Raw genomic sequence first — 67,716 nt, forward strand, 5'->3', positions numbered from 1 at the left:
GAGGCTGTGTGGGGCCCTCTTGCTAATGCATCAGCATACACTGGGGTACACCCCACAGTGTGTCCACCACCTGTGTAGGCAGTGGGCAAAGTAAAGTTGTTGAAATAGGAAGTCACAAAAAGAGCAGAGGTGAGACCGCAAGATCATGAGGGCTCACATTTGCTGGCCTGGGCTAAGGGCCAAGACTGCCACAGTCCAACTTAGACTTCCATTTGATGAACTCTAGCACCCCAAGTTAGGGTCACACTGGTGGGCTCTTCCTACCAAATACTCAGGTCCAGGACTTTTCTTTGGACTACATCTTTTACCCTTGGTGTCATTGACTTCAAGAGACCTAGAGAATCAAAACTCAGATTAGGGCCAGGTGTGGTGGCTCATGCCTATAATCCCAGCATTTTGGGAGGCCGAGGCGGGCAGATCACTTGAGGCCAGGAGTTCGAGACCAGCTTGGCCAACATGGCGAAACCCCATCTCTACTAAAAATACAAAAAACTAGCCGGCCGTGGTGGTGAGCACCTGTCGTCCCAGATACTTGGGAGGCTGAGAACGAGAATCGCTTGAACCCAGGAGGCGGAGGTTGCAGTGAGCTGAGATGGCGCCACTGCACTCCAGCCTGGGTGACAGAGCGTCTCAAAAACAAAAAACAAACAAACAAAAAATACCTGAAAACTCAGGTTAGGCCTACTCTGCTTTTGAAGGTTTTTCCTGCCCTGGGGCCTGAAAAGCACCTGTGGGGTTTAGGTCTTAATTTGGCAAGGTTGAAAGAATCTCCAAGCACTCACAGCTGGATGAAACATCACTGTACCTCCTCAGGCACCCATACTGCCAGCCCTGATCCAGAGGGAGAGAGAACACCTCTACGTGGAAGAACCACGGCGGCCTGCTCCCACCAGAAGTCTGAATTGGTTTCCAGAGGACCCAGCGGACCTCCTGTTACAGAGATGCTGTAGTCCTGGAAGAACGTCTCCCTGCATGAGTCCTTAGGGACGGAGCTGGGGAGCCTCCATTTCCCACATAAGCCCTTCTCGATTATGCTTTCCATATCATCCCTTGTTTGTTTGTTTGTCTGTTTTGAGACAGGGTCTCTGTCGCCCAGGCTAGAGTGCAGTGGCGCGATCATAGCCCACTGCAGCTGCGACCTCCCAGGCTCAAGAGAGCCTCCCACCTCAGCCTCCTGAGTAGCTGGGACTACAGGCGTGCGCCACCATGCTCGGCTCATTTTTTTGTATTTTTTTTTTTTTGTAGAGATGGGGTCTTGCCATGTTGGCCAGGCTGGTCTTGAACTCCTGGCCTCAAGTGATCCGCTATCTTCTGCCTCCCAAAGTGCTGGGATAACAGGTGTGAGCCACCACACCCGGCCCTGTTTTATCACTTTCATCACTCAATTCCCTGAGAATTATGACACCTAAACCAGGAAGCACCTCTGCACCTTATCTCGGACCCAGGATTCTAGGCTTCAGGGTCTCTCGTTCTGTTAAGAAAACAAAATAAGGACTGGTGCTGGGTGCTCACGCCTGTAATCCCAGCACTTTGGGACGCTGAGGCGGGAGGACTACTTGAGCCCAGGTGTTCAAGATCAGCCTGGGCAACATAGCGAGATCCTGCCTCAAATTAAAAAAAAAAAAATTAAAAAAGAAAAGAAGGACTGGTTTGGACCAGGGAATCTGGGGAAGGAGAACTAGTGCAGACATGGGCTTTGGTTAAGCGGTCAGGGCACCTTCATAGCGCTGCAAGAAGCCACTACATGCCCACTTCCTCCCCACCAACAGCCCAGCTCCCGGTAAAGGGTCCATGACGCAGCTCCTCCAAGCAGCAGCGTCCCACCCTGATCCCTTACTCCTCAGGACTATTTACACCTCCCCCATCCTGCGGGCCCCACTTGAGACAGTGGTTCCTGAGAGCCGGGCCCCACTAGCAAGCCAAGGTATATTCTTGGCCTCCTGCAAAGATGCCCCTGTCCTATAGACCTCTGCGCGGACCGTGGGCACCCCCACTTCTCCAGGAATAAGTAGGTAGGCAACACTCAGGGGAAGTCAAGCTTAGCGCCCCCAGTCTCCTCCCCACTTCGGCTCGGTCCCATCTCTCCAGGACAAGGCGCCAGCAACGGAGCCACAGGCCGCACCAGCCCGTCTTTGATCCCGGGTGTTCGGACTCAGGGCCTCCACCACCCCCTCCTAAACTCGGACCCTGGGCCGTGGGAACCCAGTTTAGGAACCCAGGAAGATGCCGGAACCGTCCTCAAACGAGGCCACTCTAGGAAATTGGGAATTTCACATATCGTTAGCACTCAGTCGACGTTTATTGGCTTAAGAACGAAAGAACCGGAAGATGCCCTTAAAAAGCGTGGCGGCACTCTAGCTTCAATCGGTTGCCTCAACATATCAAGAAACCTGGCATTGTATATGGCCCTCAAAAGATGACGCCACCCGGTCCACCACGGTTCAACGAGGACTAAGACATCTGCCCTCAACCATCATGGCGGCGCCACTCAGTTTGGCTTCCTGCCCCTAGGGATGATGGCCGCCAGGTGGCTTCACTTAGTTTCTCACCACCCCGGAAGACGGGGACCGGCGATTGGGCGGTGTCCAGAGGCTCCGAGAAGAAGGCCATCGGCGGTTGGGCAGCGTTGGGTAAGCTTGGTTTTAAAGGAGCCGGAGGTGGGAGCTGCGGAAGACCCGGGATCCACGGGAGGCGGCGGTGAGCAGCGCTTGGGGGAGGGCAAGGAGTGGCTGGAGAGAGGGCGGGAGTGGGGGCGGGGAAGGAAACTTCTGAACCATCTGGTCCCGGGCCGGGGGAGACCGCTGGGCGGGGACGCGAGGAGGGAAGGGGCGTCTGTGGGCGGGACCTCCCGGGATTGGAGTGAAGGGGGTATCTGCTTGACAGTGGATCCCTGGGGATCTACGCTGAGTTCGGAGATGCTCCAGCTCGGGCCGCCCCTGTCTGAGCGGAGCTTTGCGGCGCTGAAGCTTACAGGGGAAGGAAAAGCCTCGCCCGGCGTCTGATTGGCGGAACCGCGCTGTAGGATTCTTTCCTCAGGGATCCAGTCTAGGGGATCTGGTGGGATGGAGGGTCGTCGATGTATGGAGTATTGCTTTGGAGTCCTCGGCCACTCGCTGGGAGAGGAGGAGGATCGCAGAGGGATCCAGCGGAAATAGCCTCCCAGGACCGGGATCCCCGTGGATCCCGGGGGATCTCGGGGCATAATCTGCAGGGACAAAGGCCTCGGGAGGCTCGGGCCGCGGGAGAACTGGGGCCGCTGCATTCTGGGTTCTGGCGGCAGGTGCCAGGCAGGGCGCGAGTGATCCGCTGATCGAGGCGGTGGCAGCGGGAGGACACCCGCTCCGGGCGACCGGCCGGGGGCGCCCTTTCGCGCCCCAGGGCTGCGGCCGCTGGGCTACGGGGAGCCGCGGGCGGACCATGAAGGGCGGAGCCCCAGGGAAGGGGCCGGCCCTCACCCCCCGCTCCCCCGCTCCCCCCTTACCCCAGGCCGCAGCCTGGGATTCCCCAGGGACCCCCCGGAGCCGCCGCGTCTCCCATGGACTTGCCCGGGGACTCCAGGTGAGAGCGTACCCGGCCCGCCTGTCTTGACCCCGGGAGATGGGGATCCTGGCGACCGTGCCGGGAAACTACAGAGCCAGCGACAGGTTCGGGCGACCGTCCTCTGCTTCTTTCACCCTCCAGCCCGCCTGGCCAGCCGCGTCTGTGCCGCCAGCCTCTGACTCGAGCATTATGGGGAGCCAGGAGCCCGAAACGGCCGAGGCTGCAGCTCCCGGGGGCCCCTTCTCCCCTGGAAAAGGCCTCTCGGCGGGTCCTGGCCGTGGTGCTAGAAGATGTCATGGCTGTTCACAGGGTGAGCCCTCTGAACCAAGAGACTCTCTATTCCCCCATGACTTTCCTCACTACCAAACTCGGGCCAGATCCCTACTGAGGATAACTGAAGTCCAAATCCATCATTGTTGTACTCAGCCCTCAGGCAGCCTCCCTCATGGTAGAGTCCTGCTTGGCTCCCACTTACTCCAACCTAGAATTGGGCAGTGCCCATTCCACCCACCAACGATTTTGGGCTGGAACCACATCCCTGTAACTCTGAGAAACTCTTCTGCTTTTTTTTTTTCTATCTTTTTTTTTTTTTTTTTTTTTTTAGAGACAGGGTCTTGCTATGTTGCACAAGCTGGTCTCAAACTGGCATCAAGTGATCTTCCCATCTCTGCCTCCCAAAGTATTGGGATTACAGGCGTGAGCCACGGCGCCGGGCCGAAACTCTTCTGCTTTCTTCCCAGCCCAGCCTCCTTAGGAAGCAGGCTGAGGTCTTTGACTCCACTGCACAGATAAGAAAAACTGGCCCAAAAAAGGCAGTGACCCACCCTAGCTCACCCTGCCTTTTTCATTTCTCTAAACAGCGTGGATGAGATTACCCAGGTCCTACACCTGCAGTTTAGGACTCTTAATATCTGGCCCCTAATTCAGTCCAATTCATCTCTTCTCTTGGGATCCGAGTGAATTCTAGCCCCAATCTCTGTTATGTTTGTGGCTCAGGGCACTGTTAGGCACAGGGAAACCTTGTCCCATCCAGCCTCATTCTATCACCTTGCTCTTGACGCCTCTTTCTCTTCCAGGTCCCCGTGGTGCCCTCAAAGGAGACCTCCATACCACAGCACCACAGCTACCGTCAGGATCCTGTCCACAGGCAGCCGCCTGCCTCGCCACCCCGGCAGGCCGGGTGGTCCTCGCAGGCCAGGTGAGCATGGCAGGATGGGGGTAAGCCGAGGGCCCAGCTGAGCCATTTTAATCTTCCTGTTCCCTCGCTAGGCCTCCCGACCCTCTGTGTTTGTGTCGCGAGCCCTTGAGCCGCATCCACCGGACCTCTTCCACCCTGAGGCGGCGATCAAGGACAACCCCTGGCCCAGAGGAGGGCCCTTCACAAAAGGTGGACCGGGCCCCCCAGCCCACCCTGGTGGTGATGCTGGAAGACATCGCCAGTCCTAGACCCCCCGCTGAGGTATGGGAACTGAGGGTACGGATGTCAAGGGTTCTGCTGGGTTCCAGCAGGGATAGAAGGGTAGGAGGCCTGAGTCTTAGGTGGGTTTTTCTTGGGGTGAGGAGGATGGCATTTTAGGTGGCAGACACTGCCTGAGCAAAGACTATATAAAAACGTCTTTGGCGTGAACCCAAGCAGCTATCCGGGAACTGAAAGAGTCAGGATGTGGGGCACTAAGGAGGCTTCCCTGCCTCCCCACAAACATCCCCTATTTTTATCCAGGGCTTCATTGATGAGACCCCCAACTTCATCATCCCAGCACAAAGGTGAGAGGGCTGGAGTAGGGATTATCAAAGGATCCAGGCAACAGCCATCATCCAGGTAGCCAGAGCTAGGGGCATCGGGACTGATTGATCCAATCCTTCCTCGTGGCATCTTAAAAAGCCTTAAGGGGCCGGGCACGCTCATGCCTAATGCCAGCACTTTAGGAGGCCAAGGCAGGAGAATCGCTTGAGCCCAGGAGTTTGAGGCCAGCCTGGGCAACCACATCACTGTGACCATATCTCTACAAAACGTTTTGTTTATTTATTTGTTTGTTTTTGAGACGGAGTTTTTGCTCTGTTGCCCAGGCTGGAGTGCAATGGTGCGATCTCGGCTCACTGCAACCTCTGCCTCCTGGGTTCAAGTGATTCTCCTGCCTCAGCCTCCCGAGTAGCTGGGATTACAGGCATCCGCCACCGTGCCCGGCTAGTTTTTGTATGTTTAGTAGAGACGAGGTTTCACCACGTTGGCCAGGCTCTTGAACTCCTGACCTCAGGTGATCCACCCGCCTCGGCCTCCCAAAGTGCTGGGATTACAGGCGAGAGCCACCATGCTCAGACAAGATATTGTTTTAAATTAGTTGGATGTGGTGGTCCATGCATGTAGTTCTAGCCACTTGGGAGGCTGAGGTGGGAGGACTGCCTGAGCCTGGGAGTTCAAGGCTGCAGTGAGCGAGATTGTGCCCCTGCACTCCAGCCTGGGCCACAGAGCAAGGCTCTGTCTCAAAAAAAAAAAAAAAGAAGAAGCCTTAAGGGATAGGGGAGTTGCTGGCTCAGGTGGGATACCTGGAAGTTCCCCTAGCCTTTACCTTGCCCTTCACCCCAGAGCTGAGCCCATGAGGATAGTTCGCCAGCCAACGCCTCCACCTGGGGACCTAGAACCCCCATTCCAGCCATCTGCTCTGCCTGCAGACCCTCTGGAGAGCCCACCAACAGGTAAGGACTTGGGTAGAGATCGGATGAGACTTGGGTGTCTGGGACATCCTAGTTGAGCTTGGAAGTGTCAGGTACAGAGGTGGGGATAGGGCTTAAGCCACCTCCCAGGGCAGGGCTTGGTATATAAAGACGGGATGTTGATGTCAGAGGCTTGAAGTTCAATTCTTAAATGCAGAACTTAGTGTTTTAAGGGTGGGCTAATTCCCCTGTGCACAAAGTTGAGCATGTGGGGAGGGGCTGAGACACTGCAGCCAAGGAATATCCACCTGTGACCCTCTCCTTTCCTCAGCCCCAGATCCTGCTCTGGAGCTCCCATCCACCCCACCACCGTCCAGCCTTTTACGCCCCCGCCTCAGTCCCTGGGGCTTGGCCCCGCTCTTCCGTTCCGTCCGCTCCAAGCTGGAGAGCTTTGCTGACATCTTCCTCACGCCCAACAAAACCCCACAGCCCCCACCCCCGTCCCCCCCAATGAAGCTGGAGTTGAAGATCGCCATCTCAGAGGCCGAGCAGTCTGGGGCTGCTGAGGGCACTGCGTCTGTCAGCCCCCGGCCCCCAATCCGCCAGTGGCGAACTCAGGACCACAATACCCCAGCACCTCTCCCTAAGCCCTCTCTGGGCCGAAGCTACTCCTGCCCTGATCTGGGGCCCCCTGGCCCAGGTACCTGCACCTGGCCACCTGCTCCACCCCAACCAAGCCGACCACGGCCGCGGCGGCACACTGTGGGTGGTGGGGAAATGGCCCGAGCCCCGCCACCCCCTCGGCCCTGTCTCCGGAAAGAGGTCTTCCCTCTCGGAGGAGTGGGAGCCTCCCCTTCTCTCGCCACATCTTGCTCGTCCACGGCATCCACTTCCTCCTTCTCCGAACCAGCAGAACCCAGGTAGTGCTCTCAAAAAACCCCCTTGAAGCCTGGCTGCAGCCTGGTCCCAGCCTCCTTCCCTGAGTATCCAGTGGGCAGGAGACGGGGGATAATGCAGTGAATCCTGTTTGTCCCTGAGCCTTGACCTTCTTGGCAGGTTGGGTTCAACCAAAGGGAAGGAGCCAAGAGCCTCAAAGGACCAGGTGCTTTCAGACCCTGAGACCAAGGTAGGCATTCAGATCGGGTAGAAGAGACTAGTGGGGGCCTGAGCCCATGTCACTCTTTCACCCTCTGCCCCATTTTTGCAGACCACGGGAAAGGTTTCTCGATTCAGAATACGCAGAACACCAGCCCGTCCTCAGCTAAACCTTACACCAATGGGACTGCCTCGACCAATCAGGTGAGGGGCTCACTGGGCATTGAGCCGTCTTGGCCAAACAGATGCAGGCTTATGTCCCCTGAAGTATAGCTTTGTCTCCCCTCAGGGAGCACAGTCCAGCCTGAAAGATTCAATTCGGTGTGGGGATGGTTTGTGCTCAAAATTGCCTGTCTGCCTTATGTAGCACTCCTGGCCCTGACATGTCCCAGAAACTGAAATACAGACCAGGCCTTACCTGTCCCTTCAGGCCCCACTGGCCCAAGGTTTCTCAGTGGCCTCTGCTCTTTGCTCACAGGTTGAACAAGAAAGAGTTCAGCTTGGAAGAAATTTACACCAACAAGAATTACCAATCACCCACAACCAGGAGGTGAGACACTTGGAAGGCTAGAGGGTGGCAGAGGGAAATCTGGAGTTGTGGAGCACCCTGATAAAACCAGCTCCTCTCCCTGCCTTGTTCAGGACCTTCGAGACCATCTTTGAGGAACCCCGGGAGCGCAATGGGACTCTGATTTTCACCAGCTCAAGGAAGCTCCGGCGGGCTGTGGAATTTCGGGACAGCAGCCTTCCTCGATCACGGAGGCCGTCCCGTGGGGTCCGGGCTGCAGGGGGCAGGACTGTTCCTCCCAATGTGGCCCCCAGCCCTGATGTGGGCCCCCTGCTCCAGCAGCGGCTGGAGGAGCTAGATGCCTTGCTCCTGGAGGAAGAAACAGTAGATCGGGAGCAGCCCCACTGGACCTAGGTGCCCCATCTGTTGGTCATCCATCCTGAAGGGACAGGAAACCTCCCAAGCAGTTATTTTTTTTCTCTATATTTCTAGTAAAGTTTTCGATATGTTTCTGATTCTTTTGTATCTCTAGCTGAGTTTAAGATTGATTTGGCTGATGTTTCTACGTTGACCCCCAAAGGTCTGGGAACTGGGGCTGGTGCTAGAGATGGTGACAGGGGTTGGGTACAGAGTACAGGGACGGGGTGAAGTGGTCACTTGAGATAGATAGATAGATAGATAGATAGATAGATAGATAGATAGATATAGATGGAGTTCCGCTCATGTCACTCAGGCTGGAGTACAATGGCACGATCTTGGCTCACTGCAACCTCTGTCTCCCGCATTCAAGCGATTCTCCTGCCTCAGCCTCCCAAGTATCTGGGATTACAGGCGTGCGCTACCACACCCGCTAATTTTTGTATTTTTAGTAGAAACTGGGCTTCACCATGTTGGCCAGGATGGTCTTGAACATCTGACCTCAGGAAATCCACCTGCTTTGGCCTCCCTAAGTGCTGGGATTGCAGGCATGAGCCACCATGCCCGGCCTAGAGATACTCTCTTGCTTAGAGGATTCTCCTGTGTGGAGGGACACTTCTGAATCAGTGCCAGATGATACTGTGACCCTAGACCGTGGTCTGGGTTCTCCCAGTTCATTTATATCAAGGAGACTGAAAGGCCTATAGTGGGTCAAGGCCTTGAAGATCAAGATGGCCCTGAATTCCTGCTAACATGCAGGCCAGGACCTGCTGCTGGATTCAAGAGCTACGGCTAGGCCAGGTGCGGTGGCTTACACCTGTAATCCCAGCACTTTGGGAGGCCGAGGCAGGTGGATCACAGGAGCCTAGGAGTTCGAGACCAGCTTGGCCAACATGGTGAAACCCCGTCTCCACTAAAAATACAAATATTAGCTGGGTGTCTTGGTGTGTACCTGTAATCCCAGCTACTCAGGAGGCTGAGCCAGGAGAATTCACTTGAACCCGAGAGGCAGAGGTTGTAATGAGCTGAGATCGCACCACTGCACTCCAGCTTAGGGAACACAGCCAGACTCTGTCCCCCCCCCCAAAAAAAAAAAAAACAAAACAAAGAGCTAAGAGTAATGGGCCATAATGAAGCACTCACGACGACTGTCATAGGTGCTTGACCTGCACATGTCCCTGCGACAGGGAATTAGTCATTTTATGGACGAGAAAGCAAGGCAGGCATGTCAGCGCGCTGTCCACTTTTAAAACGGTAACCCGGGCAACCGAAGGCCAGAAATGGCTTTCTCTTTTTTTTTAAGCCAGTCACATTGAGCAGTGGGGTGCATCTTTCATAACCGAGAGGCATCACAGGGCAGTGGCTGACATAGACGTGGCTAGGAGACTACCAGCCCGTCTGTGCGCGCATTCCTTTCCGTCCCAGTAAAATGGGGCTGACAGCATCTCCCTCGTGGAATTACTACCAAACGCAGTCACAAACGCGGAGAAGCGCTCATGCAGGTGCAAGGCGTTTTCGAATTGCTAGCACTCGGGACCGCTGCCAGCAGCCGCGCCTGGAAGGGACGCGGCTGCCTGTTAGTGCGGCCGGCGCAGGCACAGCACGCGGCCGCTCGGGCCACCCCGGGCCGCGGAACGACTCGCAAGCAGCCAGCCTGACGGCGCCGCCGCCACGCGCGTGCGCGAGACGCCAGGCTGTCTGTGGGCCGCGCCGAGCGGCGGAAAGGCGGCGATGACTTAACTGGCTGCGGAACGGAACCTCTTGCAGCCGCGCGCCCCCCGGCGGCCAACCGCCCCCAGCGCCTCAGGCCCCGCGTCTCCGCCCCTCGCCTCGACGCCGTCAGGAGACCGGCCAATAAACAAACAGCAGGAAGAGGCGGGGCCCTGTGGTAACCGCCCCAAACACCTACTTCTAACCAGTCGAGTCACAAGACTGGGGGGAAGGGCGGAGCCAATCTGACGTAACCCAATCCAAGATTTGAGGGTGGTTACATGCACCCACTCCCTCGGGTTTGGCTCCGCCCCTCACCTTGACGTAGCCCTCCCAGCCTATCAACGACTGCGCCCGTTGGGGGTGAGGGGAAGGGGGCGGAGCGTGGGAGGAGGCCGAGAGAGGAAGGAGGCGTAGGCTGAGGAGGAAGAGGGAGGAGGGGTAGGGAAGTCCTGGCGGAGAAGCGCCCTAAGACTCCAAAGGAGACAACAGGAGTTTGTGCTGGAGCTCCCCCGCTGCCCATCGGCCGTTCCGGATCCCCTAAGGCCCAAGTCGGACAGAGACGGAGGAAAGGAGGAAGAGACTTTTATGTCGGCGGACAGAGGAGCTGTACCCGTCACCGTTGCCTCACATCCGGGGCTTTGGAGGGCTGGCCTCGCTGCCCCGCCCCGCCTCGCGCCTTTCATGGCGACCGGAGGCGGAGGCTGGAGGAGCTGGGCCCGGAGGAGGCCCCTTTAAATCTCCTTAAAGGGGTGGCCACTGAACTCGGCGGAGTCCAACGCCAGCCTTAAAGGGGAAGCCGCCGAACAGACGCTGACAAATTGAGAACTGTGCCGTTGGGAGAACTGGGGCGAGTGGGGTTTTTCTTTACGTCCTCCTCCCCCACACACAAGAAGTCTTTTAAATTCAACTTAAAGGGGAAGTGGCCGCTTGTGGAGGACTAGAAACTAACTCCGAGCCCTTAAAGGGACGGCCTGCTGTTAGAAGGACCCTGGACTCCTTAAAGGGGTGGCCTCTTTGAGCCGGAGGACTTGAGACACTTTTAAAGGGGAGGTCTGCGTTTCGGGGCGAGCTTTCGGCCCCTTTTAAAGGGGTGGCCCTTCCTCTTCCTCGGGGAGACTTGCCTCGACCCCTGGCAGGGGGTGGCCACCGCACTAGGCCGCCGGACATTGTCGGGTCGTCTTAAAGGGGCCGGGAGCTGGACAACTTGGGGCCTCGCCTTAAAGGGACGGCCGCCCCGTTTTCGCCGTCGCGGCCTCGCCGAGCCCGCAGGGGGGGCCCTCGGGCTTGTCGCCCCGGGGGCGGCGCCGGCTCCCCGGGCCGTGGCCTTGGGGCAAGCTCGGGGCCAGCAGATCCGGCTTTAAAGGGGAAGCCGTGGCCCTCTCGTCACTGTGCAGCCGCCAGCGCCGCGCCTGCGACCCCGGGCCTGCGGACAGGCCGCTTCGGGCCCCGCCGCCTCCGGATGCGGCGCTGAGGGCGGTCGCCATGGAGACGGCAGCGGCCGCGGCCCCGGGTCCGGGCTGGGCAGCAGAGGGGGAGCGCCGACGGCGGCGCTGCTCGCGCCGAGACCGAGACCGGGAGCAGCGGCGCCGCCGAGGTCCAGGCGGCGACGCGCCCCGGGCCCTGTTGGCCGCCCCGCGCGGCTCCTCGTCCTCGTCGTCGCCGCCGCCGCCCGCCAGGCCTTGGTCGTCAGCTTCGTCTGGAGAGCGGCCTGGGGGCCCGAGACGCCGGCGGCCCCGTCCGAGACCTCGACCCCCGCGACCCCGAGCTCGGAAGCGGCCTGCCGGCTCGGGCAGCCGCGGGGAGGAGGAGGAGGAGGAGGAGGAGGGGGGCGCAGACGACGGCGAAGCCGAGGAGGAGCCTGAGGAGGAGGAAGAGGAGGAGGAGGACTTGATCGATGGCTTCGCCATCGCCAGCTTCGCCACCCTCGAGGCCTTGCAGGTGGGGCCTAATGGGGCTAGGAGGCTTTGGGGGTTTCCGAGGGGCAGCAAGGAGGGTGCAGTGCCCCTAGTGGGTGGAGTTGAGGGGGGAATGCTGGCACCCCAAACCAGAGCAACCGGCTCCTCTGGCCAGGCCTCTGCCCCGCCCTGGGGTGGGAGGAGGTAGAGCTCGTCTCTGGGGACCCGGTTTCCCAGCCCGAGGGGTACTTCGGCAACCTGGTCACCCCTAGAGGAGTTGGGAGCTTGCCCTTTTCCATCCATCTCAGCCCCACCTCATCCTCCACAGAAGGATGCATCTCTTCAGCCCCCAGAGCGACTGGAACATCGGCTGAAGCATTCTGGGAAGCGGAAGAGGGGGGGCTCCAGTGGGGCCACCGGGGAGCCAGGGGACAGCTCTGATCGAGAGCCTGGCCGGCCCCCTGGGGATCGGGCCCGAAAATGGCCCAATAAGCGGAGAAGAAAAGAGGTGAGCTTGTCCCTTAAAACTCTTTAGGCAGAATGTATTTCCCACAGCCCCGTTTTTCATCAGCAACGCCACTGCCCCTTGTAAACAGAGACCCCAGTTTCTAAGGGCAAAGAGGCAAGCAGGGCAAATTTGAGCCCTTACTCATCTGGGTCTGACGAAGGCCTGTCTACAGTCAGGTGCACCTACTTTTGCCTGGTTCTGTGTCTACTTCAAACGTTTTGATAATTCAGAAAGGCGTCAAAGGAACATAGTTGGGTCGTAAATTAATTGTGGTTCCTGCCCTTCCTCGAGGTGGTGGCAGTCCAGCAGAAAAGAAATAGCCAGCAAGCAAACACCTAGACCTTAATTTGAGAAGCTACAGAAGACAAAGATGGGGAGAGATGCTACAGAAACCCACATGAGGAAGCCGCTTGTGCTGCCTGGGGGATGGGAGGAGAGTTGTGGTTGGGGAAAGCCCCCTAGGATGTCTTAGTCAGGTCCTGAAGTATAGTCAGAAGTTTGCTAAGAAAAGACACGGGGAAAAGTTGTTTTGGGCAAGAGCATGAAGACGTGAGGACCCGGCGTATTTAGAGAATGGAGAGAGCACTGGGACCCGGGTGGGCAGTGGCGGGAGAAGCAGCTGGAAGGAGAGGCTGAGAGTAGATCCTGGAGGCCCGTGAGTGCCCTGCTGGGAGCTGCGACTTTCCCAGCCGCCTCAGCAGCCGCCTCCCTCACCTCTGGACTCTGGTCTTCCTCAGGCGTCCTCCCGTCACTCTCTGGAAGCTGGATACATAGTAAGTGCTATCCACCTGTCCTGGCCCCTCCCTGCTCCACCCTGGGCCTCTTCCCTCTCGTGACACCTCTGTCTTTCCTTCTCCCCAGTGTGACGCGGAAAGTGATCTGGACGAGAGGGTGAGTGGGGCTAGAGCTTGGGTGGGCAGTGTCACTGCTTGTAAAAGGGACTGCAGCATAAAGGCCTTCTACGTGCAGCAGACAGCCTTCCCTTGAGTGAGAAACATGGCTTAGGTTGAGTCAGGATTAGGTTTTTGGGAGGAACGGGGGTGGATTGGGAGGGTAAATGGCGTCATTTTTTCTTTTGGTGACTAGGGGTTAGCTGACCAAGGAATGGAGGGTCCATGCTTTGGCATACTATCCTTTCCAAAGCCCTTGAGCTACTTCTGGTTCTCCACGGAAACCCAGAGTGGCTGTGGCACTGAGATGGGCCTTCTGCCCATCTTAGAATGAAGATCTAGATTCAAGTCTGAGCAGAGACCGCAGATAGAGTAGTGAGGACACTAAATCATTGTAGTCAGTGTAGGGACTCAGCCCATAAAGGTATATTTGAGTTTATCCTTAGGGGCGATTTGCTTGTTGTGAGATAGTATGTCCTAGAAGTTAATGCTCTACCCATTGGGCCCATGTAAGTAACTCAATTTGCACTCCCTGATGTGTGTCTTGTTTTTGTTTCAAAAGTTGGCTGGATAGGACTGTGGTGAACCAGAGGGTTCTTGTCAATTTCCGTCATCCATCTCTATCTGTCTAGGCTGATTGTTGCTACGAGAACAGGGGGCCCATTCTTGAGGCAATCTGCAAGCCTGAGTTTTAATGAGGAATCTCCGGATTCTTAAATATCTGCAGTTGGTTTAAAACTTTTACCAACGCTGGTGGACCAAATAAATCTGTAAGCGAGGGAGGCCTGTGGGCCAGCAGCTAGTGACCTCTGACGTTTTGGTTTGGTTTGCCTGCTTCTCTACTGCTTCAACGCTGCCTCCATTTAGTCCTCTTGGCCTTTCGGATTCTTGGGGTCAGCTGCTCCACTCTGCTTTTTCTCCAAGCTCAGCCCCCTAGAGCCCAGTCTTTGATGGATCTCAGCTAAACTGAAGGAACAGACTTGCCACTACCACCAGTTCCTAGCAGCCTCCAGAGGCTATTTGGCCTTCCTGGGTGGAGGCCTGGCCCACCCACAACCTAACTCTATCCCTTGCCCTTCTTCCCCAGGTCTCCGATGATGACCTCGACCCATCCTTTACTGTCTCAACCAGCAAAGGTTGGTCCCAAGGTCTGGGGCTGGAGGCACGGGAGGGCAGTGGGGTGAGCATGAGCCTCAACTGAGCATGTCTGCCATCCTGCCCCACAGCCTCGGGCCCCCACGGCGCCTTCAATGGGAACTGTGAAGCAAAACTCTCCGTGGTCCCTAAAGTGTCGGGCCTGGAGCGGAGCCAAGAACAGCCCCCGGGGCCCGACCCGCTGCTAGTGCCTTTCCCCCCAAAGGAACCACCGCCTCCACCGGTCCCTCGGCCTCCTGTCTCACCCCCTGCACCCCTGCCGGCCACTCCCAGTCTGCCACCCCCACCCCAGCCCCAGCTGCAGCTTCGGGTCTCACCCTTCGGCCTGCGCACTTCTCCATATGGCAGCAGCCTGGACCTCAGCACTGGCAGGTGAGTGGTCTTGGGGGGTTGATGCGGTCCGGAAGGGCCTGGTCAATTTGGTGGCGGGGACACAGGATGGTACCTGTGGGGTATGACTTGAAAAAGGATTCTGAGACTGAAGAGTTTGAGAAAAACAAATGGAAAGAGATGACTGCAGGACTTATTTGAGTCCGTTACACATTCCCATGCAGGGGAATCCAGGCTGTGCTGTTTCCCAGTTGTGTTTGCTGGTGAGAACATTTTTTCAGGCAGGCAAGTCTGCTCGGAATAGTGTTCTTTGGAACATACTTTGGGAAATGCTGACATGATGGTTAAGAGCGCTGGCTTTGGTGTCAGACCCAGATTCAAATTCTTGCTCTGACGCTTCCTGGCTGTGTGATTTTTGACAAGTCACTTAACCCCTCTGAGCCTCGATTTCCTCTTTCTGTCAAATGGAATAATCATAGTACTTTCATCTTAACGCTGTTGTGAGGATTAACTACGAGTGAATGCAGTGTTTCCCAAAGTGTGTACATTCAGCATCAGTGATATATGGGATGATTTCAGGTCTTACGTGAGTAAACTTTAAAAAATAGTCCTGAGTTAGCTTTTGTGAACTTTAGAAAGCTGAGTGTCATGCCTCAGCCCCTTGATTTCACACGCGATTGCTTAGGGGGAGGCTAAGTTAAAAAAAAAAAAAAAAGGGAAATTGAGTTCTTAAAAGAAGCCATTGATGCAGTTCAGATGGTTACTTTGCTGGGCAGCAGTGGGGAAGGTGGCGTGGAATGTTGGAGACTTGGATTAGCTTTTAAAGCAGGTGCCAGCACTTGGCCTACAGCAGGTGCTTGCCACAGGGTAAGAACTATTGACACTTACTATTGATGTTCTATTTTGTCACCGTCATTGTCATTGTTATTATTGAGAAAACTAAGGCTCAGAGAGGGGCAGTGACTTGCTCAAGGTCACCCCGGGCATTCATGGCAAGATGGGCCTAGAATTCAGGTCTCCTGACTCCCAGGCCAGGCCAGTGTGGTGCTGCTTCCACTGTTGTAGGGTGGGACCCCAGGTGGCTTGTTCTAATTAAGCGTCAACATGAATGATCTGTTCTGTGCTGTGGTTGAGTCAGAAAGGGAAAGTCATCTGGCCAGAGATGGCAGAGGCAGCTGTGTGGATGCAGAGACCTAGACAGGGAGAAATAGGGGTTGCTGGGTGTGGGAGGCACCTCAGTCTGAGAACGGATTCCCTCGGTGGGGGGCGGTCCTGGGGCCGGGTTCTGCCACCTCCCGTGTTGGAGAACCAGGGTCACGGTATCACCCAGGCTTCTGACCCCCTCCCGTCAGAGCTGGCACCTCCCAACCCCTCACTCATCTCCCCACTTCTCTCCCCAGCTCTTCACGGCCGCCCCCCAAGGCCCCGGCCCCTCCCGTGGCTCAGCCTCCCCCCTCATCATCCTCTTCGTCCTCCTCCTCCTCATCTGCCTCCTCCTCGTCCGCGCAGCTCACCCACCGGCCCCCGACGCCCTCACTGCCCCTGCCTTTGTCCACCCACAGCTTTCCCCCTCCCGGGCTGCGGCCCCCCCCACCACCCCACCACCCCTCCTTGTTCTCCCCTGGCCCCACCCTGCCCCCACCCCCACCCCTGCTGCAGGTGCCAGGGCACCCTGGGGCCTCAGCCGCTAACGCCCTTTCTGGTGAGTTTGGGGTCCTGGCCGGGGGGTGGGGGGCCATCACCCCGGGCTCGGGCCCAGTTGGCTTTGGGGCACCTGAGCCTCAGCAGACAGCAGGGCTTGAGGGAGTGGCTCGAGGCCAGAGGGAAGGCAGTCACCTGGGCCCAAGGAGGCTGATGTGGCGACAGCATTAAAGCCTTCTCCCGTCCCCTCCCACAGAGCAGGACCTGATCGGCCAGGACCTGAACTCTCGCTACCTGAATGCCCAGGGTGGCCCTGAGGTGGTGGGGGCAGGGGGCTCGGCCCGGCCCCTGGCCTTCCAGTTCCACCAGCACAACCACCAGCACCAGCACACCCACCAGCACACCCACCAGCACTTCACCCCTTATCCCCCGGGCCTGCTGCCACCCCACGGCCCCCACATGGTGAGCTCCTCATTGGGCTGGCGATGAGGCTCGGAGGCCTCTGGGGAGGGCATGGCTTCTGGGGGAAGGCCCGGGTCCCTGGCTGGCAGCTTACTCTTCCCTTCTCTTCCCTAGTTTGAGAAATATCCAGGAAAGATGGAAGGCCTTTTCCGACATAATGTGAGTGTGTGTGTGCGTGTGCGTATGGGGTGTGTGGTGTGGGCGTGGATGCATCCATGCTTGTGACCCTGACTGCTGGGGTCCAGTCTTCAGCACAAAAGCAAGAGCCTTGAGCCTGGGACAGCTCCCTGGGGGGCTTTAGGGTGGAGGCCCGTGGACTGACGGGCAGGCTGGACTTGGGCTGCGCCTCCACCCCCACCTGGACTAGTCCCCCTTCTCTCCACAGCCGTACACGGCCTTCCCTCCCGCAGTGCCCGGGCTGCCTCCGGGCCTCCCGCCGGCCGTCTCCTTTGGCTCCCTGCAGGGGGCCTTCCAGCCCAAGGTGAGCTCCCAATCCAGACACTACCACCGCCTACCATCTTGACAAACCCAGACACGCCGGGTCCGAGCACCCTCCTCCCATTCCCCAAAGTCGTGCCCATCCTCCTGCCCTGCCCTGCTGCTCCCAGTTTTCTCCAAAGCCATGATCCCTCCCTGCCCAGTGTCCCAGCTTGGTTCTGGATCCCTTTGTGCTTGGTGCCAGCTCTCCTGTCTGATCCCTCCACTCCCCTTTCCCAGAGCACGAACCCTGAGCTGCCACCACGACTGGGGCCGGTGCCGAGCGGGCTCTCCCAGAAGGGGACACAGGTGAGGGGGCCAGGGCAGGTCCTGGGGGAGCTGGAACGTATGTTGCGGGGAGAACAGAACTGACTTGAGGAGAGTGAACTGCTGATTCCTCCCTTGAATTCACAATCGGGTGTTCCTGGGTGTCTAATAGAGGGAATTTCTGTAAATAGCTGGCTTTCCCAGGAATGAGGAATGAGAGTTTCATGAGCTTGTCCCAGGAATAAGATGATTAGGACAGTGGTTTTTGTAGTGGTTTTCAAACTTTTTAATAAAGTTACAAAACACTTTTTTTCCAAATGACATCATACCAGGAAGCCCTGTTCGGAAAACAAAAGATAAGCTGCCCCTTGGTGAAGTGAGGAGAGCCAGAGCCTCCCTCCCCTTAGCACTTGCAGCAGTGTAGACCCCAGGGCTGCGGGAACGTTGTGAAACGCACAGGACCAGTTTCCTACAGGGAAGACTAGGCCAGAGGTTTTCCAACTTCCTTCAAAGGCATTTTTCCTAAATAAATCTTAAACAGACCGCTATACTCTAAAGTTGGTAATAGGAGAGCTTCTCTGAGAAACCTGTCCTGCCTGCCCCCTCACCACCCGCAGCCTTCCAGCAGGGCAGCTCCCTGGGGCTTGGTTCAGAAACCTTGTGCTGGAGGAGAGATGCCTAGACTGGGAGAGATGGGGAAAGGAGTTTGGGCCTGAGCGGGAAGGGTTTGAGGGAGTCCCAGTGTCTCAGGCATGTTGGGGGTGAGTGGATGCTGTGGAGATGCGAGGCGCCTGGCCCAGGACTCGGGTCTGAGTCGCCTCCCATCTCTCCTTTGCCATCCCCAGATCCCCGACCATTTCCGGCCACCTTTGAGGGTGAGTTGTGTGAGGACCTCAGGCTGCATGAGGCTGGGGGCTGGTGTTAGCATGTTTGGCTAAGGGGGGTTTTGCTTACGAATAAGTGAGAAGCCCAGAACATGGAGGCAGCCAGATGTGGAACAGCAGAGAGTGAGGGCTTTCAAGTTGCAGACCTGGGCTCGGATGGAACTGGCCATGGGACCTTGGGCAAGGCAGTTGATCTCTCTGAGCCTCAGTTTCCTAGGCTGTAAAATGAACCTAGTCATCCCTTGGTTGTAGGAATGATGAGTAGGGATATTTTGTGGCGAGGCTGGGCCCAGAGCCAGGCCTGGAGTGGATGATGAGTGAACGTTCTTTCCTTCCCTTTCCCTTTGGTCATCCTTCTGGGGCGGCAGAAACCAGGGAAGTGGTGTGCCATGCACGTGCGTGTGGCTTACATGATCCTGAGACACCAGGAGAAAATGAAGGTACTGGGGCCGGAGGGCTGGGGAGAGTGGGTCTCAGAGTCAGGGGAAGACTGAGCTCTGGGCATTGGCCCTCAACAGAGCTCAGCAGAATCTTGGCCAGAAACATTCTCTCCTGTCCCCCATCACTGCTGAACAGTTCTATGGCTGGCACCTTAGTTCTCTGGCTCATTAGGGGGCTGCTCAGAGAAGGCTCCAAGAGAGGCAGAAGATAGGCATCCAGGCCCCATCTGGGTGCCAGCCAGCCTTTGGAGGGGAACCACGGGTGAGAGAGCAAGATGGGGACCAGACCGGCTCCTCATGTACTGCCCCTCTCCCTGTGTCCCACACAGGGTGACTCCCACAAGCTTGACTTTCGGAACGACCTCCTGCCCTGCCTTCCGGGGCCCTATGGGGCCCTGCCCCCTGGGCAGGAGCTCTCCCACCCGGCCTCCCTCTTCACTGCGACTGGTGAGTCTGGCCAGCCCCCTCGGGCCTGAGGTTCCCTGTCTATAGCCTGAGGCCCAGCTTGTGCCCACTCAGCCTCATCAGAATCTCCCACCTCTCTGCCCCAGGTGCCGTCCACGCTGCAGCCAACCCTTTCACGGCAGCTCCCGGGGCCCACGGACCCTTCCTGAGCCCCAGCACCCACATTGGTAAGAGCCAAGGGCGTGTTGGGCAACCCAGGCTTTGTCCCTGACTTCCAGGAGATGGAAATCAGACCCAGCAGGCAGCTGGAATGCAGGATAGACCTGGTTCCACTTGCTTAGTGACCTTGGGCAGGTTACTCTACCCCCTCTGAGCCTTGATTTCCTCATCTGTAAAATGAGTAGGGAAGGGCAGGGTGACTTCAGTCTCTGCCAGCTGGAGCCCTGTCTCCCAGTAGCCAGTGGCAGGGGCAGTACGCCACCTGGAAGGGGAAGGTGGGGAGGCCGTGCTGGCCCAGGGGAGAGCATGGCCACTGACTCCTAGGATCTTGGCAGGCTTCTTGGGGAGGTTTCACCTGGGTTTGGGTGGACAAGGAGGAGTTGAGCCTGGTGGCTTGGAGAAAGGTGTTCCTGGCTGGGGACGTGGTGACATTCCAGTGGCGGGATAGGTTAGTTGTTCTGTCTGGCTGTGTGACGCATGCATGAAGTTAGGGTCAGGTCGGGAAGGGCCCTGCATGTCAGGTGGGGGGAAGCCAACAAGGTCTTCAGGCTTGCTGCGGAGCGGAGATCTGCTGTGATGGGTCCAGGCGGCTGGTGTTGGGGAGTTGGGGAGAAGAGCGTGACTTCATGTCAAGGAAGCCCTGGGTTGGTACCGCTCCCTGGCTAGATGACCACCGGCAAGTCATTTCACCTCTCTGAGCCTCTCTGTTTTATCATCTTCAAGTGGGCATGATCCTAACCACCTCTTGGGCTTTTTGTGAGGTTAACCGACAGGGTGCTTGTCAAAGCTCAACACCTTCCTGGCCCAAGGAAGTGCTCAGCACATGGCTGCTGAAAGCAGGCAGCTGAGGACTCCAGGCACCGGTCCTGCCTCTGCCCAGCCAGGCCTGGTGCCTGCTCAGCACCGGCTGCCCAGTGCTCTGACCACCCCCCTTTCCTCCCACAGATCCCTTTGGGCGTCCCACAAGCTTCGCCTCTTTGGCTGCCCTCTCCAACGGGGCCTTTGGAGGCCTGGGCAGCCCCACATTCAGTGAGTGCGGGTGCGGTGGGGTCGGGGGGCTGCGGCCACAGGGTGAGAGCTCAGACGGTCTGGGAGGAGGCCTGAACAGGGCCTCCCACTTCTGGCCCCTGTCACTCTCTGCTTCACCCTCTGCCCAGACTCCGGCGCCGTCTTTGCCCAGAAAGAAAGCCCAGGGGCCCCACCAGCCTTCGCCTCCCCACCGGACCCATGGGGCCGCCTGCACCGCAGTCCTCTGACCTTTCCTGCCTGGGTCCGGCCCCCTGAGGCCGCCCGGACTCCAGGCTCAGACAAGGAGCGGCCTGTGGAGCGGAGGGAGCCCTCCATCACCAAGGAGGAGAAGGACAGGTGTGCCTCCCACCCACCCCGCCCCTGCCCCACCCTCAGCCCCTGCTGCCCCTGGAGAACTTCATTCTCTCCCCACGCCTGCCCTCCAGGGACCTCCCCTTCTCACGGCCCCAGCTCCGAGTTTCTCCTGCTACTCCCAAGGCCCGGGCTGGTGAGGAGGGGCCTCGGCCAACCAAGGAATCTGTGCGGGTAAAGGAAGAGCGGAAGGAGGAGGCTGCCGCCGCCGCCGCTGCTGCTGCTGCCGCCGCCGCTGCCGCCGCCGCAGCAGCCACTGGGCCCCAGGGCCTTCACCTGCTCTTTGAGAGGCCCCGGCCGCCCCCGTTTCTGGGCCCTAGCCCACCAGATCGCTGTGCTGGCTTCCTGGAGCCAACCTGGTTGGCAGCACCCCCACGCCTGGCAAGGCCACCCCGCTTCTATGAGGCGGGTGAGGAGCTAACTGGACCCGGGGCCGTGGCCGCTGCCCGCCTCTACGGTCTGGAACCTGCTCACCCCTTGCTCTACAGCCGCTTGGCTCCTCCACCACCACCTGCTGCGGCCCCGGGAACCCCTCACCTTCTCAGCAAGACCCCACCGGGAGCCCTTTTGGGGGCACCACCTCCGCTTGTGCCCGCCCCCCGGCCCAGTTCCCCACCTAGGGGCCCTGGCCCAGCTCGGGCTGACAGGTGAGGGGAACGGGGGGGGTCGGGGCAAAGCTCCATCTCCCCTTCCTTTAACCAGGTCCTAGGGCTGAGGTTTTAAGCCAGGGCTGGAGGGCAAAGGTCATAACCTCACCAGCCACCTCTGAGGTCATGGAACTTGGGAACAGAAGCCTCAACCCCCACAAGACCAAGCATCACATGGAGTGTAGGGTCACTGGGAGAGCAGAGGTCACAGCCTCTAGAGAGGGAGAGGGGCGTGTGCATGGGAGTGTGGCTCATCTCGGGGGCCATGGGGCCTCCTGAGGTACACCTTTGCCCCTGTAAGGGCCTCTAGGCCCTGGGCCTGCCTCCCCAAGGGCTCACTAAGCCAGAGGCCAAAGTGCCCCCTCCCGTTCACCTACCACCCAAGTCCTCATGCCCTCCGAGGGCTGGGGGAGGAGGGGCTCAAGGAAGGGGGGTTCCATGTACATATTTATCACCCCTTTCACATAGCCCCAAGACCTTTTGTACATTTTTACAGGGGTGCCCCTCCCAACAGTTCCCTTCCTGGTTAATTAAACCCTCAGACTGGTGCTGTGTTCCTAGCCTCTGGCCTCTCTGTGGGGGAAGGGGACTGCAAGGGGAAGAGCTGGGAAGGGACAGTCAGGCTTCTCCCTGGGAAGGTGGGGCCAGCAGGAGATGACCAACAGGGGGCAGGACCTGGGGACCTGGGCTGGAGGGAAGGGCAGAAGCTTCCTACTTGGCTGACAGCCCCGGTTCCCCCAACATGTTCCCGTTCACTCTGCCCCCACCCCCAAAGGCTCAGCCTCTAAATCTCAGACTCCACCACTTCTTAATGGCTCAGTCCCCCTCACCCCATTTCCAAGTGCCCCCAGGACTCCTGGGCCCTGCTTCCCTGAACCCTGTTCTCCAAAACCCTGCCCCAGGCTAAGGGTGGCCAGAGAAGGTCACCATGTACCACACACCAAAGAAGGGGGTCGGCCCAGGGGTGGGCGACACAGGCAGCTTCTTCGGCAGCCTCACGGCAGCAACCCCAGCCTTCCCAAAGCAGCAGGCGCCTCCAGGCTGGGGCCCAACCTAGAAGGCAGGGGTCAATCTAACAAAACCCTAACGTTGACTTTTTTCCCCGGTGGGGCTTCTTCTGTAACATGACTTGCGAATATTTATATAAAAACGAGTGTTACAATGAGACCCCCGGCTCCTCTTTGAGTGTGTGTGGGGTGGGTTGGACCAGGGTGGGGTGTGTGGGTCCTTGGGTAAGGGAGGGATGAGGACAGTACTGTCCATATCCCGCCAAGGTTTTCCTCCCTGCCATCCACTGGGCAAGTTGGTCTGCCACTTCTGGAGGGATGGGTTCGAGGGTTGGGCACTGAAGTTTTTCACATTGTTTTTCTATAACCCAGGAATACATAGTATGTAGGATTCAAGCAACCCAGTAAGACACTGAGCAAAACATTAAATTTCTCCTTCACCTGCCAACCTTCCCAAGCCCCATCCCCTTCCCCAGGTAACTGCTGTAAATCATTAGGTGTATATTCTTCAGGTCCTTTCTATGTGTTCTCGCACATGTCTGCACAGGCAGAGTATGTTTAAAAAGATCTGTAATTTAAAATTTTTCTGGTTTTTGTGGAGTAATACATAGTCATTATAAAACCATTCAAACACACAAATACAGAAAACGGAGGGAAAGTGCCCCATCATCCCACCTCTTGAGGATAACCAGTTTTTTGCTTTGTTTTGTTTTGTTTTGTTTTTTTGAGACGGAGTTTTGCTCTTGTTGCCCAAGCTGGAGTGCAATGGCATGATCTCGGCTCACCGCAACCTCTGTCTCCCGGGTTCAAGCGATTCTCCTGCCTCAGCCTCCTGAGTAGCTGGGATTACAGGCATGCGCCACCACGCCTGGCTAATTTTGTTTTTTGTTTTTTGTTTTTTTAATAGAGATGGGATTTCTCTATGTTGGTCGGGCTGGTCTCTAACTCCCAACCTCAGGTGATCTGCCCGCCTTGGCCTCACAAAGTGCTGGGATTACAGGCGTGAGCCACCGCACCTGGCAACCACTGTTAATTATCGGGGAAATTCCTCCAGTTATTTTTCTAGCTACTACAGGTCACTGCAACAAAGCGAGGCACATGAATTTTTTCATTTCCTGGTGCATATAAATGTTATGGTTCTGGCTGGGCATGGTGGCTCACGCCTGTAATCCCAGCACTTTGGGAGGTTGAGGCGGATGGATCACGAGGTCAGGAGATCGTAGACCATCCTGGCCAACATGGTGAAACCCTGTCTCCACTAAAAATACAAAAATTAGCCAAGCATGATAGCGTGCGCCTGTAGTCCCAGCTACTCAGGAGGCTGAAGCAGGAGAATTGCTTGAACCCAGGAGGTTGAGGTTGCGGTGAGCTGAGGTAACGCCACTGCACTCCAGCCTGTGCGACAGAGCAAGACTCCATTTCCAAAAAAAAAAAAAATTACTGTTCCACAATACTGCAGTCTTAAGTGAGCAATAGTGTTATGTCTATGAAAACAGGGTACATCCCTTAATTTTTTAAATGCTAACAGTCATCTGAGTTTTTGCAAGTCGTAATCTTTTTGCTGGTGGAAGTTCTTGCCTCATTGGTGATGGCTGCTGACTGACTGAGGTGGTGGTCGGTGAAGGCTGGGATGACGGCGGTTTCTTGACAACAAGGAACTTTGCCTCCTTGATTGCCTCTTCCTTTCACTTGAACACTGAGAGGCCATTGTAGGGTGTTATTAATTGGCCTAGTTTGAATATTGTCTCTGGGAAGAGGGAGGCCCAAGCACATAGAGAGAACAGTTAACACACATTTATTGATTGAGTTTGCCCTCTTACATGGGCACTGTTTGTGGCACCCCAAAGCAATTACAATAGTAACATCAAAGATCACAGATCACTATAATAGATACAATAATGGAAAAGTTTGAGATAATGGGAGAATTAACCAAATGTGACTCAAACACGAAGGCCAGGCGTGGTGGTTCACGCCTGTGATCCCAGAACTTTGGGAAGCCAAGATGGGTACATCCCTGAGGTCAGGAGTTCAAGATCAGCCTGGTCAACATGGTGAAACCCTGTCTCTACTACAGAATACAAAAAGCTGGGCATGGTGGCTGACTCCTATAGTCCCAGCTACTCAGAAGGCTGAGGCGGGAGAATCACTTGAATCCGGGAGGCGGAGGTTGCAGTGAGCTGAGATTTTCCAGCCTGGGTGACGGGGCGAGACTCTGTCTAAAAAAAAAAAAAAAAAAAGCAAGTCACTACTAGACTGGGCTGCCAGGGCTGTTGCCTACCTGAGCTCCTATAGAATTAACTGAGTGGCCTTATTCTAAGTATGCCTGCTTTTTTTCTTTTTTGAGACGGTCTCACTCTATCGCCCAGGTTAGAGTGTAGTAGTATGATTTCAGCTCACTGCAACCTCCACCTCCTGGGCTCAAGCAGTCCTCCCGCCTCAGCCTCCCGAGTAGCTGGGACTATAGGCATGCACCACCACGCCCAGCTAGTTTTTGTGTTTTTTGTAGAAACAGAATTTTTCCATGTTGCCCAGGCTGGTCTCAAACTCCCAGACTCAAGCCATCTACCCCCTCGGCCTCCCAAAGTCCTGGGATTACAGGTGTGAGCCACCACACCCAGACTTGTTTTGCTTTTGAGGCAGCTTTTGAGCAAAACAACAGCCGGTCTGTTGCCCAGGCTGGAGTACAGTGGTGCAATCACAGATCACTTCAGCCTCGAACTCCTATTCCCAAGTGATCCTCCTGCCTCAGCCTCTCGAGTAGCTGGAACTACAAGCCTGTGCCACCACATTTGGCTAGTTTTAAATTTTTGTAGAGACAGGGTTCTTGTCTTGTTGTCCAAGCTGGTCTCAAACTCCTGGTCCCAAGCAATCCTCCTGCCTCAACTTCTGAAAGCACTGGAATTACAGGCGTGAGCCACTGTGCCTGGCCCATAAATGTACCTGTTGCCTTAGGAAAGATGCAGCCAACATTCCCTGCCACCACCACACATATCCAGGATGTCTAGGGAAGGCTCAAGCCTAGATTGCTCCAACAGAAGTCAGAAACAAGTGACCAGAAGGTGAACGTTGGCTTGCAGACAAGATTTCACATGGAAGTTCTTGTTTTCAGCTTCTCTTGAAAAATCCAGAAATCTGTGGTCACTAGACCTGCTTACCCCCATGGCTTTCCTTTGAAATGGGGCATAATCTCACCAGATTGCCACTGTCCCCTCCACTCTGTTGTCTTGGAGTAGACCACAGTCACTATTCAGGCTACCTCTCTGGCCCCTATAGGCATTTGAGAGTGACTCTCAGTGAAATATTTTCTTTCTTTCTCTCTCTCTCTCTCTCTCTTTTTTTTTTTTTTAAGACAGAGTCTTGCTCTGTTGTCCAGGCTGGAGTGCAATGGCACAATCTCAGGTCACTGCAACCTGCGCCTCCCGGATTCAAGCGATTCTCCTGTCTCAGCCTCGCAAGTAGCTGGGATTACAGGCATGCAACACCATGCCTGGCTAATTTTTTGTATTTTTAGTAGAGACAGGGGTCACACTAAATGTTGGCCAGCCTCGTCTCGAACTCCTGACCTCAGGTGATCCGCCTGCCTCAGCCTCCCAAAATGCCGGGATTACAGGCGTGAGCCACCGTGCCCAGTAGAGTTAAATATTTTCTAGACATGCCTATCCCACCTCTCCTAGATCTCTCCCCAAGCACCTCAGATATCCCAAATTAAGTCATCTTCGAGATCTGATGCCCCACTTCCCCCAAGGTTTCCATCTCTGTGTCATCAGCACTCAAGTCAGAAACCTCCCTCTTCCCTCACTTGATGCAGTTTCTGAGCTGCCTTTGATTCTTTCAACCACTGTTGACTTCATCCACAGTGCCAGGCACTGCACTTAGTGGCTGGGGATACAGAGGTACACAAAACAAACCCCAGCCATCCTGGAGCTGACATTGGACTATGAAAGAGGACAATTACAGAAGCTAATGACAAAGAATTCCAAGGGCCGGGCGTGCTGTCTCTGCCTGTAATCTTTGGGAGGCTGAAGTAGGCAGATCACCTGAGGTCAGGAGTTCGAGACCAGCCTGGCCAACATGGTGAAACCCTGTCTCTATTATAAAAATACAAAAATTGCCAGGCGCGGTGGCTCACGCCTGTAATCCCAGCACTTTGGGAGGCCGAGGCAGGAGGATCACAAGGTCAGGAGATCAAGACCATCCTGGCTAACACGGTGAAACCCCGTCTCTACTAAAAATACAAAAAATTAGCCGGGCATGGTGGCGGGTGCCTGTAGTCCCAGCTACTCGGGAGGCTGAGGCAGGAGAATGGCGTGAACCCGGGAGGTGGAGCTTGCAGTGAGCCGAGATGGCGCCACTGCACTCTAGCCTGGGCGAGAGTGAGAGACTCCATCTCAAAAAAAAAAAAAAAAAAAAAAAAATTAGCCATGTGTGGTGGCACACACCTGTAATCCCAGCTACTCAGGAGGCTGAGGCAGGACAATCACTTGAACCTGGGAGGTGGAGGTTGCAGTGAGCCAGGATCGCTCCATTGCACTCCAGCCTGAGCGACAGAGCCAGACTCCGTCTCAAAAAAGAAAAAAATTCATTTTTAATTTTTCTGGGTACATAGTAAGCGTATATATTTATGTGTTACAAGATATTTTGATACAATCATGCAATGTATAATAATCACAAAAATATGGAAAGCTTCACGAATTTGCAAGTCATCCTTGCTAAGGGGCCATGCTGACCTCTGTATAATGTTTTAGTATATGTGGCTGGGTGTGGTGGCCCACGCCTGTAATCCTAGCACTTTGGGAGGCCGAGGTGGGTGGATTGCCTGAGGCAGGAGCTTGAGACCAGCCTGGGCAACACGGTAAAACCCCGAAGTCCCTTCCTCACTCAGGCCGAGGCAGGCCCTTGAGCCCAGGAGTTTGAGACCAGCCTGAGCAACATGGTAAAACCCCGTCTCTATGAAAAATACAAAAATTAGGATGTGTCGGCCGCACGCCTGTAGTCCCAGCTACTTGGGAGACTGAGGCAAGAGGATCAGTTGAGCCCAGGAGGTTGAGGCTACAGTGAGCAATGATGGCACCACTGCACTCCAGCCTGGGAGACAGAGCAAGACCTTGTCAAGAAAGAAAGAAAGAGAGAGAGAGAAGAGAGAGAGAGAGGAAGAGGAAAGTTATACATATACATGTTTGTTATTTAAAAGTAGAGATGGGAGCTGAGCACAATGGCTCTTGCCTCTAATCCCAGCACGTCAGTAACTGAGGCAGGAGGATCACTGGAGCTCAGGAGTTCAAGACCCGTCTTTATGTAAAAACAAAACCAAATACATGGCCAGGTGCGGTGGCTCACGCCTGTAATCCCAGCACTTTGGGAGCCCGAGGCAGGCGGATCACCTGAGATCAGGAATTTAAGACGAGTCTGGTCAACATGACGAAACCCCGACTCTACAAAAATATAAAAATTAGCTGGGCACAGTGGTGCACGTCTGTAATCCCAGCTACTTGGGAGGCTGATGCATGAGTCGCTTGAAAACGGGAGGTGGAGGTTGCAGTGAGCCAAGATCGCACCACTGCACTCTAGCCTGGGCGACAGAGTGAGACTTCGTCTCAAAAACAAAAACAAAAACAACACAGATCTCTGTGGATAGACATTTCAGTTGTTTCTAGCATTTGTGTTATGACAAACAGGATTTCTGGAAGTATTTTTATTATTTTACTATTATTGCTGACATAAAATTCACATACCGTAAAATGTACCTTTTAAAGTGTGCCATTGCAGTGGTTTTCGTATATTCACAAAGTCGTACAACCATTGCCATTATCTAATTCTGGAGCCATTCAGAAACACCCATTTTTTTATGGCCATGTGTGCATGTGTCAGAAGAAGGCACTCTTGGAGGTGCAGCTGATGGGTTGTACAACCACTGCCATTATCTAATCATGGAGACATTCAGAAACACCCATTTTGTATGGCTGTGTGTGCCTGTGTGAGCAAAAGGCACCTGTGGAGATGCAGCTGATGGGCTTTGGGGTGATGAGTCCTTCCAACGGAAAGAAAGCAGGGCCCAGAGGCTTGGGATCACCACATTACCCCTGCTACACTGAGCAATTTGCAATGACTGCCAGTCCCTCAGGAAAAGTTAGTTCTATCTGGATTTTTGCACATCGGATTTCCTTCAAGCAGGCTAGGCCCTTAAATATTCCAGTTAGAACAGGCTAATGATAGGAAATGCCCCAGTAACATGGGAGTTGTAATATCTCAATTCACAGACCTTGCAGTTGTGTGGTCCTTTTAAAACCTAAGTCAGGTGATGTCATTCCTCACCTGACTTTTGAGAGTTTTCAAAACTCTCAAAAAACAGAAAAAAGCAGTGGCTTACGCCTATAATCCCAACACTTTGGGAGGCTGAGGAGGGCAGATCACAAGGTCAGGAGTTTGAGACCAGCCTGGCCAATATGGTGAAACCCTGTCTCTACTAAAAAAAAAAAAAAAAAAAAAATTACCTGGGTGTGGTGGCGGGCGCCTGTAGTCCCAGCTACTCCGGAGGCTAAGGCAGAAGAATCGCTTGAACCCAGGAGGTGGAGCTTGCAGTGAGTCGAGATGGCGCCACTGAACTCCAGTCTAGGCTACAGAGTGAGACTCCGTCTCAACAACAACAACAACAATAAAAAAGAAAGAAAGAAAGAAAGAAAGAGAAAGAGAGAGAGAGAAAGGAAAGAAAGAAAGAAAAGAAACAGCCAAAATAAACAAATTCTGCAATGGCTAGCATCTCACTCACAGTAGAAGCCAAGTCCTTACAAAGGCCTGCAAAGCCCGACACAGTCTGGTTCCTGCCTACCTCCCAGCCTCCCTTTCCCAGCCCTCGCCCTCTCACTGACTCTGTTCCAACCCCTCTGGCCTCCTGGTGGGGCCTCCAGCTCATCCAGCACATGCCCACCTTGAGGACTGCACAGTGCTCTTTCATCTGCCTAACAGATTCGTGCACAGTTCCAGCCTCACTTCATTTCCCTGCTCTGTCATCCAGGCTGGAGTGTAGTGGCATGATCTCGGCTCACTGCAACCTCCGTCTCCTAGGCTCAAGAGATTCTCCTGACTCAGCCTCCCAAGTAGCTGGGATTACAGGTGTGCACCACCACGCCCAGCTAATTTTTGTATTTTTAGTAGAGACAGGGTTTCGCCATGTTGGCCAGGCCGGTCTTTAACTCCTGACCTCAGGTGATCTGTCCGCCTCGGTCTCCCAAAGTGCTGGGATTACAGGTGTGAGCCACCACGCCCAGCCCATGCTGGGCACTTTGTTAGGCCCCAAGGTGGTGGGCAGTGATGGGTAAGACTTATGAATGGCGTAAGCCACCATACCCGGCCCCTAAACCCGCACTTTGCTAACTGTTTGCTTTGTGATGTTCAGGCTAGTTGCCTAAACTCTCGGAGCCTGAGAGTGAACCACACCTATCACAAAGGGAAAGAGCCTTGGACTCCACTGGGCGGTGATGAGTAAAAGCTGCTGCAAATGAAAAAGGCCTCCCACAGTGCTGGGAGCACGGTCGAGGTCCACAAAACAGTAGCTATCAGAGTGATTCTTATGTAAATGCTCTGAATAATAATACCACTAACATTTATAGAACTAGGTGTCAAGCTCTGTTAGGCACCCACATCAGGCGAGATCTTCTAGTCCCTAACTCTTTCCCTAAAACCAGCTTCTGCTCGCCAAGCCCCACTGGGAATGAGGAGGAGGGGCTCTTGGTGATGTAAATGAGTGTTGACTTTTTTTAAATCAACAAAACAATGAGCCCTTAGAAGTATACAATGGAAATGTTTAGAATGTTGAAAGGAGAGAAATCAGTTAACAAGTGCTTATTGATACACTCACACCCAGCTCTACTTGTCAATAAACATTTCCCAAAGCCTGCAGATTGGAATCCAGGCGAGGGCCCTAAGGGCTGTGTGAACTGGGGCCTGTTACTTGAGGTCACTGTGTTTCAGGTTAATGCAGGAAAACAGGGAAGTAATGAGGCTGACCTGTTGGGTCTTCGGTGAAATGTGTATGAAGAGCTTGACACTTACTAGAAATGAAGCAATTTTTCTTATCTAAGGAAATCATTTTACCCCAACCCTCCCCACCTCACTCCTACTTCAGAAGTGTAGGAGGCTCCCCTAGATTCTGAGCCTTAATTCTGACATCACAGAGCCACTTTCAGTTTCCTGGGGGAAGACAGGAGGGAGGAATAATGTGTGGAATCAATACTGAGGATGCTGGCCTGGCGTGGTGGCTCATGCCTGTAATCCTATCACTTTCTGAGGCCGAGGCGGGCAGATCATCTGAAATCAGGAGTTTGAGACCAGCCTGGCCAACATGGTGAAACCCAGTGAAACCCAGTCTCTACCAAAAATACAAAAATTAGCCAGGCATGGCTATGCAGTAGGTGCACGCCTGTAATCCCAGCTACTATGGAGGCTGAGGCAGGAGAATTGCTTGAACCCAGGAGGAGGAGGTTGCAGTGAGCCAAGATCTCGCCACTGTACTCCAGCCTGGGCAATAGAGCAAGACTCCATCTCAAAAAATAAAAAATAAATTAAAAAAAGACTGAGGATGCCTAGAGCCACTGTGCTAGGTGCAGAACAGGCTAGTTAAGCAAGCAATGGAGAGATACCTAAATATATATGTATAAATATTTTTTAAATAGAGACAGGGTCTCACTATGTTGCCCAGGCTAGTCTTGAACTCCTGGCCTCAAGCAATTCTCCCACCTTGGACTCCCAAAGTGATGGGATTACAGGAGTCAGCCTCTATGCCTGGTGGAGAGATACTTTTATTTATTTATTTATTTATTTAACTCAAAGTCTTGCTGTCACCCAGGCTGGAGTGCAGTGGTGTGATCTCGGCTCACTGCAACCTACACCTCCCGGGTTCACGCCATTCTCCTGCCTCAGCTTCCCAAGTAGCTGGGACTACAGGTGCCTGACACCACACCCGGCTAATTTTTTTTTAATTTTATTTTTAGTAGAGATGGGGTTTCACCGTGTTAGCCAGGATGGTCTTGATCTCCTGACCTCGTGATCCACCCGCCTCGGCCTCCCAAAGTGCTGGGATTACAGGCGTGAGCCACCGCACCTCGCCAATTAATTTTATTTTTGAGACAGAGTCTCGCTCTGTTGCCCAGGCTGGAGTGCAGTGGTGCAATCTGGGCTCACTGCAGCCTCCACTTCCCGGGTTCAACCAATTCGCCCGCCTTGGCCTCACAAAGTGCTGGGATTACAGGCGTGAGCCACGGAGCCTGGCCATGGAGAGATATTTATTTATTTATTTTTTATTTTTTAATTTTTATTTTTTGAGACGCTGTCTTGCTCTGTCACCCAGGCTGGAGTGCAGTGGCGTGATCGCAGTTTACCTCAGCCTCCGCTTCCCGGGTTCAAGCGATTCTCCTGTCTCAGCCTCCGGAGTAACTGGGATTACACGTGTGGGCCACAATGCCCAGCTAATTTTTTATTTTTAGTAGATATGAGGTTTAACTATGTTGGCCAGGGTGGTCTGGAACTCTGACCTCAAGTGATCCACGCACCTCGGCCTCTCAAAATGCTGGGATTACAGGCATGAGCTACCGCACCTCGCCTGGAGAGATACTTACAGAAAAACAAAAACAAAAACAAAAACCTTACAGTGTTTCCTTATGCGTGAAGATATTCACTACAAGGGTACGGGCTGTTATGATATGTACTGGTTTTCTCCCATGGTTCCTGGCTCCTGACTCCTGTATCCCTTATTAATCTTTTGTTATAATGTGGGGTGTGTTAGGCCTCAGGAAACAGAGTCTCTCTCCTGCCCTCCTTTCACCTTCACCTGCCCCAAGGCAAGACTCTAATCTACTGCCTTTCTGATTATGGGTTTTAAAACTCTCCCAGAAAAGGGTCCCACCCTACACCCTGAGGGCAGGAATGCTGATGCCATGAAACTTCCATAAAAACTCAAGAAATTCATGGCTCACACCTGTAATCCCAGCACACTGGGAGGCCTAGGTGGGAGGACTATTTGAGCCCCGGAGTTCCAGACCAGCCTGGGCAACATAGGGAGACCCCATCTCTACAAAAAAGTAGGCAGGTGTGGTGGCACACGCCTTTAGTTCCAGCTGCTCAGGAGGCTGAGGTGGGAGGATCGCTTGTCCCAAGAGGTCAAGGCTCCAGTGAACCATGATCATGCCACTGCACTCCAGCCTGGGTGACAGAGGGAGATCCTGCCTCAAAAAAAGAACAGAAAGATAAAAAGAAGGCCAGGGGCTGTGGCTCACACCTGTAATCCCAGCACTTTGGGTGGCTGAGGTGGGAGGATCACCTGAGGTCAGGAGTTCAAGACCAGCCTGGCCAACATGGCGAAACCTCATCTCTACTAAAAATACAAAAATTAGCCTGGTGTGGTGGTGCGTGCCTGTAGTCCCAGCTACTGGGGAGGCTGAGGCACGAAAATCATTTGAACCCAGTAGGTGGAGGTTGCAGTGAGCTGAGATCACGCCACTGCACTCCAGCCTCAGCCACAGAACGAGACTTCGCCTCAGGAGAAAAAAAAAGAAGAAGAAGAAGAAAGAAGAAGGAGAAGGAGAAGAGACAAGATCCAAAAGGACAAGGTTTCAGTGAGACTTCATCTCAGGAGAGAAAAAAAAAAAAGAGAAAAGACGCAAAAGGACAAGGTTCAGTGAGCTTCTGGATAGCTGAACAGGCTCCTTCCCCCATACCTCAACCTACGCTCTGTCTAGGCGACAGAGTGAGACTCCAGCTCAAAATATATGTGTAAAATAAAATGAAAAAATAAAATAAAATATTGTTTCTAGAGGTAGAGAACGGAAACAACTCAAGTGTTCAAAGTAGGAGATTGATTAAATAAATCCTATGAGGTTGATCCCAATGTGTAGATCTGAAATAATCTTCAATATTTATTATTAATTAGTAAATATCGATATTATCTTGTATTCATGGATAGGAAGACTCAATACTGTAAAGATGTAAATTTTCTTCAATTTGTTCCATACAAGGCAATGCAATGCTAACAAAAATCACAACAGGGATTTTCATGAAACTTGCCAAGCCAATTAAAAAATATGCATAGGGACGGGCGCAGTGGCTCACGCGTGTAATCCCAGCACTTTGGGAGGCCGAGGTGGGTGGATCACGAGGTCAGGACATCAACACCATCCTGGCTAACACAGTGAAACCCCGTCTCTACTAAAAATACAAAAAATTAGCCGGGTGGTGGCGGGCGCCTGTAGTCCCAGCTACTCAGGAGGCTGAGGCAGGAGAATGGTGGGAACCCGGGAGGCAGAGCTTTCAGTGAGCTGAGATCGCGCCACTGCACTCCAGCCTGGGGGACAGAGCGAGACTCTGTCTCGAAAACAAAAACAACAACAACAACAAAAATATGTATAGGAGGCCGGGCGCGGTGGCTCATGCCTGTAATCCTAGCACTTTGGGAGGCTGAGGCGGGCAGATCGTGAGATCAGGAGATCGAGACCATCCTGGCTAACACAGTGAAACCCCATCTCTACTAAAAATACAAAAAATTAGCTGGGCATGGTGGCGGGTGCCTGTAGTCCCAGCTACTCGGGAGGCTGAAGCAGGAGAATCGCTTGAACCCAGGAGGCGGAGGTTGCAGTGAGCCGAAATCGCGCCACTGCACCCCAGCCTGGGCAACAGAGCGAGACTCCGTCTCAAAAAAAAAAAAAAAAAAAAAAGTATAGGAAGGGCTCAGAGCGGAAAGATACTCCTGAAGAAAAAGGGAGAGGAGATTTGCTCCACCAGAATTGTTATAGAGCTGTGGCAAAAAAGATGAGGTAGTGTTGCTAGGGGTAGGAAGTCACCAAAATTAACTCATGAATATATGAAACTTTAATAATGACAGGGTGGTATGCCAGATCAAAGGAGGTGCTCATCAATAAATGGAGATGGGCTGGGCGCGGTGGCTCATGCCTGTAATCCCAGCACTTTGGGAGGTCAAGGCAGGCAGATCACTTGGGGTCAGGAGTTCAAGACCAGCCTGGCCAACATGGTGAAACCCCATCTCTACTAAAAATGCAAAAATTATCCCAGCGTGGTGGCACATGCCTATAATCCCAGATACTCGGGAGGCTGAGGCAGGAGAATTGCTTGAATCCGGGGGCAGATGCTGCAGTGAGCAGAGATCATGCCACTGCACTCCAGCCTGGGTGACAGAGCAAGATTCTGTTTCTCCCATATGGAAAGAAAGGTCATCCATATGGGAGAAGATGAAATTAAATCAGTGACCTGCTGGGCGCAGTGGCTCGTGCCTATAATCCCAGCACTTTGGGAGGCCCAGGCAGTTGGATCACGAGGTCAGGAGTTCGAGACCAGCCTGGCCAAGATGGTGAAACACTGTCTCTACTAAAATTACAAAAATTAGCAAGGCACAGTGGTGGGCGCCTGTAATCCCAGCTACTTGGGAGGCTGAGGCAGAAGAATTGCTTGAACCTGGGAGGCAGAGGTTTCAGTGAGCCGAGATCATGCCACTGCACTCTAGCCTGGGCAACAGAGCAAGACTCTGTCTCCAAAAAAAAAAAAAAAAAATCAGTGAAAAAATCAGTGACCCACACTATATTCAAAAGTCAACTCAATATATAAGGACTTAATTATCAAAAGCAAAACTAAAACTTTAAGGAGAAAAGTAAGGGAATTTCTTTCTGAAGTTGGGAGTAATGAAAACTCAAACAACACAAAAGGTTAACTATAAAAGAAAATAGTAATGAATGAAACTATACTAAAATGAATGAAATTATAAGCTACAAACTTGAAGAAGATATGTGTAAACACATATAGCCATTCAAAAATATATACTGAGATAACCTAAAGGCCTTCTAAAAATCAGTAAAGCCAGCCGGGCGTGGTGGCTCACGCCTGTAATCCCAGCACTTTGGGAGGCCAAGGTGGGTGGATCACGAGGTCAGGAGATCGAGACCATCCTGGCTAACATGGTGAAACCCCGTCTCTACTAAAAATACAAAAAAAATTAGCCAGGCATGGTGGCGGGCGCCTGTAGTCTCAGCTATTCGGGAGGCTGAGGCAGGAGAATGGTGTGAACCCAGGAGGAGGAGCTTGGAGTGAGCCGAGATCGCGCCACTGTACTCCAGCCTGGGCAACTGAGCAAGACTCCGTCTCAAAAAAAAAAAAAAAAAGAAAAAGAAAAAATCAGTAAAGCCAGCCTGTGCAACATAGTAAGACTGTCTCTACTGAAAAAAAAATTAGTCGGGTATGGTAGTGTGCAACTGTAGTCTCAGCTACTCAGGAGGCTGAGGAGGGAGGATCACTTTAGCACAGGAGTTCGAGGCTTCAGTGAACTATGTCATGCCACTGTACTCTAGCCTGGGCAACAGAGCGAAACCCTGTCTTGAAAAACAAAATCAATAAATGACAATAAGCTAGTAGAAAAATGGACACAAGACTTGAACATGCATTTCAACAAGAACGAAACATGGCTAAAAAGCTTATGAAGAGATGCTCACCATCATTAGTGATCAAGGAAATATAGATTGAGATCATAATGAGATACTATTTTATACCCAGTATATGGCAAAAATTAAGAAGTCAGATAACACCAAGTATTGAACAACAGATCTTCTATACATTGCTGGAGGGAATCTGTATCTGTACAGCCATTTTGAAGAAGATTATCTTTTTTTTTTTTTTTTGAGACAGAGTCTTGCTCTGTTGCCCAGCTGGAGTACAATGGTGCGATTTCGGCTCACTGCAACCTCTGCCTCAGCCTCCCAAGTAGCTGGGGACTAAAGGTGCATGCCACCACACCCGGCTAACTTTTGTATTTTCTGGTGGAGATGGGATTTCACCATGTTGCCCAGGCTAGTCTTGAACTCTTGGCCTCAAGTGATCCACCTACCTCGGCCTCCCAAATGCTGGGATTACAGGCCTGAGCCACCGCGCCCAGCCAAAAATTATCATTATCTTGTCAAATTGAACATTTACATACCTTAAAACCCAGCAGTTCCATTTTTGGGCAAATATCCAGGAGTAAGTCTTGCTCAAGTGTTCCAGGAGACATGTACATGAATATTCATAACTGCAGTCAACATATGATAGAAACACTCATAAAGAAACCAAAATGCCCTTCAACAGGAGAACAGATAAATACATTGGGTTACCTTGACAAAATAAAATATTATAAAAGAGTGAAATTTCGGCCGGGCGCGGTGGCTCACACCTGTAATCCCAGCACTTTGGGAGGCCGAGGCGGGTGGATCACGAGGTCAGGAGATCGAGACCATCCTGGCTAACATGGTGAAACCCCGTCTTCACTAAAAATACAAAAAGTTCTCCGGGCGTGGTGGTGGGCGCCTGTAGTCCCAGCTACTCGGGAGGCTGAGGCAGGAGAATGACGTGAGCCCAGGAAGCTGAGCTTGCAGTGAGCGGAGATCGCGCCACTGCACTATAGCCTGGGCGACAGAGCAACACTCCAGCTCAAAAAAAAAAAAAAAAAAAAAAGTGAAATTTCAATGAACCACAGCCACACATAAAAGTATGAATGATTTTTGTCAATACAATATCGAGTGTAAAAAAGAAACAGCTTGCCAGGCGCGGTGGCTCACGCCTGTAATCCCAGCATTTTGGGAAGCCGAGGTGGGCGGATCATGAGATCAGGAGATTGAGACCATCCTGGCTAACACAGTGAAACCCCACCTCTACTAAAAATACAAAAAATTATCCGGGCATGGTGGCGGGCGCCTGTAGTCCCAGCTACTCGGGAGGCTGAGGCAGGAGAATGGCGTGAACCCAGGAGGCGGAGCTTGCAGTGAGCCGAGATTGCGCCACTGCACTCCAGCCTGGGCAACAGAGCGAGACTCCGTCTCAAAAAGAAAGAAAGAAACAGCGCTAGAGGATTACATACACCATTACACTCTTTTATTATTACTTTTTAAATTTTATTTACTTATTTATTTACTTTGAGACGGAGTCTTGCGTTGTCGCCCAGACAGGAATGCAGTGGCGCGATCCCGCCTCACTGCAACCTCCACCTCCCAGGTTCAAGTGATTCTCCCACCTCAGCCTCCAGAGTAGCTAGGAATACAGGAGCGCACCATCATGCCTGGCTAATTTTTTGGTATTTTTAGTACACAACGGAGTTTCACTATGTTGGCCAGGATGGTCTCGAACTCCTGACCTCAGGTGATCTGCGCGCCTCAGCCTCCCAAAGTGCTGGGATTACAGGCGTGAGCCACTGTGCCTGGCTCATCATCCTTTCTTTCTAAAGCTTGCACATATGCCATTTACGGTTACAGCACAATTGAATTAAACAATCCCTAACTACTGCAGTTTTTTCTTTTTGTTTTTGTTTGAGACAGAGTCTCGCTCTGTCGCCCAGGTTAGAGTGCAGTGGCACCATCTCAGCTCACTGCAACCTCCACCTCCCGGGTTCAAGCGATTCTCCTGCCTCAGCCTCCTGAGTAGCTGGGATTACAGGCATGCGCCACCATCCCTGGCCAATTTTGTATTTTTAGTAGAGACAGGGTTACTCCATGTTGGTCAGGCTTGTCTCGAACTTCTGACCTCAGGTGATCTACCTGTCTCAGGCCTCCCAAAGTGCTGGGATTACAGGTGTGAGCCACCGTGCCTGGAAAGTTTACTTTTTAAGTTCTTTTTTTGTCTTTTCTTCCCTTTCTACCTATAATCCTGTTAAAAAAAAAAAAAGCTTTTAATTAAAAATACATTCCCCGGCTGGGCACAATGGCTCACGCCTATAATCCCAGCACTTTGGGAGGCCCAGGCAGGCAGATCACCTGAGATCAGGAGTTCAAGACCAGCCTGGCCAAAATAGCGAAACCCCGTCTCTACTAAAAATATAAAAATTAGCTGGGCGTGGTGGCCCACGCCTGTAATCCCAGCTACTCCGGAGGCGGAGGCAGTAGAATCGCTTGAACCCAGGATGCAGCAGTTGCAGTGAGCCAAGATCATGCCACTGCACTCCAGCCTGGGCGATAAGAGCGAAACTCCGTCACACACACATACACGCACCCACCCAATGGAAAAAATTGAAAAATATAACACACCAGCAGAGTGTATAAAATACATGCATTTTTTTAAAAAGTAACTAGACGGCCGGGCGCAGTGGCCCACACCTGTAATCCTAGCATTTTGGGAGGCCAAGGTGGGTGGATCACCTGAGGTCGGGAGTTCGAGACCAGCCTGGCCAACATGGTGAAACCCCGTCCCTACTAAAAATACAAAAAGTTAGCCGGGCATTCATTGTGGTGGGTGCATGTAATCCCAGCTACTCGAAAGGGTGAGGCAGGAGAATTGCTTGAACCCAGGAGGCGGAGATTGCAGTGAGCCGAGATCTCGCCATTGCACTCCAGCCTGGCAACAATAGTGAAACTCCGTCTCAAAAAAAAAAAAAAAAAAAAAAAAAAAAAAAAAAAAAAAAAAAATCCAAAGTAACTATAAGCCGGGTGCTGTAGCTCACGCCTGTAATGCCAGCACTTTGGGAGGCCTCCGAGGCAGGCGGATCACCTGAGGACAACATGGTGAAACTGTCTCTACTAAAAATACAGAAAACTTAGCTGGGCATGGTGGCTCATGCCTGTAATCCCAGCTACTCAGGAAGCTGAGGCAGGAGAATCGTTTGAACCCAGGAGGAGGAGGTTGCAGTGAGCCGAGGTCAGGCCCACTGCACTCCAGCCTGGGGGACAGAGGGAGATTCTGTCTCAAAAATAAATAAATAGTAACGATAAAGCAAACATTTGTTTTACCTCTACCTTAAAAACATTTTCAGTAGTTGTTGTTTTGTAAAGACAGGGTCTGACTATGTTTCACCTGCTGGTCTGGAACTCCTGGACTCAAGCAATCCTCTTTCCTCAGCCTCCCAAAGTGTTGAGATTACAGGCGTGAGCCACTGCTCCCGGCCAGTTGTTTTTAAGTTTAAAAAATAAGTATAACAAACACCTGTGGCCTGCGCCTGTAGTCCCAGCTACTCAGGAGGCTGAGGCAGGAGAATCGCTTGAACCCAGGAGACAGAGGTTGCAGTGAGCTGAGATCGCGCCACTACACTCCAGCCTGGCAACGAGTAACACTCTGTCTCAAACAACAACAACAAAAACACACCAAAAAAAACACTTGTGTACCACTCTCCAGGAATTAACAAACACATTCTGCTATTTTTTGTTTGTTTGTTTCCTTTTTTTTTTCTAACAAGACCACAAAACAGAAGGTACTTATTCCACACACCATTTTTTTTTTTTTTTTTTTTAGAATGCAGTACTTAATGGTCACTCTTTTGTGAGTCACTTAATGGAGCAAGGCTTTTCTTATTTATTGTATGTCATGTGACCTCAGCCAATATTCTCCTTTTGTTGTTGTTGTTTTGTGTTTGTTTGTTTGTTTTGAGGTGGAGTCTCACTGTTGCCCAAGGATGGAGTGTAGTGGCTCGGCTCACTGAAAACTCAGCTTCCTGGGTTCAAGAATTTTTTTAATTTTTTTTGAGATGGACTCTCGCTCTGTTGCCCAGACTGGAGTGCAGTGACGTGATCTCGGCTCACTGCAACCTCTGCCTCCCGGGTTCAAGCAATTCTCTGCCTCAGCCTCCCAAGTACCTGGGATTACAGGCGCCTGCCAAGATTACCCGCTAATTTTTTTGTGTTTTTAATAGAGACGGGGTTTCGCTATCTTGGCCAGGCTGGTCTTGAACTCCTGACCTCATGATCCACCCGCCTCGGCCTCCCAAAGTGCTGGGATTAGGCATGAGCCACCGCGCCCGGCCGAATAATTTTTTAATTCAAATAAAAAAGTTTGGGCATGCTTACAGTCCTTCCGACAGCAGTGTGTGCACCTAGCTGCCCATACCCTTCCTAGAACTGGGTGTCATAATTACAGTTTCCTTCTCGTAAGGTTGGGATGTTTTGGATTCGTGTGTTTGCTTAAGATGTGCTGGGTTCAACCCACGAAGGCTCTGTGCTTGGCTGTGTTCTGAGAAGTTTTCAGTCCTTGTGGAGAGGAGAGGTATTCTAGCACCCTCTCCTAGCCTCCTGGGACCTCAGCCACCCACAACTGCCTTCCAGAGTTTCCTCGCAGAGGTTCCCCAGAAAAGTTATTTGCTAAATCTGTCAACCTTACCACCACATTCCCTTTCTGCTTAAAGATTTCAATCTCCATCACCTTTTACCTAGACTACAGCAGTCACTTAGACTCTTGTCCCAACAGTCCGTTGTCAGCACGTTGTATCTGGCCTCTGCTCAAAGCCCTCCTGCTACACTTCACATTCCATCTAAGCTCCTTAGCTTGGTCTTCAAAGCCCTGCCAGATGCAGGCCTGATCCTCTTCTAAGACCGCATCTCCCACTGTTCCCCTTCCCCTGCAGTCTCCTGGTGGGTTCCTGGCAGGATAAGCTGGGTCTAGCCTCAGGGACTTTGTACTTATTATTATTATTATTTTATGAGACAGAGTTTTGCTCTTGTCACCCAGGCTGGAGTACAATGGAATGATCTTGGCTCACTGCAACCTCCGCTTCCTGGGTTCAAGCGATTCTCCTACCTCAGCCTCCCAAGTAGCTGGGAGTACAGGTGCTCGCCACCAGGCCCAGCACATTTTTGTATTTTTAGTAGAGATGGGTTTTCACCATGTTGGCCAGGCTGCTCTCGAACTCCTGATCTCAGGTGATACACCTGCTTCAGCCTTCCAAAGTGCTGAGATTATAGGCGTGAGCCACCGCGCCCGGCCCCTTTGTACTTATTTACCTCTGCTTAGGATGCTCTTCCCCCAGAGGGTCTCTGTTCAAATGTCACCACACTAGAGAGGCCCTCCCAGACAATCTTGTCTAAAATAATGCCTCTTCTGCCCCTCACCCGAGCTCATCCACCCCACGTTATTTTTTCATAACACGTATCAGCCATTATTATTTTATTTTATTCATTTACTGAGATAGAGTCTCGCTGTGTCGCCCAGGCTGGAGTGCAGTGGCACAGTCTGGGCTCACTGCAACCTCTACCCCCCAGGTTCAAGTAATTCTCCTGCCTCAGCCTCCCTAGTAGCTGGGACTACAGGCAGGGGCCACCACGCCTGGCTAATTTTTTTTTTTTTTTTTTTGAGACAGAGTCTCGCTCTGTCGCCCAGGCTATAGTGCAGTGATGGTGGCACGATCTTGGCTCACTGCAACCTCCGCCTCCCGGGTTCGAGTGATTCTTCTGCCTCAGCCTCCCGAGTAGCTGGGAGTACAAGTGCCTGCCACCACGCCTGGCTAATTTTTGTATTTTTAGTAGAGACGGGATTTCATCATATTGGCCAGGCTGATCTCGAACTCCTGACCTTGTGATCTGCCTGCCTCAGCCTCCCCAAGTACTGGGATTACAGGCGTAAGCCACCATGCCCAGCCAACCATCATTATTTTATATTCACACTTATTTATATGTTTGTTATTTGTCTTCTCCCACCAGGAATGTAAGCTTGATAAAAACTGAAACCTTGAGTGTTTTACTTGTTTGTGTTTCCAACATTATCTCCCCAGTGCCTAGAATAATGCCTGGCACGTGGTAGATGGACTCAGATGCTAGACCTGGATTTGACAAGGTGTACTGCACAGCAGTTAAGAGCACAAATGTAGCTGGGCACAGTGGCTCATGCCTGTAATCCCTGCACTTTGAGAGGCTGAGGCAGGAGGATTGCTTGAAACCAGGAGTTGAAGGCCAGCCTGGGCAACAAAGCAAGACCTCATCTCTCTCTTTTTTTTATTTTTATTTATTTATTTTTTTTGAGATGGAGTTTTGCTTGTCACCCAGGCTGGAGTGCAATGGCGCAATCTTGGCTCACTGCAACCTCTGCCTCCTGGGTTCAAGTGATTCTCCTGCCTCAGACTCCCAAGAAGCTGGGATTACAGGCACGAACCACCAAGTCGGCCATTTTTTTGTATTTTTAGTAGAGGCGGGGTTTCACCTTGTTGGCCAGGCTGGTCTCCAACTCCTGACCTCAGGTGATTCCATCTGCCTCTGCCTCCCAAAGTGCTGGGATTATAGGCATGAGCCACTGCGCATGGCAAGACCTCATCTCTTAAGAAAAGTCAGCCAGCCATGGTGGCTGGCACCTATGGTCTTAGCTACTCAGGAGGCTGAGGCAGGAGGATCACTTGAGCCCATGAATTTGAAGCTAAAGTGAGCTATGACGCCCACCACTGCCCTCCAGCTCCAGCCTCGGCAAAGAGTGAGACCATCTCTTGGGGGAAAAAAAAAAGCACAAAAATGAGTCAAGTCCCTCTGGGTTGACAGCAGTCCCTGTGCTGTTCTTTTTCAGCTCCGTAACTTGCGACGTTACTTAACCATCCTTTTCACCATCTATAAAAGGAGGATGGTAATCTATTTTTTTTTTTTTTTGAAGCAGAGTTTCACTCTCGTTGCCCAGGCTGGAGTGCAATGGTGCGATGTCGGCTCACCACAACATCTGCCTCCCAGGTTCAAGCAATTCTCTTGCCTCAGCCTCCTGAGTAGCTGGGATTACAGGCATGTGCCACAACGCCCAGCTAATTTTGTATTATCAATAGAGACGGGGTTTCTCCATGTTGGTCAGGCTGGTCTCGACCTCCCGACCTCAGGTGATCCACCCATCTCGGCCTCCCAAAGTGCTGGAATTACAGGCGTGAGCCACCACGCCTGGCCGACAATCTATGTAACATAATTGTGAGAATTAAGTGAGTTCATTCATGTAAATACACAGGTTGGTGCTTAGTGCTTGTCATTATTATACTTCTTGAGTGAATTTAACACATAGTAGCCAGGTGCGGTGGCTCACGCCTGTAATACCAGCACTTTGGGAGGCCGAGGCGGGTGGATCACCTGAGCGGGAGTTTGAGACCAGCCTAAGATGGCGAAACCCTGTGTCTACTAAAAATACAAACAAACAAACAAAAATATTAGCCGGACATGGTGGTGTGTGCCTGTAATCCCAGCTACCCTGGAGGCTGAGGCAGGGGAATTGCTTAAACCTGGGAGGTGGAGGTTGTAGTGAGCCGAGATTGCACCACTGCACTCCAGCCTGGGCAAGGGAGCGAGACTCCGCCTTAAAAAAAAAAAAAATTAGCACATATGAGCTATTGCCGTCATGCAACAAGCAGGCATCAACCAAGCCCAAGGTGTTGATATTTATGCTGTGCGTGGCACTCCCCCAGACAGTGGACATAGATGGGCATGCATTAAAGTGAACAAGACAGAGGTAAACCCAAGGAATTATTCGTAGAGTGCAGATAAGCAAAAAAAGCACAGACTGTTACAGGAGATATAGCGTAGTCTGAGGGCAGGGAAGGCTTCTGGAGGCAGTGACTTTGTCTTAGGACTAAGGATGTGTAGGTTGTAACTGCATGGAAGGAAAGAGAGAAGCAAGTGTGAGAAAGCCCAGAACAGAGAAAAGAACCTGCAGAGAGACAGCAGTGGCTGGAGTGCAGGGCACTGGGAGAGATGAGGCTAGATAATCTGCCAAGGGCTTATCATGCAGGGCCCAGGGGCCTCGGAAAGGGGTTTCACAGGAGCCATGAAAGGACCTGAAGGAGAGTGACTCTGTCCGATCTGCAGTGAGACAAGTTTCCCCTGGCTGCTGTGTGGAGACATCTTCTTCAGGTCTCCATCCAACTTCCACTTCACCAGAGTCCCCCCTGGTTTAAAAAGGCCCCTCCCCTGCCCCTCTCTACCTGCTTTATAATGTAATTGCCCTCGCCATTCCCTAACATGTCACGCTCTCAAATGCTGGTTCCGATTCCCCCACTGCAATGGATACCACACGGGAACTGGGTTTTGGTGGGGCAGGAGAGACTGGCCACACAAAGATCAATTAGGAGGGTGGTACAGCCTGCTTCGGATCCAGATTTTTGACTTGCCAGGGGGGTTAGGAGCAGCTGTTGGGATGGAAGAGAGCAGGAGGCAGGACTCAGTTCACCTGGAAACTTCATTTGCATAGCACTTTACATAAGACTGAGAAACATCAACTGTCCATATCAAAGAATGGGACGGGGAAGCTATTGGAAACCATGGTGGTGGCGCTAAAGTTTCTAACCAGCCAGTTCTTGGGGTTATAAATCATCAAGGGCTTAGTATCTCCCATAGGAGTGAAGAGAAACAGATAGAATGGAGAAGTGTTTAAAATGTAACGCACAAGACTTGGCGTCTGGATGTGGGGCATGAGGAAAAGGGAAAGTGATGCCTACATTTCTAGCTTGAGCAATTGAGTGGATGGTGCCATCTCCTCAGAGCAGAGGGAGGAGGAGCAAGTTTTGTGGTTCAGATGGTGAGTTCACTTTTTTTTTTTTTTTTTTTTTTGAAATGGAGTCTCGCTCTGTTACCAGGCTGGAGTGCAATGGCGTGATCTCGGCTCACTGCAACCTCCGCCTCCCGGGTTCAAGCAATTCTCCTGCCTCATCCTCCCGAGTAGCTGGGACTACAGATGCCTGCCACCACACCTGGCTAATTTTTGTATTTTTAGTAGAGACGGAGTTTCACCATGTTGGCCAGGATGATCTCGATCTCTTGACCTCGTGATCCATCTGCCTCTGCCTCCCAAAGTGCTGGGATTACAGACATGAGCCACCGCACCCAGCCTTGTTTTGCCCAGGCTGGAGTGCAGTGGCATGATCTGTGCTCATTGCAACCTCTGCTTCCTGGTTCAAGCGATTCTCCTGCCTTAGCCTCCCGAATAGCTGGGATTACAGGCGTGAGCCACCACGCCCAGCTAATTTTGGTATTTTTAGTAGAGACAGGGCTTCACCATGTTGGCCATGGCTGGTCTCGAACTCTTGACCTCAGGCGATCTGCCTGCCTTGGCCTTCCAAAGTGCTGGGATTACAGGTGTGAGCCACCAGCCTGGCTGTGAGTTCACTTTGGATGGAGGAGTCCAAGGTTCCTAGGGAGCCTCCTGCAGGAGGATTCCAGGAGTTAGAGGATTCTGAGCTGGGGATAGTCCTTAAGAGATGGTAGTTGGAATAAACATGGAAATCATGAGAAATTACTGGAGCCTTAGAGATTAATGCCCCTTTTTTTCCCCTGAGATGTCTTTAGGCAAATCACCAGAAATGCTTATATGGGAGTGCTTTCCGGTTACAACCTGGCTTCTCCACCTCACCTTGATGGTTCTGTAACCCCCAGCCACTAATAGCAATGGAAGGTCCATTAAAGGGAGGGGTCCTGGAAGCTGAAGCTTCGTTAGTTTTACAATATCTGCCTCAGCCCTTGAAGACTTGGATGAGAGGAGGCAGTTGAGGCAAGAATCCTTAGCAGCCCCACCAATTGATGGAGGAGACCAGAAGTGTCCTGTGGGGAGAGGGAGAAGGAAAGGGAGTGGCCAGGGAGGTGGGAGGAGCCTGGGAAAGACTGGAATCACAGAAGGAACCATGTTTAGAGGATCATCATCACTAGCAATCAACGGCCAAGTTCTGCTAATTTTTCCTTTAGTCTCTACCCCCATCTCCACTGCCACCTCCTGGCCAACAGCTCCCATTACACACAGGTGACTGCTGGTATCCTCCCTGTCTTTAGCCTTACAGACATATCACGCATCTTGTTACATACATCACCCTTCGTAAAGTGGAACATGTGTCATGCCAATCTTTTTTTTTTTTTTTCTGAGACGGAGTCTGGCTCTGTCGCCAGGCTGGAGTGCAGTGGCACGATCTCAGCTCACTGCAACCTCTGCCTCCCGGATTCAAGCGGTTCTCCTGCCTCAGCCTCCCGAGTAGCTGGGACTACAGGCGGGGGCCACCACGCCTGGCTAATATATATATATATTTTTTGAGACAGAGTCTTGCTCTGTCGCCCAGGCTAGAGTGCAGTGGCGGTGGCGCAATCTTGGCTCACTGCAACCTCCGCCTCCCGGGTTCAAGCGATTCTTCTGCCTCAGCCTCTGGAGTAGCTGGGAGTACAAGTGCCTGCCACCACACCCGGCTAATTTTTGTATTTTTAGTAGAGATGATGGGGTTTCACCATGTTGGCCAGGATGGTCTCGATCTCTTGACCTCGTGATCCGCCCGCCTTGACCTCCCAAAGTGCTGGGATTACAGGCGTGAGCCACCGTGCCCAGCCTGGATCATGCCAATCTTTTGCTTAACAACTTTCAATAGCTCCCTGTCACTTCCAAACGAATGCCCCATACCTAGCCTAGCATGCTGGGCCCTTAGCCGCTTGGAGCCAGGTGATCTCTCCAACAGTGTCTCAACCTGCTCCCTCATAGAGAAGACAAGCTGGGGCCGGGTGTGGTAGCTCACGCCTGTAGTCCCAGCACTTTGGGAGGCTGAGACAGGAGGGTTGCTTGAGGCCAAGAGTTCCAGACCAACCTGGGCAACATAGCAAGACCTCCCACTTTCACTACAAAAAAATAAAAAATAGCCAGGCCTGGTGGTGTGCACCTGTAGTCTCAGCTACTTGGAAGGCTGAGGTGGGAGGATCACCTGAGCCCAGGAGGTTGAGGCTGCAGTGAGCTATGATCGCACCACTGCACTCCAGACTGCGGCACAAGCTGATTCACTGTCCCCCATTCCCCGCCGCCCCCCGCCCCCCCCGCCAACCATCAGCCTTGTGGAGGTTGTGTCATCTTCCTGGAGAGCCTGCCTTCATGCCTAAATTTTTCAAGGCCAGGCTCAAATGATACTTCCCTAGGAAGCCTTCCCTGATACCCCAACTGGGTATCCAACCTGACCCTTGGAGAGTTCCTTGACCACCCTTCTTTTGAGACACCGCAACACTGCCATGCCTTTTACCAAGCTCACAGCTTATCCTGCAATGAGACTAAGTTCTTAAGAGCAGGGACTGTGCCATCTTCCCTCCTCTCTCCCACTGCACACAGCACAGGGCCAGATAGGAAACAGGCAGAGGAAATGCTGGTTAGGAGAACATGCTCATTGACACGCTGGTGTATAAACAAGAGGTCACAAGTTTAACTGCCTTTAGGTGCCAGATATGACAAATGTGTTAAGTTGCCCCGTGCAAAACAATTGGGAATGGTGGTGCCTACGGCACATCGGAGACGTCATTCTCTTGCCTGAAGTAATTTTTCTTCTTTTTTTTTTTTTGAGATGGAGTTTTGCTCTTGTTGCCCAGGCTGGAGTGCAATGACGTGATCTTGGCTCACCGCAATCTCTGCCTCCCAAGTTCAAGCAATTCTCCTACTTCAGCCTCCCGAATAGCTGGGATTACAGACATGCGCCACCACACCTGGCTAATTTTGTATTTTTAGTAGAGACGGGGTTTCTCCACGTTGGTCAGGCTGGTCTCGAACTCCCGACCTCAGGTGATCCACCTGCCTCGGCATCCCAAAGTGTTGGGATTACAGGCATGAGCCACCATGCCTGGCTTCCTGAAGTTTTAATAATACCCAGAACATGAAAACACTGTGTAAAGCAGCTGGGCGTGGTGACTCAAGCCTGTAGTACCAGCACTTTGGGAGGCTGAGGCAGGCAGATCACCTGAGGTCAGGAGTTCGAGACCAGCCTGGCCAACATGGTGAAACCCCGTCTCTAGGCCGGGCGTGGTAGCTCACGCCTGTAATCCCAGTACTTTGGGAGGCCAAGGCGGGCGGATCACGAGGTCAGGAGATCGAGACCATCCTGGCTAACACGGTGAAACCCTGTCTCTACTAAAAATACAAAAAATTAGCCAGGCGTGGTGGCAGGCGCCTGTAGTCCCAGCTACTCGGGAGGCTGAGGCAGGAGAACGGCATGAAACCGGGAGGCGGAGCTTGCAGTGAGCCGAGATTGAGCCACTGAACTCCAGCCTGGGGGACAGAGCAAGACTCCGTCTCAAAAAAAAAAAAAAGAAAAAAGAAACCCCGGCTCTATTAAAAATACAAAAATTAGTTGGGCATGGTGGCCAGTGCCTGTAATCCCAGCTACTTGGGAGGCTGAGGCATAAGAATTGCTTGAACCCGGGAGGCAGAGGTTGCAGTGAGCAGAGATCGTGCCACTGCACTCCAGCTTGGGGTAAAGAGCGAGACTCTGTCTCTAAAAACAAAAAACGAAAAACAAAAAACAAACTATATAAAGCAGCTGGGGGCGGTGGCTCACACCTGTAGTCACAGCACTTTGGGAAGCTAAGGTAGGTGGATCACCTGAGGTCAGGAGTTTGAGAGCAGCCTGGGCAACATGGTGAAACCCTGTCTCTACCAAAAATACAAAAATTAGCTGAGTGTGGTGGTGCACACCTGTAATCCCAGCTACTTGGGAGGGTGAGCCATGAGAATTGCTTGAGCCCGGGAGACAGAGGCTGCAGGGAGCCAAGATTGTGCCATTGCACTCCGGCCTGGGTGACAGAGCAAGACTATCTCAATAAATGAATACATAAATAAATACTATGTAAAGCACATCAGAAAGCTAACCTTGACCTTAAGATCATGGGTGTGAAACACTGAACTATAGTGAAATATACTCCACATTTAGGTAGTCCTTTAGAGCTTTTTTATTTTTTCATAATTTAAAATTTTTTAATTTACTGTAGAGACGACGTCTCACTATGTTACCCAGGCTGGTCTTGAGCTCCTGGCCTCAAGTGATCCTCCTGCCTTGGCCTCCCAAAGTGCTGGGGTTACAGGTGTGAGCCACCGCACCTGGCCCTTTAGATCTTTCAAAGCAATTTTACATCAGCAATTCTATCCTCACTTTACAGAGGAAACTGAAGCTCAGAAAGGTGAAGTTAATTGCTCAAGGTCACACAGCAAGGAGTTAATGGCACAAGGCTAGGTCCAATTCAGGCTCTGGCCTGGGATCCCCTCTTCTGGGGGTGATGGGAGGAGGGTCTAGAAAAGATGGGCATCATCCACTTTTCTTTCAACCCAAACTTCATCTGTAAAATGGGACCAACAGTCCTCTTCGCAGGGAAGAGCTAAACTGAATGGAGGAAGGGGAGCTTCATCAGGGCTTCCTAACCTGGCCTCTTAGCGGGGGCTTTAGGTGGTAAAATTTTATGACAGCGAGTGCATTCTTGTGGCTTAGACTGCTTGGCTAGGAATCTTGACTTCAGGATCTGTCACTGTGTTTAACGCCTGAGCCTCAATTCGTTTGTAAAATGGAGCAGTTAGGATTAAAAGAAATAATCAAGGCACCAAGTAGTGTCAGTAGAAGGTAGCTGTTATTTATTGTTCTATTCTGGGGTAAAGGTATCAGATTCTCAAAGGGATTCTTAATCTAGAAAGTTTGCGAAGAGATGGCAAAGGTGTTTGAAAGCTATCAGGAAACCACCCTCGCGTAAAACGAAGCAGCGCTACAGAAGTGGGCTGCCATGGGAATCGGGAGGCCCAGGTTCCACTGCTAACTTGCTGCAGCTTACTGGGTGATCTGTAAATAAAAAGGGAGGTGGCCGTGGTCCGAGCTGGCAGCCGCAATGCAGCCCCAGGTAGATCTAGGGGCAAACGGTAAAGGCGCTCCGAGGAAGGGCGAGCGCGCAGCCTCCGGGAGACTACACCTCCCAGGCTGCCTTGCGCACCGTGCTGCACCCTACGCTAGCACGCGAGCCTCCCCGTTCCCCCACCCTCCAGTTACTGTCTCTCGCGAGAAGACGGGCCGCGCCGGCGATAGCGATTCCGAGCGAGTGGTGGTGGTAGTGGTGGTGGTGGCGGCCGAGACGGCGGCGGCCATTTTGGTGAGGCCTCGGGAGCGGCAGCGGCGGTTCGCTGGGAGTAGCGTCTGCCCTTTTTCCCCACCCACCGTCCGCATCTGTGTGCTGCGAGAAGAGGCAGTGGAGGCAAGGCGGTGGCAGTAGCCGCAGTCTCCAGGGGAGTTTAAAGGCCGCGAAGGCGGTGGCCAAGAGGGGGCCCTCCCCCCTCCTAGGCGGGAGGGGGGGTGGTGCGCACGCCCCCGAGGACGCAGGTAAGGAGAGGGAGACAAGATGGCGAACGCCCCACAGTTCCCCCTCCCATGACGGCTGACTGCGCGCGCATCTTTCCGCCACCGCCTCCCCCCCACCTTCCCGGGGTGCTGCGCGCGCACCCTCAGCCGGGGCCCCGGGGCCGGTGCGCGAGGCTGTCGGCGCGCGCCCATAGAGACAGACTGAAGGGGTCAGGCCGGCCGGTGCTGGGCCCCGGCGTGTCTCCTCTCCCTTCCCGCCCTTCTGCGCACGCGTGCCTGAGCGAGCGAGCGAGCGAGCGAGCCCTGAGAGGACGGACCCAGGTGCGCTCCTGCCCGCCCACCAACCCAGTCACCCCTCAGGGGCGCGCGGGAAGAGGAAGGGGGGCGTGGGACGAGTAGTCGGGGCGCGCGCCCACCACATCTAGCCGGGGGACCAGGACCTGGTGGCACGAACCCTCCCTTCTCTCAGCCTTTCGCGGTCGGGTGATGGGGGGGCTCCCTGACGGGCTTGGATGACGAGCTTCCCAGCCCCGCGACCCTTGTGTGCGTGGGCTCGGGTTCTGGCGGGAGCCCCCGGGCCGTGCGCGCAGCCGGCTCGCTCCGCCTCCAGCCGCGCACGCGCGGGCCCCTCCCCCGCCCGGCGCGCACGTTGGGTGGGGTGGGAGTCTGGAGGGGGCGGGGCTATCTCAGGGCTAGTGGCAACTTGGGCAGAGGTCAGGGGTCACGCGAGGTCAGTCCGTCGGGAGGGCTAGGGAGATGGTCACGAAACCTGAAGTCAAGAGTTAAGGCTTGTTGGCTTCTGGTGAGCTCGGGTCTTGGGAACGTGTGGCGGAGTAGGGAGTGAATCAAAGCCGGCACTGTGGTTTAGGAATTTCCTTAAACACTGGGGAAGCATTTCCGGGCCTCCTGCGGGTTCACACTGCCTGTTTCCGGCGCGTGGTTCTTGGCAGTGCGGCCTCTCGCTTTTGACTGCTCCTGAGTCTCCTTTTGCTGTGGTTCTTGTATTTGGGGAAGTGTCTCAAGGCGCAGGTATGGGATACACAGCGCCCTGCCCTGAATCCTGGGCGGATTTTCCTGTGACCAGCATGTTTGTTGACTCTTCCCGGGAGTTCCACTCTCACTTCTGCGTTCAGCCCTCACTGGAAAGGCCCGCAGGCAGGTAGCACCTTTCTGAGGTTCTGGATGTGACAGCTTTTTTTTGCTGTATTTTTTTTTTTGTCTTCCATTCTGTGGTTGGAGCCTTTACCCTTAAAATTTTTGAACTTTCTTTCTTCACTCCTTTCCTGCTCCTGCCCCAGGCAGGATCGTATGTCCCTCCGGAATTCACAAAACATGATTTGCATTTCCCTGAAGTGTGAGATTTTCCTACTACTGTAGTTTTTCTGTTTCTAGTCTTTTAACTGATTTGGGTATATTTAAACGTCTCAAAAAACTGGAGTAAATAATACGCTTTGATGGATGTTTCAGGTGTGATTCCCTTCAGTACGGCGGCACCGTGGAAGTGCAGACTTTCACAGGGGGTGTGGTCTCAGCTCACACAGGTGAGGGATCTGCTACCATTTTGTGTGCTGATGCTAATGGGAGAAATGTTTGAGATAATGAAAGCAATTATAGGTCCGTATTGGGGATTTTCACTCTAGAGAAGCATGGGAATGTTTGCATGTGATTTTTCTGTAGAGGGTTTGATTATAGTACAACAACTGAACTGAGGCTGTGGGTTGAGGAAAACGTGGTCAACCTGGCTCTACCAGGAAGAGTAGCAGGTTTTCCATGGTTTTGGCATCAGACTGTGGATTGAAGCCCTCCTACCACTTTTTTACTGTGTAACCTTCCGCAAATCATAAGGTCTTAACTTCGTAACTTACGAAACAGATTATATTAGAATGTAAGCTCCATTTAGGTCGGGAATCCTTTCTGCATGGCTCTATCCGTTGTGTGTAGGAGGAAGTCAATATTTGTTATGCTGTGAAAAGCACTTGGTTTTTAAGGTAGGTGTGAGGATTATAGAACACATCAAACAGGTACTAAAAGTATCTTATACATAGTAAGTGCTCAAGAAATGTAACCTGTAATTTCTGTGTTTCTCTTTATTCAGTGTTATTTCTGGTTTTTTAAAAATACTTTTTCATCCCCTTTAACTGCATTTCTGTCTTTTTTTTTTTTTAACCCTACTTTAGGTGCTCCAGAGGCTGGTGGACCTGAGCGGAGGCTGGGACGCCCTGGTGGGCCCCGGGCCCTGGAAGGCGGGTCCCGGTGGCCGGTGGCCCAGAATGAGGCCAGCTCCCAGCATGCCCTGCAGCCGGACGCCAGCCCCTCGGCCAGCAGCAGTGGTGATAACGACCCAGTCATTCTTCAGGCATCCAAGGGGGAGCCTGGGAGTGGGACCATGCAGAGCAGCCCCTCCCCTGCTCACCCTCAGCTCCCAGTCCTACAGACACAGGTTTGAAAGTGGGAAGAGTTCCTTCTCTGCTTCTGCTTTGTGGATTGTTGAGTGTGAGGCAGAAGAAATGTGGCAGGGGAATATTTGTGGAGAGTTTTGGAGAATCTTTGGTGCTCGGGGGCTGGGCTGTAGTATGTCAGGTCTGTTGGATACTCACATTCCATTTAACATTAGTGTAATATTATCTCCAAGAGTGTAAAAGCACCTCGTTACCTGAAAAAGGTTGAATTAGGCTAGGCTGGAAATGGAGATCGTGGCACCATGCTTCTAATACCGTACGCTTTAAGAATAGTTTAACTTCTATCAGTACTGGAGTAGGATAAGCCTATGGATGGTGTGTAGTGTTCATTCCTTTCTCATACCAAGGAAGGGTGTGGGGTAGGAAAAAAAGCATGACTTTTAAACACATCTAGGTGTGTGTACAGTCAGCTTTCTATTTTAATTTTTTAAATTTTTCTATAAAAAGGGTTTCTTTATTGTGTCATCCTTGCACAGGGGCCATGCTAATCTTTTCTGTATCCTCCCAGTTTTAGTATATGTGTTGCCAAAGCGAGCAGTACAGTAAGCTTTTCATGTTTGTAAAGTTGGTATTTATAGTTTTCCTGAGAAACTGGGGAAATTTGTGACATACAGTCTTGTCATTTAGCCGAGGTAGGAATTTGAGTGGCGCAGTGTAAGGCTTATGTCCTGGAGTGAATTTGTGAATTCCCTGAGTATCCACATTTCAGTAGGACTTTGTTTTCCATTTTTTTCTTTTCTTTTTTTTTTTTTTGAAACGGAGTATCTTTCTGTCAGCCAGGCTGGAATGCAATGGCGTGATCTCGGCTCACTGCAACCTCCGCCTCCTGATTTCAAACAGTTCTGCCTCAGCCTTGCGAGTAGCTGGGATTATAGGCACCCACCATCATGCCTGGCTAGTTTTTATATTTTTGTAGAGATGGGGTTTCACCATCATGTTGGCTAGGCTGGTCTTGAACTCCTGACCTCAGGTGATCCACCCACCTTGGCCTCCCAAAGTATTAGGATTACAGGTGTGAGCCCCCAGGCCTGGCCTGTTTTCCATTTCTTTCTTTCTTTTTTTTTTTTTTTATCTTTAAGATGGAGTCTCGCTCTGTCACCAGGCTGAAATGCAGTGGTGTGATCTCGGCTCACTGCAACCTCCGCCTCCCGGGTTCAAACAATTCTTCTGCCTCAGCCTCCTGAGTAGCTGGGACTACAGGTGCGCGCCACCACACCTGGCTAATTTTTATGTTTTTAGTAGAGATGGGGTTTCACCATGTTTGCCAGGATGGTCTTCATCTTTGACCTCGTGATCCCCACCTTACTCAGCCTCTCAAAAGTGCTGGAATGACAGGTGTGAACCACCGCGCCTGGCCCAGAGTTTCGCTTTTGTTGCCCAGGCTGGAGTGCAGTGGTGTGGTCTTGGCTCACTGCAACCTCCACCTTCTGGGTTCAAGTGATTCTCCTGCCTCAGCCTCTTGAGTAGCTAGGATTACAGGCGTCCACCACCACGCCCAGCTAATTTTCTGTGTTTTTAGTAGAGATGGGTTTTCACCATGTAGGTTAGGCTGGTCTCAAACTCCTGACCTCTGGTAATCCACCCGCCTCAGCCTCCAAAAGTGCTAGGATTACAGGTGTGAGCCACCGTGCCCAGCCCTGTTTTCCACCCTCCCTCCCTCCCTTCCCTCCCTTCCTTCCCTCCCTTCCTTCCCTCCCTTCCTTCCCTCCCTCCCCTCCCTCCCTCCCCTCCCTCCCTCCCCTCCCTCCCCTCCCTCCCCTCCCTCCCCTCCCTCCCCTCCCTCCCCTCCCTCCCTCCTTCCCTCCTTCCCTCCTTCCTTCCTTCCTTCCTTCCTTCTCTCCCTCCTTCCTTCCTTCTGAGTGCAATGGCACAATCTCGGCTTACTACAACCTCTGCCTCCTTGTTCAAGCAATTCTCCTGCCTCAGACTCCTGAGTAGCTGGGATTACAGGCTCATGCCACCACACCTGGCTAATTTCTGTATTTTTAGTAGAGACGGGGTTTCACCATGTTGGTCAGGCTGGTCTGGAACTCCTGACCACATGATCCGCCCGCCTTGGCCTCCCAAAGTCCACCGAGCCCAGCTTCCATTTCTTAATGCTTTTGTAGTACCTTGTAAAGTGACGTGTTGGGTGTTTGAGAACATTGGCTATGCCTGCAGCCCATGCCTGTCCAATGAAGAGGTTAAGGTGGCCTGGGATTTATTGGTGGCTGTTGAATTTAGTGGTAGCTCACATTTATTGCATAAGTGAGTTTGCCACACTTGTTCTGAAAATGGAGGGTAAATAGGGAGTTGTTTATGTGCATGAAATCACTGAGGCTCTGAAACGATCAGAATTTGAAATCATATGCTATATATATATATATATATATATATATATATATAAATTTTTTTTTTTTTTCCTTTTCTTTTCGGAGACAGAGTCACCCTGTCATCCAAGCTGGAATGCAGTGGCGCGATCTCGGCTCACTGCAACCTCCGCCTCCCACACCTCCCAGGTTCAAGCGATTCTCGTGCCTCAACCTCCTGAGTAGCTGGGATTACAGGCTCCCGCCACCACGCCCAGCTAATTTTTGTATTTTCAGTAGAGACGGGGTTTCACCATGTTGGCCAGGTTGGTCTCAAACTCCTGACCTCAGGTGATCCACCCACCTCAGCCTCCCAAAGTGCTGGGATCACAAGCATGAGCCACCACCCCCGGCCTACATATATATATATTTTCTTAAGTTTGGGAACTGTGTAAATGTCAGGACATAATTCTTGCATGTCAAGCATCTATAAACTTGGCTCTGCCATCTTGAGTCCCTTATTAAAACTTTATCCCAAGGCCGGGCGTGGTGGCTCACGCCTGTAATCCCAGCACTTTGGGAGGCTGAGGTGGGCGGATCATGAGGTCAGGAGATCGAGACCATCCTGGCTAACATGGTGAAACCCTGTCTCTACTAAAAATACAAAAAATTAGCTGGGCATGGTGGCGGGCGCCTGTAGTCCCAGCTGCTCAGGAGGCTGAGGCAGGAGAATGGCGTGAACCTGGGAGGCGGAGCTTGCAGTGAGCCGAGATCGCGCCACTGCACTCCAGCCTGGACGACAGAGCGAGACTCCATCTCAAAAAAATAAAATAAAAACTTTATCCCGAACGTTTGTGTTTATGAAAATAAGGTTTATACCTTACTCTACACAGTTTTTTCTTGTGAAGATCGGATGAAATAATGTATCTAAAACACTCAGCACAGTGCGAAGCATTTATTTTCTCCATCATTTTCCTCTTTTCTAGATGGTGTCGGACGGCATGACAGGCAGCAATCCTGTGTCCCCTGCCTCATCCAGTTCCCCAGCCTCTAGTGGGGCAGGCGGCATCTCCCCGCAGCACATAGCTCAAGATTCCTCACTGGATGGACCTCCAGGCCCCCCAGATGGTGCCACAGTGCCCCTGGAGGGGTTCAGCTTGTCCCAGGCTGCTGACCTGGCTAACAAGGGCCCGAAGTGGGAGAAGAGCCATGCCGAAATTGCAGAACAGGCCAAGCATGTACGTATTAGGAAGGCTTATGAAGATTCTTGGGAGTTATCTTCCGTAAACTCCCACGTCCTCTTGAGTATTTTATGTTTCTTTTCTTTTTTGTCATGGATTTAGGGTATAGGTTCTGCCTTAATGTATATGATCGTGAACAAACTGCTTGAATACTGAGTCTCATTTTCCTTGCTGTAAATAAAATAGGAATGATATAATAGTTTATAGGCTATTAAGAGGTTTAAGTTATAGGAGCAAGGCCAGGCGCAGTGGCTCACACCTGTAATCTCAGCACTTTGGGAGGCTGAGACAGGCAGATCTCTTGAGCCCAGGAGTTCAAGACCAGACTGGGCAATGTGGTAAAACCCCATCTCTGTAAAAAGTACAAAAAATTAGCTGGGTATAGTCGCACATGCCTGTAGCAGTCGCAGCCACCCAGGAGCCTGAGTTGAGAGGATCACCTGAGCCCAGGAGGTCAGGGCTGCAGTGAGCCACGATTATGCCACTGCACTCCAGCCTGAGCAACCGAGTAAGATCCTGTCTCAAAAAAAAAGGAGAAAATAGACACAAAAGCACTTTGTAAACTGTGATGCTCTTAAGATTTACTGGTTTCTATTTATTTCTATCATGCAGTCTGTATTACATTTATCCAGTGGTAAGTGTGGTCTCTGGGCCAGCAGCATCAGCATCACCTGGGAACTTACTAGAAACACAAATTCTTTGCCGGGCGTGGTGGCTCATGCCTGTAATCCCAGCACTGTGGGAGGCCGAGGCGGGTGGATCACCTGAGGTCAGGAGTTCGAGACCAGCCTGGCCAACGTGGCAAAATCCCATCTCTGCTAAAAATACAAAAATTAGCCTGGCGTGGTGGTGCAGGCCTGTAGTCCTAGCTACTCAGGAAGCTGAGGCAGGGAAATTGCTTGAACTGGGAACCGGAGGTTGCAGTGACCTGAGATGATGCTACTGCACACCAGCCTGGGTAACAGTGAGACTCTGTCTCAAAAAAAAAATGCAAATTCTTGGTACCACTCACCCACCGACCCATTTGAAACTATGAGGGTAGGGCCCAGCAATCTTTTTATTTTTTATTTTTATTTTTATTTTATTTATTTATTTTTTTGAGATGGAGTCTCGCTCTGTCGCCCAGGCTGGAGTGCAGTGGCAGAATCTTGGCTCACTGCAAGCTCCGCCTCCCGGGTTCACAGCCATTCTCTGGCCTCAGCCTCCTGAGTAGCTAGGACTACAGGCGCCCGCCATCACACCCGGCTAAATTTTTTGTATTTTTAGTAGAGATGGGGTTTCACCATGTTGGCGGGATGGTCTTGATCTCTTGACCTTGTGATCTGCCAGCCTCGGCCTCTGAAAGTGCTGGGATTACAGGCATGAGCCACTGCGCCCGGCTGCAATTGGGTTTTTTTTTTTTTCCTTGAGACGGAGTCTCAGTCTTTCGCCGAGGCTGGAGTGCAGTGGCATGATCTCGGCTCACTGCAAGCTCCGCCTTCTGGGTTCACGCCATTCTACTGCCTCAGCCTCCTGAGTAGCTGGGACTAAGCGCTCGCCACTATGCCTGGCTAATTTTTTGTGTTTATAGTAGACACGGGGTTTCACCGTTTTAGCCAAGATGGTCTCGATCTCCTGACCTTGTGATCCACCCGCCTTGGCCTCCCAAAGTGCTGGGATTACAGGTGTGAGCACAACCTGTTTCTAAAAGTCCTCCAGATGATTCCGGTGCCGCCTCAAGTTTGAGAGCAGCTGGTCTAATATCCACGTCTTTCTTGATGTTTCCTTCACTGTCAGGCCGTTTAGTCCTGTCTGGTCTCTGGCTGTCATTTTCTCTGATTTAGTTTTTATCAGGAGAGGACAGAAATAACAAAGACAGAGGCTGGGTGCGGTGGTTTTCGCCTATAATCTGAGCATTTTGGGAATCCCAGGCAGGTGGATTGCTTGAGCCCAGGAGTTCCAGACCAGCCTTGACATTGTGAAACCTCGCCCCTACAAAAAATACAAAAAAATTAGCTGGGCATGGTTGCATGTGCCACCTGGGAGGCTGAGTTGGGAGGCTGAGTTGGGAAGATAACCTAAGCCTAGGCAGCAGAGTGAGACCCAGAAAAATCTCACTCAGATTTCTGAGTGAGATTCAGAAAAAGAAATAAGACAGTTGTCCTGAATTTTTTGAGTCGTCTCTGTCAAAAAAATTTTAAATGCTTTTTTAATAAAAGACAATCAGTGTAGAAGCTTTAGTAAAAATGACCACTCTTTTTTACACCTAATCAGTGTTAAACATTTCATGTATAACGTTTCAGTATTTTTTACATAAACATATGCATTTTTACAAAAGTAGTATTTTTAAAAACAACAGTGTGTCAGTTGGGCATTATAGCATATTTCTAAGCTTAATGCATCATGAAAATACTCTGAGTAAGTAGAATTCTACAATGATGATGATCCCTTGTATCTAGAATCAAGAGGGAAGTATGTGTCTCCTACTCCTCTGGGAAGCTCCTCTTGTGATATGATTTCCCAAGTCTCTCCTATGTCTATGGGGTGTGGAGATTGTGTTAAATAATGGAAAGAGCATGAAATTTGCTGTCTGGAGTCCTCAGACCTATTTTTGATTCACATTTTCTATTACTTTCTAGCTGTGTGATCTTGGGCAAGTCACTTAATCTCCCTGATCTTTTTTCCTTCTTCATCTCCCTGATCTTTTTTCCCTTCTCTGAAGAGAGTATGATACCTGCCTGTAGGTTTGGTATGTGGACTAAACATAAGCATAACACACTCAGCCCACTTAGTGCTCAGGAATTCAGCCGTGGCAGTGAGATGGAGTGTGCGTTTAGAACTGTTGATTGATCTGGCTCTCCCTGATTAGGAGGCCGAGATCGAGACTCGGATTGCTGAGCTGCGGAAGGAGGGTTTCTGGTCACTGAAGAGGCTGCCTAAGGTGCCAGAGCCCCCTCGCCCCAAAGGTCACTGGGACTATTTGTGCGAAGAGATGCAGTGGCTCTCTGCTGACTTTGCTCAGGAGCGCCGTTGGAAACGGGGTGTGGCCCGGAAGGTAGGTCTTCCGCTGGGACTTCGTTCCTTTTCCTTTTCAGGTCAGTTCCTTCCCGGTTTGTTGGAAGGGGACCAGACAGAATGGTGTAGGCATTAAGAGCAAACTCTTGATTTTCCAGATTTCTTGGCCTTGATTATTTTCTTTGCCTTTGGGTGGGGAAGTCTGGCTTTGAGTGTTTTCACCCTGGGTCTTCATTCCCACAGGTGGTGCGCATGGTGATCCGGCACCACGAGGAGCAGCGGCAGAAAGAGGAACGGGCCCGGAGGGAGGAGCAGGCCAAGCTGCGTCGAATTGCTTCCACCATGGCCAAGGATGTCAGGCAGTTCTGGAGCAATGTGGAGAAGGTAGACAGTGGGGATCAGGAAAGGAAAATGGCCTTGGATTAGATTGGTAGATGGCGTGGTAGTAGGAATGATCAAAACTTCTTGAGGGAGTAAATATAATTTCAGGCAACTCTAATGACGTTTATGTTGTATGGATAAAAAAGTATAGTGGCAAAATATGGGTCCTGCCTTTGGGGATTGTTAATAGTTCTCCTTGACACCTCTAGGCCATCTGTCCCTTGCAGGGCATTTAGCATGTGTTTACTGAAATGTATTTGTGCCACTTAGCACATGCTTAAATTCCGTCAAAGTTCCCACTACCCGTATAGTAAGTTGTAATTATTTCTTAAGTACTACCCGGTTTCCGTCTGTATTTTCGGTCTTGCCTCCTGCCATGTTCATTCCTTCTCCTTTCCACTCCACACCCACCTTTCTTTTGTATATCTCTGGCCATTTACACGTAGACTTTATGCTGCTGGGAATGCTTTTTTCCTCATGTGTACTTAGGGAACAGCCACCTATTTTTTAATTGTCTTGGACAGAGTCTTGCTGTGTCTCCTAGGCTGGAGTGCAGTGGTGTGATCACAGCTCACTGCATCCTCAACCTCCTGGGCTCACGCGATCTTCCTGCCTTGATCTCCCAAGTATCTGGGACTACAGGCGCGTGCTACCACATCTTGCTAATTAAAAAAATTCTTTTTAATTTCTTTTTTTTAAATTTTTTTGTGAAACAGAGTCTCACCCCGTCACCTAGGGCAGTGGCGCAATCTTGGCTCACTGCAACCTCTGCCTCCCAGGCTCAAGTGATTCTCCTGCCTCAGGCTCTGGAGTAGCTGGGATTACAGGCATGTGCCACTATGTCTGGCTAATTTTTGTATTTTTAGTAGAGACAGGGTTTTGCCGTGTTGGCCAGGCTGGTCTTGAACTCCTGACCTCAGATTATCCACTCGCCCCAGCCTCTCAAAGTGCTGGGATTATAGATGTGAGCCACCGCACCTGGCCTAAAAATATTTTTTTGTGGAGACAAGGTCTCGCTGTTACACACCAAGCTGATCTTGAATTCCTAGGCTCAAGCGATCCTCTCACTTTGGCCTCCCAAAGTGTGAGCCACTATTCCTGGCTTCACCTACCTGTTTTTTTGTTTTTGAGACGGAGTCTCGCTTTGTTCCCAGGCTGGAGTGCAGTGGTGCAATCTGGGCTTACTGCAACCTCTGCCTCCCAGGTTCAAGCGATTCTCCTGCCTCTGCCTCCGGAGTAGCTGAGTTTACAGGTGCCCGCCACCACGCCTGGCTAATTTTTTATTTTTAGTAGAGATGGGGGTTTCACCATGTCGGTCAGGCTGGTCTCGAACTCCTGACCTCACGCGATCCTCCCACTTCAGCCTTCCAAAGTGCTGAGAATACAGGCATGAGCCACTGTGCCTGGCCCATCTACCTATTTTTTGAGACCCAGTTCCAGCTGGGTGTGGTGATGCATGCCTGTAGTTCCACCTACGTGGGAGGGCGAGACAGGAGGATCATTTGAGCCCAGGAGTTTGACACTAGTCTGGCCAACATAGTGAGATCTCATCTCTTTAAAAAAAAAAAAAAATCCAGCTTCAGATTGCAAACCTTCCCTCCACCTGAGGCGAAGCTGGCTCTTCTTCCTGCATGCTCCCTTTGTGCTTCCTTTAGACCATAGTGAGCCTCTAAGGTTATTTAGTTTTACTCTCCTAAGAGGCCAGCCCAGGATCTGGTTAAAGAAGGTCTCCCTAAACATCAGGTAAAAGTACATAAATAAATGGTTATCTTGGTGAGCAGTCCCTTTCACATCTGTGGCAGGTGGTGCAATTCAAGCAACAGTCCCGGCTTGAGGAAAAGCGCAAAAAAGCCCTGGACCTGCATTTGGACTTCATTGTGGGGCAAACTGAAAAGTACTCGGACCTTCTGTCTCAGAGCCTCAACCAGCCATTAACCTCCAGCAAAGCAGGCTCTTCCCCTTGCCTCGGCTCTTCCTCAGCTGCCTCCAGTCCTCCACCCCCTGCTTCTCGCCTGGATGATGAAGGTGTGTGTTCTCTTTGGTCCTGTTACTCTTCCTCATGTACCCTTTCCAGAGCTGAAAAACCCACCCTGTGGCTTGCAGGGCCCGTGGACTTTGTGACCTTGTTCTCCTGCTATAGATGGGGACTTTCAACCCCAAGAGGAGGAGGAAGAGGATGATGAGGAAACGATTGAAGTTGAAGAACAACAGGAAGGCAATGATGCAGAGGCCCAGAGGCGTGAGATTGAGCTGCTTCGCCGTGAGGGAGAATTGCCACTGGAAGAGCTGCTCCGTTCCCTTCCCCCTCAGCTGTTGGAAGGGCCTTCCAGCCCCTCTCAAACCGCCTCATCTCATGATAGTGACACCCGAGATGGGCCTGAAGAAGGTGCTGAAGAAGAGCCCCCTCAGGTGTTGGAGGTATAGGCAGAAGGAGCAGAGGGAGGGTTCAGAGGGGGAACAGAGGGAGAGGTTCAGGGTCTGAGTTCCAGGCTGTGAGGTTGGTTATGAGTTTTAGGAGTTCTGCTAGTAATGGACATTTGGGCTCTTTGGGGATGACTGGGGAAGAATCTGTTTGGGGCAAGTTGCATTTTGTGATTGGCAGGTTTTGGCGCTATAGTGGAAGAGCGTATTGCACTTTCCTCTTTAAATTGCTGTGTGGTCTTGAAAAAGTACTTGCTCTGACCGTTACTTGCCACTTCTCTGAACATGCCCTAATGTTCCCTTATTGGCTTACAGGTTGGAAGCTGGCATGGTACCCTTAAGTCTTTTCTGTTTCTCCATATGTCTCAAGTGCATGGGGAAGTGTTGGGTGCCTTTATTTGTTACCTGGCACTTTCACAGGTCCTTCCCCAGGCAGTGGGGCCAGGATTTGGTAGCTGGTGCTGAGAGAAAACCCTTGATTGTATTCTTGCCCTGGGATTATACCAGTGGCAACTGTCACTCAATGGGACAGAGATTCTCCTGTGACACCTTTTTCAAGTTTGTGCCATTCTTCTGCTACTCTAACCTTAGACCCTTCCCTTTTTTATCTTTTGCCATACAGATAAAGCCCCCACCCTCTGCTGTCACACAGCGCAACAAACAGCCTTGGCATCCAGATGAAGATGATGAAGAGTTTACTGCCAACGAAGAGGAAGGTCAGGGCTGTTCCGTTTGTCCTATTGCCCCTTACCCCTTGAATGAATTGTCTGGACCTAACCTTTCAGGCTTTCTCATCTGTTTCATTTGGACTGTGTCCTGTGCCTCTAGCCTCTATCCCTATTAATCTTGCTTCTGTCTCTTTCCTAGCGGAGGATGAAGAGGATACTATAGCAGCTGAGGAACAGTTGGAAGGGGAGGTGGATCATGCCATGGAGCTGAGCGAGTTGGCTCGAGAAGGTGACATTCACCAGACATTTTACTAAGCATCCACTTGGTGTCTGCGGTGTGCAGTACCAAGGATAAAGAGATGAATAAGGCACTTTGTATCCACCCTGGAGGAATTCCATGTCTAATGACTAAGACAGACTTGTAAACCAGTAATGATAAGTAGAAAGTGATGAGTGCTTATGATAGAAGTTTAAATGGTGATGTGGGAGTGAAATGGAGGGAAGAGCTAATGTAGGAAGATACTGACAGCATTTGACCTGGACCTTGAGAGGCTCACCAGGTTGATAATGTTCTTCCCAATTCCCATGGTACTTCCCCCAGGTTGCGGGGCTTGGCTTTGCTAGCTGATGCTGAAAGTAAGCTCTTTTGCCTCCCCTCAGACCTGGGCCTAGCAGTATCTACAGAGACCTAGGTAAAATTAACTGGTACCACTCAGACCTCCCCTTCTCCCTCCCCTCAGAGCAACCAAAAGCTTTTTATTTCTCTTCCAGGTGAGCTTTCCATGGAGGAGCTATTGCAGCAGTATGCAGGAGCCTATGCTCCAGGCTCTGGGAGCAGTGAAGATGAGGATGAAGATGAGGTTGATGCTAATAGCTCTGACTGTGAACCAGAGGGGCCCGTGGAAGCGGAAGAGCCTCCTCAGGAGGATAGTAGCAGTCAGTCAGGTGAATATGTGGTCATGAAGCAGGAGCTGGGGAGGGTGGCCATTGGAGGAGCAGGTATGGTGAGCAGTAAGCCTTGGTCTTACGCTTTAGACTCTGTGGAGGACCGGAGTGAGGATGAGGAAGATGAACATTCAGAGGAGGAAGAAACAAGTGGAAGTTCAGCATCAGAGGGATCAGAGTCTGAAGAGTCTGAGGATGCCCAATCACAGAGCCAAGCAGATGAAGAGGAGGAAGATGATGATTTTGGAGTGGAGTACTTGCTTGCCAGGGATGAAGAGCGGAGTGAGGCAGATGCAGGCAGTGGGCCTCCTACTCCAGGGCCCACTACTCTAGGTCCAAAGAAAGAAATTACTGACATTGCTGCAGCAGCTGAAAGTCTCCAGCCCAAGGGTTACACGCTGGCCACGACCCAGGTATCCCCAGGTTCTGGCCTCTCCTTTCTCATGTCTTGACTTTCTCATGTCCCCACGACAAATGCCTCATTTCCATTGTGTTACCTATTTTTCCTCTCTGACAGGTAAAGACGCCCATTCCCCTGCTTCTGCGGGGCCAGCTCCGGGAGTACCAGCACATTGGGCTAGACTGGCTGGTTACCATGTATGAGAAGAAGCTTAATGGCATTCTTGCTGATGAGATGGGGCTTGGGAAGACCATCCAGACCATCTCTCTGCTTGCCCACTTGGCTTGTGAGAAAGGTAAGTAGGCAAGGCCCCTTCTTTTGTTCCCCTTAGTCTAGCTCCCTGGGAGCTTGTTCAGTGATGACTCCAGCTTCATTGACTTTTGCTTTATTGACTCCGGTCATTAACTGTATAGAGACGACAGTGTAGGTGCTAGGATTCCTAGGAAGGGCCAAAGGGTGGTCAGGGTTATAACTGAGGAATCAGAACCACAGAATTTACATTTCCTTACCATCTCTGATTTTTTTGCCAAACAGGTAACTGGGGTCCCCATTTAATCATTGTTCCCACCAGCGTGATGTTGAACTGGGAGATGGAGTTGAAACGTTGGTGCCCCAGCTTTAAAATCCTCACTTACTATGGAGCCCAGAAAGAGAGGAAGCTCAAGCGGCAGGTTCGATGTTTCATGTGGTCACTTTCATCCCATTGATGCCTCCTTTATTTTTAAGCCCTTTCCTCAGGTGAATTCCTTTCTCTCCTCTTTCTTTTTTTAAAAAAATTTTTAATTTTTTGTAAAAATAAAGATGGGGTCTCACTATGTTACCCAAGCTGACCTTGAACACCTGGGCTCAAGAGATCCTCCCACCTCAACCTCCCAAAGTACTGAGACTATAGCTGTGAGCCACCGCACCCAGGCCCCTCCTCTTTCTGTCGCTCCATTCTTTTGCTGGGACTTTCTCTTTTCTTCCAACCTGATTACTGTCCTTTGAGGAGTTTAGCATGTCTTCCCTTTGCTCTCTTCTTTTCATCCCACTATCTGCTACTTTCTGTCTTTGATCCCTCAGGGCTGGACCAAGCCCAATGCCTTTCATGTGTGTATCACGTCTTACAAGCTGGTGCTGCAGGACCACCAGGCCTTCCGTCGCAAGAACTGGCGCTATCTCATTCTGGATGAGGCGCAGAACATCAAGAACTTCAAGTCACAGCGCTGGCAGTCACTCCTCAACTTCAACAGGTGGAGATGGAGATGGGGATTCATGGGAGGGTTGACTTGGCTAGAAGGGAGGGCTGCCTGGGTTGAGGAATGTATCAGAATGCTCAGAAGGTTGGGAGCTTGCTGACCATACTCTCTCTGATTCTCTCTGTCTCTTTGCAGCCAGAGACGCCTGCTCCTGACAGGAACTCCCTTGCAGAACAGCCTCATGGAGCTGTGGTCCTTGATGCACTTTTTGATGCCCCATGTCTTCCAGTCTCATCGCGAGTTCAAGGAGTGGTTCTCTAATCCCCTAACTGGCATGATTGAGGGCAGCCAAGAGTATAATGAAGGTCTAGTCAAACGCCTCCACAAGGTAGGGCCTGCAACAGTTTGTCAGGGTATTGGGAATGGTAAGGAACCATTCCTGAGCACCTGGGCAGTGCCCAGGAAACCCTTGGGGAGAGGGAAGTCAGTGCCAGGCTAAACTCCTTTGTCAAGCTGCAGTGTTCTAGTGACTAACCCATTGCCAGATTGAGTGACCTCATCTTAGTCATCAATTCTGTTTTTTTTTTTTTTTTTTTTTTGAGACTGAGTCTTGCTTTGTCACCCAGGCTGGAGTGCAGTGTTGCAATATCCATTCACTGCAAACTCCGCCTTCTGGGTTCACACCATTCTCCTGCCTCAGCCTCCCGAGTAGCCAGGACTACAGGCGCCCGCCACAAAGCCTGGCTAATTTTTTTTTTTTTTTTTTTTTTTTGAGACAGAGTTCACTCTGTCGCCCAGGCTGGAGTGCAGTGGCACGGTCTCGGCTCACTGCAAGCTTTGCCTCCCGGGTTCATGCCATTCTCCTGCTTCAGCCTCCCGAGTAGCTGGGACTAAAGGCACCCACCACCACGCCTGGCTAATTTTTTGTATTTTTAGTAGAGACGGGGTTTCACCGTATTAGCCAGGATGGTCTCCATCTCCTGACCTCATGATCCGCCTGCCTCGGCCTCCCAAAGTGCTGGGATTATAGGCATGAGCCACCGCGCCCGGCCTACGCCTGGCTAATTTTTTGTATTTTTAGTAGAGTCGGAGTTTCACCGTGTTAGCCAGGATGGTCTCGATCTCCTGACCTCGTGATCTGCCTGCCTCGGCCTCCGAAAATCCTGGAATTAAAGGTGTGAGCCACCGTGCCGGGCTTTTTTTTTTTTTTTTTTTTTTTTGAGACAGAGTCTCTCTGTCACCCAGGCTGGAGTGCAGTGGCGTGATCTGGCTCATTGCAACCTCCACCTCCCGGGTTCAAGCGATTCTCCTGCCTCAGCCTCCTGAGTAGCTGGGGTTACAGGTCTGCACTACGATGCCTAGCTAATGTTTGTTATTTTTAGTAGAGGCGGGTTTCGCCATGTTGGCCAGGCTGGTCTCAAACTCCTGACCTTAAGTGATCCGCCCTGCCCCCGCCTTGGCCTCCCAAAGTGTTGGGATTACAGGCGTGAGCCACCGTTCCCAGCATGTTTGTTTTTTGTTTTTTTTTTAATGGTGATGTTTTTGTCCTTACTGTCTTTGAGTAGAATGGTACTGCTGATTGGTCCCTGCTTGGATTTCTTCAACTTCATATTGTTGGTGTTTTCTCTCTCTGGTCTTCTTTGGCTCTTCCTTTTTCGCCCAACTTTTAAATCACAACATCTTTCAGCATTCTGATCTTTACTTTTTTTGTCTTCTCAGTCTACATATCTCACAGGCCTACTCATTCCTAAGGCTTTGACTATTTCTTATGTGATAAAGACTCTCCAGTCTGTACTAAAATTCCTTGACTTTCTAGATCACTTGACCTGTATTTAAATTTGTGATTTGCTATCATTAATTGAGAGTTCCTCTTGAACTCAACACTGTTCTAAGCTAGACATCTCTGGCCTTATAGCCTGTTATTTCTACTTCATCTTGGTCAATCACTATCATTCGGTAAACTAAGCTAGAAAACAGGGAGTCGGCCGGGCGCGGTGGCTCACGCCTGTAATCCCAGCACTTTGGGAGGCTGAGGCAGGTGGATCATGAGGTCAGGACATCAACACCATCCTGGCTAAAACGGTGAAACCCCGTCTCTACTAAAAATACAAAAAATTAGCCGGGCGTGGTGGCGGGTGCCTGTAGTCCCAGCTACTCGGGAGGCTGAGGCAGGAGAATGGCATGAACCCGGGCGGCAGAGCTTGCAGTGAGCCAAGATCGCGCCACTGCACTCCAGCCTGGGTGACAGAGCGCAACTCTGTATCAAAAAAAAAAAAGAAAGAAAACAGGAAGTCTTCCTTAACTATTACTTTTCCTTCATTTATCTCTGTTCCTTTATTTCTTCCCTGTCACTGTAGACATTGATGACTGTGTCCTATTAGATTTTATCTTCTGAGATTACAGATTTGCCTTTTGTTTTATCTCC

General features: G+C 51.9%; 3 protein-coding genes and 4 non-coding genes across 19 annotated transcripts in view; 4 read left to right on the forward strand and 3 right to left on the reverse strand.

The window, feature by feature from the left end:
• The first annotated feature begins 2,608 nt into the window (after positions 1 to 2,608).
• On the forward strand, positions 2,609 to 8,310 carry PRR14 (proline rich 14). 2 transcript variants are annotated; one of them, NM_001280324.1, is given in 12 exon segments: positions 2,609 to 2,697; positions 3,487 to 3,558; positions 3,682 to 3,850; positions 4,617 to 4,738; positions 4,810 to 4,999; positions 5,261 to 5,304; positions 6,125 to 6,234; positions 6,524 to 7,112; positions 7,249 to 7,318; positions 7,400 to 7,491; positions 7,766 to 7,837; positions 7,930 to 8,310. In NM_001280324.1, coding segments are annotated over 11 exon segments (1,761 nt in total). In that variant the 5' UTR covers positions 2,609 to 2,697; positions 3,487 to 3,535; the 3' UTR covers positions 8,210 to 8,310.
• Positions 8,311 to 10,319: 2,009 nt separating this feature from the next.
• On the forward strand, positions 10,320 to 22,692 carry FBRS (fibrosin). 5 transcript variants are annotated; one of them, XM_009430661.5, is made up of 18 exons: positions 10,320 to 11,863; positions 12,149 to 12,328; positions 13,066 to 13,101; positions 13,190 to 13,219; positions 14,306 to 14,354; positions 14,445 to 14,745; positions 16,104 to 16,405; positions 16,601 to 16,806; positions 16,921 to 16,965; positions 17,192 to 17,287; positions 17,524 to 17,592; positions 18,396 to 18,425; positions 18,803 to 18,874; positions 19,204 to 19,321; positions 19,426 to 19,506; positions 20,444 to 20,527; positions 20,656 to 20,863; positions 20,953 to 22,692. In XM_009430661.5, exons 1-18 carry the CDS (start codon positions 11,408 to 11,410, stop codon positions 21,527 to 21,529), a joined length of 2,940 nt encoding a protein of 979 aa, XP_009428936.4. In that variant the 5' UTR covers positions 10,320 to 11,407; the 3' UTR covers positions 21,530 to 22,692. The 5 variants fall into 5 exon arrangements, with proteins under 5 accessions (XP_009428936.4, XP_054525277.1, XP_054525276.1 ...); XM_054669302.2 differs by lacking the exon at positions 18,396 to 18,425 and having other exon boundaries at positions 11,264 to 11,863; XM_054669301.2 differs by lacking the exon at positions 13,190 to 13,219 and having other exon boundaries at positions 11,264 to 11,863.
• A 4,509-nt stretch (positions 22,693 to 27,201) lies between these two features.
• On the reverse strand, positions 27,202 to 27,304 carry LOC112207372 (U6 spliceosomal RNA). Its single transcript, XR_002941804.1, has one exon. It is a non-coding gene; the product is annotated as a U6 spliceosomal RNA (small nuclear RNA).
• A 22,277-nt stretch (positions 27,305 to 49,581) lies between these two features.
• On the reverse strand, positions 49,582 to 50,097 carry LOC741498 (uncharacterized). The gene is made up of 2 exons (XR_010152343.1): positions 50,011 to 50,097; positions 49,582 to 49,806 (listed from the first exon to the last, which is right to left on the reverse strand). It is a non-coding gene; the product is annotated as an uncharacterized LOC741498 (transcript).
• The window catches only part of SRCAP (Snf2 related CREBBP activator protein), a 41,720-nt gene continuing 24,042 nt past the window's right edge, over positions 50,039 to 67,716 (forward strand). For 4 of the 8 annotated variants that reach the window (XM_016929705.4, XM_054669305.2, XM_054669306.2 and 1 more), the window contains exons 1-16: positions 50,039 to 50,337; positions 51,784 to 51,857; positions 52,494 to 52,756; positions 56,050 to 56,301; positions 59,153 to 59,338; positions 59,542 to 59,682; positions 61,482 to 61,704; positions 61,820 to 62,097; positions 62,723 to 62,816; positions 62,968 to 63,057; positions 63,540 to 63,713; positions 63,804 to 64,126; positions 64,231 to 64,408; positions 64,648 to 64,784; positions 65,176 to 65,345; positions 65,487 to 65,679. In XM_016929705.4, coding sequence (XP_016785194.2) covers positions 52,703 to 52,756; positions 56,050 to 56,301; positions 59,153 to 59,338; positions 59,542 to 59,682; positions 61,482 to 61,704; positions 61,820 to 62,097; positions 62,723 to 62,816; positions 62,968 to 63,057; positions 63,540 to 63,713; positions 63,804 to 64,126; positions 64,231 to 64,408; positions 64,648 to 64,784; positions 65,176 to 65,345; positions 65,487 to 65,679 — 2,493 coding nt within the window. In that variant the 5' untranslated portion in view covers positions 50,039 to 50,337; positions 51,784 to 51,857; positions 52,494 to 52,702. Of the gene's footprint in view, positions 50,338 to 50,444; positions 50,638 to 51,015; positions 51,119 to 51,237; positions 51,346 to 51,783; positions 51,858 to 52,493; positions 52,757 to 56,049; positions 56,302 to 59,152; positions 59,339 to 59,541; positions 59,683 to 61,481; positions 61,705 to 61,819; positions 62,098 to 62,722; positions 62,817 to 62,967; positions 63,058 to 63,539; positions 63,714 to 63,803; positions 64,127 to 64,230; positions 64,409 to 64,647; positions 64,785 to 65,175; positions 65,346 to 65,486; positions 65,680 to 67,716 lie in introns of those variants that run through there. The other 4 variants (XM_016929706.4, XM_063797090.1, XM_009430669.4 and 1 more) reach the window with 3 other exon arrangements.
• On the reverse strand, positions 53,215 to 53,316 carry LOC112207371 (U6 spliceosomal RNA). The gene has a single exon (XR_002941803.1). It is a non-coding gene; the product is annotated as a U6 spliceosomal RNA (small nuclear RNA).
• On the forward strand, positions 62,506 to 62,634 carry LOC112207376 (small nucleolar RNA SNORA30/SNORA37 family). The gene has a single exon (XR_002941807.1). It is a non-coding gene; the product is annotated as a small nucleolar RNA SNORA30/SNORA37 family (small nucleolar RNA).

This window comes from Pan troglodytes, chromosome 18 (genome assembly GCF_028858775.2).
Source record: "Pan troglodytes isolate AG18354 chromosome 18, NHGRI_mPanTro3-v2.0_pri, whole genome shotgun sequence".
NCBI lineage: Eukaryota > Metazoa > Chordata > Mammalia > Primates > Hominidae > Pan > Pan troglodytes.

What these genes read in the sequence shown, in the direction of transcription:
- PRR14 (XM_009430635.5), top strand. Translation starts at nt 3,536, where the DNA reads ATGGACTTGCCCGGGGACTCCAG. An exon ending in TCTGGAGAGCCCACCAACAG is followed by an intron (nt 6,235 to 6,523) that starts GTAAGGACTTGG and finishes TCCTTTCCTCAG; the next exon opens with CCCCAGATCCTGCTCTGGAG. An exon ending in TCCGAACCAGCAGAACCCAG is followed by an intron (nt 7,113 to 7,248) that starts GTAGTGCTCTCA and finishes CCTTCTTGGCAG; the next exon opens with GTTGGGTTCAACCAAAGGGA.
- FBRS (XM_009430661.5), top strand. Translation starts at nt 11,408, where the DNA reads ATGGAGACGGCAGCGGCCGCGGCCCCGGGTCCGGGCTGGGCAGCAGAG. An exon ending in CTCCCTCTTCACTGCGACTG is followed by an intron (nt 19,322 to 19,425) that starts GTGAGTCTGGCC and finishes TCTCTGCCCCAG; the next exon opens with GTGCCGTCCACGCTGCAGCC. An exon ending in ACCAAGGAGGAGAAGGACAG is followed by an intron (nt 20,864 to 20,952) that starts GTGTGCCTCCCA and finishes CCTGCCCTCCAG; the next exon opens with GGACCTCCCCTTCTCACGGC.